At 43.5% G+C, this 72089-nt stretch overlaps 1 protein-coding gene across 2 annotated transcripts; it reads right to left on the reverse strand.

Moving 5' to 3' along the window:
• Window positions 1-4499: 4499 nt before the first annotated feature.
• CLBA1 (clathrin binding box of aftiphilin containing 1) lies at window positions 4500-41341 on the reverse strand. 2 transcript variants are annotated; one of them, XM_033950981.1, is made up of 6 exons: window positions 41209-41341; window positions 37125-37817; window positions 20319-20467; window positions 16808-16937; window positions 8092-8205; window positions 4500-5306 (listed from the first exon to the last, which is right to left on the reverse strand). In XM_033950981.1, the coding sequence occupies exons 2-6, from the start codon at window positions 37587-37589 to the stop codon at window positions 5157-5159; spliced, it is 1008 nt and encodes a 335-aa protein (XP_033806872.1). In that variant the 5' UTR covers window positions 37590-37817; window positions 41209-41341; the 3' UTR covers window positions 4500-5156. The 2 variants fall into 2 exon arrangements, with proteins under 2 accessions (XP_033806872.1, XP_033806871.1); XM_033950980.1 differs by lacking the exon at window positions 41209-41341 and adding an exon at window positions 40947-41121.
• Between the last annotated feature and the right edge of the window lie 30748 nt (window positions 41342-72089).

The raw sequence follows: 72089 nt of genomic DNA on the forward strand, positions 1-72089 counted from the left end.
TAGTACAATAAGGTCATTAATATTTAAAACGAGTACTCCGGGCAATTCTCTATTATCGCTCGGTGATTCCCTAACCTACATTTGGGAGCAAAATTTTTGGGGCAGGTCTGAGCTGTTCAAGCCTTAGTTTCTGATCAGTGCCTGAGCACTGATTGGCTCAGGCACTGACAGGAAAGTAAGGCTTGACAGCTCAGGCCTGCCAGAAAATTATGCTGCCATTAAGCAATCCCCCCACCCTGGCAGTGGGAGGGATGCCCACTCCCCTTACCTTGTTTGCAAAGGCCAGCCAGAGGCGATACCTACTCCCTCCAGCCAGCATACCTGCCTCTTCAAAATGGGATGCACCAGGGAGGGGCCTAAGGCTCTGATTGGCCCAGGTTGCTTAAGGCCCTTCCTGTGTTAAAGACATTTTTGCTGTTTTAGGCATGTGTTGGCTTAGTTGAATGACAGTATAAATATCCATGGTGAATGTAGTTGGTTCCAATGTATAACAGAGAGGGGGGAGAAATTCACATATCCTTAGCAAGACCCCGATCTCCAGATTTAACAGCCTTAAACAATGTATATGGGAGACACTAGAATTACAGGAATGTCACCAACTTTGACTTCAAAGAGTGAAATGACATTCACATGCTAAAGGCAATTCTGCATATTCAGACTGTCCCTGTGTCAGCTCTGTTAAATGCTGTAACATTTGACACGCTGGAAAGGAGAAGAAAAATAGAGAGGCAGGTATTATCTCCTTAACTGAAGAAATATAATTACAAAAGCATGTCAAAGATTTAAAAAAAAATTGTAATTAGTTAAAACAGAAAAAAAATCTGATTTTTATTAGGACCAGATAAAAATGATAAACAAAAATGTTGTTTATCATAAATTATTTTATATCTATTACATTCACTCAGCATTTAGAGAACAGTGCATTTTACAAATTATACATCTCAATATTCAGGGCAAGAAAAGTCAACCAGAGTACTATAGCAATCGACAAATAAAACCAGAATATTAAGGCCATGTGTAATGAAGGTGTAAGGAAGGTGTCCCAGGTATCTAAAATTATTGCTGCAAATTGACACAGTTGATCACCACGAGATAACAATTTTGAAAAGATTACCATTTTAAAAAATTTGTTTTAAAGTAGGATATTAAGAGTTTTAGGGCCCTTTTATACAAAGCTGTGGTAGCATTTCTCCTGTGCCAAATGCACTGAAGCCCATTCAATTCTTATGGGCTTCGGTGCATTTGCCACGGAAGAATTGCTACTGTGGCTTTAAAAGGGGCCTTTAATGTGGTAATGAGCTAATGGGAAACCAATCTTCAATATTATTGCAGTTCAACATAAAGGGCTCCTTTTATCAAGGCGCGCTACGGGGGTTAGCGCTTCGGACATTTCATCAAGCGCTAACCCCCACAGCAGCCTAAAATCCTAACGCCTCGTCAATGGAGGCATTAGGTACTAGCGAGGCAGGTGGTTTAACGCGCGGTATTCCGCACGTTAAACAGCTACCGCGCCTTTGTAAAAGGACCCCAAAGAGTGGTGTTACAGCCCATACTCAATACTTCTGGAACCACTTATAAGCCCCACTTAAAACAAACAAACCAAAAAACCAACTTAAAAGCAGAGGTTGACATAAATCATAGCTTTCTATCTGCTAAGACAGTGGTCTCCAACTCAAACCCTTTGCAGGGCCACATTTTGGATTTGTAGGTACTTGGAGGGCCTCAGAAAAAAATAATTAATGTCTTATTAAAGAAATGATAATTTTGCATGAGGTAAAACTCTTTATAGTTTATAAATCTTTCCTTTTGGCTAAATCTTAATAATATTGTCATTTATAGCTAAAGATACCGTTGTACAGGTACTGGAGTCGAATCGGGAATCTCAAGCGCTCACTATCAAAAGCCCCAAACTTATATTTGAGTCAGATGACTTACACAGTGAGCTATCATCGATCCGGTTATTTACTCCATAACTGTACCTATATTTTATTCAAATATTATTATTTTTTCATTCTTTCTTTCTTTTTAATTTTTTTGTTATTTTCTAATAAATTATTTATTCTCCATTCCCTTTAAAATATACGGAATTACTTAGCTTTGTTCAGTTTCCGTTTTGTTATTTCTGTCAGTGTTTAGTTTATTTTCTTCTTATATTTGACGGAAGATCTCCGTTTCGCTCCCACTGTTTACAAAGGAGCTTCCTCAGAGTGAACACTGATACCAGCACAACACTTGCTTCAAGCCATACGCTGGAAATGGACTGACAGCTGCTTTACACAGCGACTCAGCCTGTCCATAAGTTAACTGACAGGCTGAGTCGCTGTGTAAAGCAGCTGTCAGTCCATTTCCAGCGTATGGCTTGAAGCAAGTGTTGTGCTGGTATCAGTGTTCACTCTGAGGAAGCTCCTTTGTAAACAGTGGGAGCGAAACGGAGATCTTCCGTCAAATATAAGAAGAAAATAAACTAAACACTGACAGAAATAACAAAACGGAAACTGAACAAAGCTAAGTAATTCCGTATATTTTAAAGGGAATGGAGAATAAATAATTTATTAGAAAATAACAAAAAAATTAAAAAGAAAGAAAGAATGAAAAAATAATAATATTTGAATAAAATATAGGTACAGTTATGGAGTAAATAACCGGATCGATGATAGCTCACTGTGTAAGTCATCTGACTCAAATATAAGTTTGGGGCTTTTGATAGTGAGCGCTTGAGATTCCCGATTCGACTCCAGTACCTGTACAACGGTATTTATAAGCTTGTATGATTGCCTATTTCGAGGATATTAGTGAGTTCCACAATTTTGAAAGAGTGAATTTATAGCTAAAGAGACATATGATCAAGAAACTGTTTTATTTTACTTTAGTGATTATGATAAAACATACCGAGGGCCTCAAAATAGTACCTGGCGGGCCGCATATGGCCCCCGGGTCGCGAGTTTGAGACCACTTTGCTAAGTGGTTGTTGTGGTATTCCCCAGGGTTCCTCACTATCTCCTATCCTCTTTTAATATCTACATGACTAAGTTAAAATTTTATAAACTAAACCCCATCGAATCACTATTTACTTATGCGGATGATATTTTTATTTTGCTTGAAGTCGACCCTAATTTGTTTAATCTTACAGCCAACATAAATTCTTGCTTATCCAAATTACAGTCGTGGTCATCTCTGGTTCAAATGAAATTAAACACAATAAAACAAAATCACAAACCTACCTAGTTCAATTACCCTTCATTCCAGTGATGTATTGCCAACTGAGGGCTCCTTTTATGAAGGTGCGCTAGGGCGGAATAGCACCCGCTAAACTGCTGCGCCCGCTAGCCGCTACCGCCTCCTTTTGAGCAGGCGGAAGATTTCCAGCTAGTGCGTGCTATAGCGCGCGCTAAAACCACTAGCGCACCTTCGTAAAAGGAGCCCTGAGTCTTCAGCTAGAGCAGGAGTCTCAAAGTCCGTCCTTGAGGGCCGCAATCCAGTCGGGTTTTCAGGATTTCCCCAATGAATATGCATTGAAAGCAGTGCGTGCACATAGATCTCATGCATATTCATTGGGGAAATCCTGAAAACCCGACTGGATTGCGGCCCTCAAGGAGGGACTTTGAGACCCCTGAGCTAGCGTGTTGGGAATCTTTTTAGACTCCTCCCTCTCTTTCCATTGTCAGGTAAACCATCTGATTAAGAAATGTTTCTTCAATTTGCGTACACTGAAAAAAGTGTCCTTCATCTGTTTTATCAACATTTTGCAATTTTGGTCCAATCCATCATTTTGGCACAACTGGACTATTGTAACTCAATTTACATGGGTTTGAACAAAAGAGATGGAAAAAAAAAAAAGACTCCAGTTAATTCAAAATACCGCTGCAAGATTGATCTTTGGTAAAACAAAGTATGATCATGTGCCACCTCTGTTAAGGAGTTTACATTGGCTTCCTTTTCGATTAAGAGTTCAGTTTAAATGTGCCTGCATAGTTTTTAAAAATCTTACATGGTGTCTTTCATTCGTTGGTCCCTCTAGCTTTAAATTATTTGAGATCTTCAAGTTCCAGAACTATCCGTGTACCGTATTTAAACTTTCTTTCCCCACTGTAAAAGGTGCCAGATCCATCAGTAAAATTGTTCATTCCTTCCCCTATTTACTAACAGCAATTTGGAATGACCTTCCTTCTCAAATAAGATCCTGTCTATCCCTTCAAGGTTTCAGTGTTTTCTACAGATAATAGAAAGAATTGACCTCTTGGAAACTTAACTACAACTATTTTTAACCGAGTTGAGCCTTGTTTCTCAGGGATAACTCAGTATACAAATCCACTACCAATAACTCAAAATTCCAGATATAATCACTGAGCTCTGGAACAACCTTACCTCTCCTCTTTGGAACTTGAGCTCTCTCCAAGTTTTCCGCAAACATCTGAAAACCTTGCTTTTCTCAAAAATGTAAGTCTCCCTCCAACTTAGGAATCAAGGAAACTCTTATATCTTGGCATCCTAAGTCCTCTAAATTTTCTTCACACTTCTACCTCTAACCCTCTGTTGTAGTTCCTTCCTATTTCTCCTACTGTAAACCGCGTTGAGCTCTACGAACGTGGAGATGATGCGGTATACAAACCTAAGGATTAGATTAATGAATAGCATAAATATCTATGGAGAGACCTCAGCCCACCACTCCACCGCTGTAAATTATTTTAATTCGGGAAGAATCACGTGGTGTAACTCATCATCGGTCTCAGCACTTTGTTTAGTTTATTGATACTAGCTCTAAAGTGTAAACTCATGTTTTAAACGCAAAACAGGTTAGTACAGTTATTCATCGCCTTAGCTTGCAAGTTTAGCGTGGGGGGGAGGGGAGGGTAAGATGTAGAGAGATCATATTGATGACTGGGGAAGAAGGCTCAATTCTGTACCAACAGCTGGAGCATCTGGGGGACAGGGCCTTAGTCTTCCCCCTAGTCCTCCCAAACACCACCTGTGATTTCATTATAAATATAATGCAAAATTATCTACAATTGTATAAATCTATAATATTTTCCTGTACATTACAGTTTTGATTTTCAGGGAAGTGTAAATCTCCTTCGTGAGTAAACAATTTTAAAACATCAAACTTCATTTGTAAAAACAATGGTAAATCTACTTTTTTTCTTTTTTAAAGAAATATTTTACGTTTTCATTTCTAGATTATGTGCAGCAAAAATGTTCTTTTTTCCAGGGAACATTATGGATGGTGTGTTCCTGTCCGATGGCATTTTCTTTATGAACAGCTGATATGTAAAAAACCGACCACGCTTCATATCTGGGGACACAGAAAGCTGAAAGAAGGGAATACGTTTTAGAGTTTTGACCAAAAGAAAGCTGAAAGATAAAGACTTACCTCCTCTTTTACTAAGGTGCGCTGACCGATCAGCACGCGCTAAATGCTAATGCTTCCATAGACTAACACGCATGCGCTAGCTTTTAGTGTGCGCTAAATCGGTTAGCGCACCTTAGTAAAAGAGGGCCTTAGGAACCAAGAAGGTGCAGGGAGGACACTGAAATACATTGCGTCCTCCATTGAGAGGAGATATTCAATCTTCTTGAAACTTATGAATTCAAAATGAAAATTGAACTCATGGAGAGTAATTTTATACAACAGTGTGCTTAGATGTGGGGTAGAGAATGACACGGTGACAAAATTCATCACCGTCCCCGTCCCCGCGGATAACCGCGGGAAATAATCCCATGTTATTTTCTAGTGTCTATTTCAATCTCAATCCTTCTACACTAGCATTCTTCAAAGCAAAGCTTGTGGGCCAGTGGTTGTGGCCATTCATACTCTGATTCTTCCCTCTCTCCTTAAAGAATGACATGAAGATGGTTATCCGCGGGGACGGGAACGGTGATGAATTTTGTCACCATGTCATTCACTAATGTGGGGGGTCACAGAGGTGCCGATTTCAAAAAGACAATTTGGATGTTTTTCACTGTTTGTCCAAATAACAAGGGGACGTGTTACGAGTGTGTTCTGGACAGGGCGTGCCCAAAATGAGGACATTTTTCCAATGATAATGGAAGGCATGTCCAAGTCTAAAAAGAAGTATGTTTTTATCTTGACCTGTTTTAATTATGTCCAAGTTACAAAAAGATACTTAGTGCTCAGCTGACCACTGGATGGATTAAGGATTGACTCCTCCTTAATCCTCTAGTAGTTGCTGTCCTCCTTCCATCCACCCCCCCCCCCCCACTAAAAAGTGAAACAAAGGGAATACAGGTACTAGCACCAGGAAAACCCTAGTGGGTAGTGTAGTGGACTGAACAAGAGGATCCAGGTCTACATCCCATTCTATCTAGTACATTTGTGGTGGAAACTGAGATCCTTCCAAAACCACCAAATTACCTACTGTACCTAAATATAGGAGACACCTGCAGGGTGGAAGGCTTATTGTAATGATATGGATTTAGGAAAAGTAGGTTTTATTCTGGTCCTGGAGGGCTCACAATACCAAAGGCATTAGGGTGTAAGCTCTTCCGAGCAGGGACCACCTACTGAATGTTAAGCAAACAAAGCTGCGTATGCCTTTCAGCGCAATAGAAATGATAAACAGTAGTAGTAGTAAGGTGGGAATTGTACCTGGGTGTCATTGTTTAAAGTCATAGAAACATGATGGCCAAATGGCCCATCCAGTCTGCCCATTCGCAGTAACCATTATCTCTTCCTCTCTCTAAGAGATCCCACGTGCCTATCCCATGCTTTCTTGAAATCAGACACAGTCTCTGTCTCCACCACCTCTACCAGGAGACTTCCATGCATTTACCACCCTTTCTGTAAAAAAGTATTTCCTTAGATTACTCATTCTTGAAGGAGGAGTTTTTGAGTGGAGGGTAGGTCAACGAGGTATGTTATTTGCAATCTTAATTAGACCCCATTCCATATAAAGTAATTAATTCTCATTCAAATAAGGCTGTTCTCATATTCAGTGAAAAGCTTAAAAAGCAGTGCTTCTCAATCCAGTCCTCAGGGCAATACCTAGCCAGCCAGGTTTTCAGGTTGTCCACAATGAATATGCACGAGATAGATTTGCATAGTGAGGAGGGCAGTGCAAGCAGTGGTGTAGCAAGGGGTGGTGGCATCCCCACACCCTCCTCTCTGTCCCCCCCTCCTTCCACGCCGCACTCATGCCCTCCCCACCCCTGTACCGCTTAAAATCTTCGCTAGAGTAAGCAGCTTCTCCAGCCTGCTGCTAGCGTGCTAGCTTTCCATCCAACATCACTTCCTGGTCCCACATGATTTCAGAGGGAGCCAGGCCGGCGCAAGCAGCAGGCTAGAGTAGTTGCTCGCGTTGGCGAAGATTTTAAAGAGATACGGGGGGGGGGGGGGAAGAAGAGGTGCCGGGGTCCCCGCCAAGATGGCACCTAGGGTGGTCTACCCGTACCACTTACTACGCCACTAAGTGCAAGCAAATCCCTCTCATATTTATTGGAAATATCCTGAAAACCCAACTGGCTGGATATGGACTGGGACTGGGACTAAGGACTGGGTTGAGAAGTACCGACTATAGAACCGACAAAATATCCAATATTCCAGAGACTGTATAACAAATTTACCTTTTAGCTTCAGGAACTACAGGCAATTAAAATGCCTTACCATTTTCATGCCTGTTAAAAGTTTTTTTTTAAATGGGAAGAGGTTAGATACAATTGCAATGGACCCAATGAGTAGGGTTACCATATGGCTCCAGAAAAAGGAGAACGGATTGAGACATCCGGGTTTTATTTCCATTGCTTTCAATGGCAGTAAAACCCGGACGTCTCAATCCATCCTCCTTTTGCTGGAGCCATATGGTAAGGCTACCAACGAGGCAATGAAATGAGGCGAACATAGTGGAGGATGAATAAGTAAATGTGCGTGTGTGTTTTAAAGACAGGACCATAAATTACATGAGAAGTGTGTCTCAGTTAAGTGGAAATGTTCAGCTTTAGAGGAGCCTAGATTTTCCAGGGACAGCTAACACTTGACTACATTTTCCACAGTTGTCTGCTTTTACATCTAAAATATGTCAGGGGAAGGGGTGGAGTGGAGCTGGGCAGAGCCTCAGTGTTTGCAGAACATGAACATACCTTGGTTTGAATTAAAGTCTGAGAACCATTTATAGCAGAACCATCAGCTTCCGTCAGTTCTTCAGTATTTTTGAGGTCTGTTTCACCCAAGCTATCTACACCATCCAAAATGTTCTAAAAAAGGAAATAATTATTATTTTTTTATCAATTTAATTAAAAGCATGAAAGGATGTCTGTCTCATGGCAGAACAATGTTTACCTCAGGTATACCATTAAGTCGGCTAGACATGGGTCCAAGGCCACCATGGCAGTCCTGCTTCTTAGATCTCCCCCTCCTTTACTGGCCCAGCCCTACCTCTTCAGTTACTGAACCGAGCCTAATCAGCTCCACCTACCTCCCCCACCCAATGTCAGAATCTCAAGTAAAAGTTCTGCAGGACCGTTGTGCTGTTAACAAAATTGTAAGTTTTATGTTGAATTATACCTGCTGTACACTGCCTTGGATGAATTTCTTCATAAAGATGGTTAATAAATATTAATGAATAAATAAAATATTCACAAGCCCTGCAGCAGCCCAGCCTCTCATACGGATATTCTTAACAGGAAGATAACTTAAGGAGGAGAAAGGCTGTCGCCACAGGCCCAGCAAAATGTGCACCAACCCATACATTGTGCTGGATTTTCCTTCTTTTGTTCCCGCAGGAGCTGGGCATCTCTCCTACTACTGGAGGGTTGGGGGTTGTGTCGGTTGGTGGCAGGAGAGAGTGGGCATCTCTCCTGCTGCCACGGGGCTGTGTCAGTTGGCAGCAGGACAGAGTGGGCATTTCTCCTGCTGAGTGTGTGTGGGGGGGGGTGTTGCTTGGTGGCAGGAGAGGCTCGATTTTTTAAATTGGTTTTTATTTTAATTTTTTGCCTTTATTCTGCGCATATGCCCATCGCTATCACTAGCGATGAACACATGCAAATTTAGCAAATCGTCACTACTGTCCGCCGACCTCATTTGCATGAGTGATTTTTTTGAGAATGACACGTTTTTTAAATCGCTACAAGAACACCTGCAACTGCGCCCCATCGGTATTTAACGCCAATTTTTGAGAATCTGGCCATACCATAATACTAAAACTACATTGTTAGGCCCGACCACTAATATACGTGCAGCACTGTGCTCTGGATGTTCCACATTGTTCTAGTCATGGGACCTCTTGGCGGCCTTCGATCTAGTTGACCTTCACTTGCTTCTCAATCGATTATTAGCTATAGAGATCTTGGGCAGCCTTTTCACTTGACCGACTTCTTATCTACAGGACAGAACATATAGTTTTGTGAAATGGGGAATATTCAGATGTTTCTCTCCCCTGCCACAAGGCTCTTTGTTAGCACCTTTGCTGTTTAATTATTCCTGGCATCACTGTCAAGCTTGAATCAGTCTCTTGAGCCGGTTTCCTACACTTATGCAGATGATATCCAGATCCTTGTCACCTTTAACGGTTCTCTTGGGGACTCGTTGCTGCAACTAAACTCTAAGCTTTCTAAAACTAAACTCTAAGATTTCTAAAATCAGTCAGTGGTTGTTAGAAAATGGCATGCAGTTTAACCTATCTAAAACAGCAGGTTATGTTTTTTGATAAGGGTAGACAGATTTCCGCCCCTATCTCCTTAACTCTGTGCAACACCTAGCTTCACGTTTGTCCCCAACTTTGAGTTATGGGGTTTTTTCCATGACTCAGAATGATCCTTTCAGCCTCATATCACTATGGTAGTGAAGAAGTGTTTTGTTTCAAATGCAACAGATTCGTTCTATTAAATATTTGCTTACCAAAGAAGCTCTTCGGATCCTCTTGCATGCATTGGTACTGTCCTTATTAGATTACTATACAAATAATTCCCTGCTTAAGGGTGTTTGCGAGAAGGATCTCAAAACGTCTGAAACTGGTGCAGAATGTTGCCGTAAAGGTGTTATTGGATGGGGGAAAAATGTAACCACGTTACTCCCCTTTTATAGGCTGAGCACTGGTTACCAGTTCACTTCTGGATTTCCTAAAATAACTGCATTTTTACTGTACTATCGGTTCTTATTTGCTGTAAACCATTCAGAACCATTCTTTTAAATTGTACTTTTCTTTTAAATCATATTCTCCACTGTAGGATCAGTTCCTATTTATTGTACATTGCTTAGAATTGTATTTTCCTTTTAGATTGTATTCTTCACTGTATGACTAGTTATTATTTGTTGTAAACTGCCTAGAACCATTTTTGGTTAGATGGTATATAAAAAATAAAATTATTATTATTATTATTGTTCCAGATTTACAAGAGAATGGCCCCGGAATTCCTATTCCAATAAATAATTCCTTATGTTCCATATAGAACCCTTTGCTCTGCACACCAACATTTATTACAAGTGCTATCTGTTCAGTAAGTACCTCATAGAAACATAGAAATAGACGGCAGATAAGGGCCACGGCCCATCTAGTCTGCCCACCCCAATGACCCTCCCCTACCTTTCTCTGTGAATAGATCCCACGTGTCTATCCCATTTGGCCTTTAAATCAGGCACGCTGCTGGCCTCAATAACCTGAAGTGGAAGACTATTCCAGCGATCAACCACCCTTTCAGTGAAAAAGAATTTCCTGGTGTCCCCGTGCAGTTTCCCGCCCCTGATTTTCCACGGATGCCTCCTTGTTGCCGCGGGACCCTTGAAAAAGAAGATATCTTCTTCCACCTCGATGCGGCCCGTGAGATACTTGAATGTCTCGATCATGTCACCCCTCTCTCTGCGTTCCTCGAGTGAGTACAGCTGCAACTTATCCAGCCGTTCCTCGTACGGGAGATCCTCGAGTCCCGAGACCATCCGGGTGGCCATTCTCTGGACCGACTCCAGTCTCAGCACATCCTTACGGTAATGCGGCTTCCAGAATTGCACACAGTTGGGCCTCACCATGGATCTATACAATCTAGAAAATCCATGTTTAATGTTGTAGGCCCAGTTCTTTGGAATCAGCTTCCAGAGGTTATCCGCTTGATTCCATCATTGTCTCTTTTTAAGAAGGTGTTGAAGGCACACCATTTTAGGGAAGCATTTCTTTCCTGACTTTTGAATGTTGGTGGTATAAGGTTTTAAAACATCTGCTAGTCAACCTTTACAAAGTGTGGCATACTGGTTAGAACTACAGCCTCAGCACCCTGAGGTTATGGGTTCAAACCTTGCGCTGCTCCTTGTGACCCTGGCTAAGTCACTTAATCCTCCACTGCCCCGGGTACATTAGATAGATTGTGAGCCCACCAGGACAGACAGAGAAAATACTTGAAGTATCTGTATGTAAACCACTTTGAATGTGGTTGTAAAGCTACAAAAAAGACAGTATATAAGTTCCAATCCCTTTCCCTAATCATCTCTGTCCTGATATGAATTAGAGCTCTCTTCTTTTTTTTCTTATTTGTTCTACGCCGCCTAAATGGATCTAGTACTCTTGAGCAGTTAATCAAACCCAATAACCCATGAAATCTGAGATCTGCATACAAAAGATACAGTGACCATGCAATGCTTCCTAATGAGATATCCTGAAAACCTGACCTGTTTGCAGCCCTTGAAGACTGAATTTGGACAAGCCTATTCTAACCACTAGGCCTCCCGCTCTCACTTGCATTAAAACAATATGCATTAAATTACATTAACGTATATTAACGTGTCTTAGCTAGTTTCAAGTTTCAAGTTTATTAGGATTTTATATACCGCCTATCAAGGTTATGTAAGCGGTTTTTACAATCAGGTACTCAAGCAATTTTCCCTCTCTGTCCCGGTGGGCTCAATCTATATAACGTACCTGGGGCTAAGGAGAATTAAGTGACTTGCCCAGGGTCACAAGGAGCAGCGCGGGGTTTGAACCCACAACCCCAGGGTGCTGAGGCTGTAGAGCCAACCACTGCGCCACACACTCCTCCTTAGCTAATACTAGGAAATCTAGACCTTAAGATTCTAAGCCCTCTGGGGACAGAGAAATATTCATTGAACTTGCCTTGAGCTACCCATGAAAATGTATGAAATAAATCCAAATAAATTTCAGTGCGTTACCAATAAGACTCGTGCAACTGGTGGAGAAGGGGGGAAAGGGGGGCAGAAGGGTGTAACGTGTGCGTCTGCAAAGAGAAACCACTTCTGTCTGGCAATAGTGAGGCAGCGGGAGTCCTGTATTTCACTCGGGCTTATGGGTTGCAAATGACACTAAACTGTTCATAGTAACACAGTAAATGCGGCAGATAAAGACCTGAACAGTCCATTCAATCTGCCCATTAGTTATACCCATTACAAATACATGATTAAATTAACTCGTCTCTTCTTTGATATTTCTGGGCCATAGACTGTAAAGTCCACCTGGCATTGTCCTAGGTTCCAACTGCTGAAGTTGCCAGCTAATCAAGCCATTGTGACATCACTGCTGAGGCTGGCTCTTGGGCATTGGTGGAATGAGGCATTATGACATCACAATCTAAGCTCTGGAATGTTGCTACTCTTTGGGTTTCTGCCAGGTAACATAGTAAATGATAGCAGATAAAGACCTGAACGGTCCATCCAGTCTGCCCATTAGCTATACCCATTACAAATACATGATTAAATTAACTCGTCTCTTCTTTGATATTTCTGGGTCATAGACTGTAAAGTCCACCTGGTATTGTCCCAGGTTCCAAATGCTGAAGTTGCCTCCCAAGCTCACTCCAGCCTATCCAACCATTCTGTTTGCAGGATATCTACCATAAAGTCTGACCCCGTAACATCCTCATGTTCCAAGTTAATGGAGTTCCCATTGATGCCCTCCCCAGCCTATCCTACACCAAACCACCACATATGAGACACAGACCGTGCAAGTCTGTCCAGTACTGGCCTTAGTTCTTTAATGTACATCCTTCATTTTCTAATTAGAGATCCTCTATGTTTATCCCACGCTTTTTTGAATTTCATCACCATTTTCCTCTCCACCACTTCCTTCGGGAGGGCATTCCAGCTATCTACCACCCTCTCTGTGAAAAAGAATCTCCTAACATTGGTTCCTTCCTGCAACCTCAAATTATCCCCTCTAGTTTTACATTTTCTCTTCTCTGGAACAGATTTGCTTCTATACCTTTCAAGATTTGGTTAAATACCTTTCAAGTATTTAAAAGTCTGTATCACATCTCCCCTGCCCCTCCTCTCCTTCAAAATATACATATTTAGGTCTTCCAATCTCTTCTCATACTTCTTTTGGTTCAAACCCCTTACCATTTTCATTGCTTTCCTTTAGACCGCTTCAAGTCTTTATAGATCCTTCACCAGATAAGGCCTCCAAAACTGAACACAATACTCCAAGTGCGGCCTCACCAATGACCTATATAGTGGCATCAACACCTCCCTTCTTCTGTAGTTATTCCTCTTTCTATACAGCTGACATTCTTCTGGCTACAGCCACCACCTTATCACACTGTTTAGATGCCTTTAGAATCACACTGTTTAGATGCCTTTAGATCCTCAGACACAATCACCCCAAGGTTCCTCTCTCCATCTGTGCTTATCAGCCTCTCATCTCCCAGCACATACAGTTCCCTTGGATTTCTACCCCCAAAATGCATCACTCTGCACTTTTTCACATTGAATTTAGACCATTCTTCTAACTTTTGAAGGTCCTTTTTCATGTTCAAAATTATTAAAAGGTATGTTAAAATCTGCAGGCAAACCTAGGAAATTGAAGAACGAGTGTCCAAATGGCAGATAAAATTTAATGTAGACAAATGCAAAGTGATGCTCATTGGGAATAATCATCCACATCATAGTTACCAGATTCTAGGGTCCACCTTATGAGGTCAGCGCCCAAGAAAAACATCAATTTATTTATTTATAATATTTATATACACCAAGATGTGCGCAGAATTGAATTGGTTCAACGGACGGCCACCAGGATGATCTCGGGGCTCAAGGGTCTCTCGTACGAAGAGAGACTGAACAAATTGCAGCTCTACACTCTCGAGGAACGTAGGGAGAGGAGAGACATGATTGAGACATTTAAGTACATCACGGGACGTGTCAAAGTGGAAGATGATATTTTCTTTCTCAAGGGACCCTCAGCCACAAGAGGGCACCCGCTCAAGCTCAGGGGCGGAAAATTTCATGGCGACACCAGAAAGTATTTCTTCACAGAGAGAGTGGTTGATCATTGGAACAAGCTTCCAGTGCAGGTGATCGAGGCAGACATCGTGCCAGACTTTAAGAATAAATGGGATACCCATGTGGGATCCCTACGAGGGTCAAGATAAGAAAATTGGGTCATTAGGGCATAGACAGGGGGTGGGTAAGCAGAGTGGGCAGACTTGATGGGCTGTAGCCCTTTTCTGCCGTCATCTTCTATGTTTCTATGATGGGTCATTTGGACTTTATCTGCCATCATGTTTCTATGTTTCTATAATCAGAAAGTTCTATGACATCACAATGCAGGTGTAAAGAGCCTTAGCCTATAGGAAGAGGAGATGCAAATGTTAAGAGCCTTAGCCAATAGGGAGAGGAGGAGAGAGTGGCTGCTGCAGACACCAGAAAGTATTTCTTCACAGAGAGAGTGGTTGATCATTGGAACAAGCTTCCAGTGCAGGTGATCGAGGCAGACAGCGTGTCAGGCTTTAAGAATAAATGGGATACCCATGTGGGATCCCTACGAGGGTCAAGATAAGGAAATTGGGTCATTAGGGCATAGACAGAGGGTGGGTAAGCAGAGTGGGCAGACTTGATGGGCTGTAGCCCTTTTCTGCCGTCATCTTCTATGTTTCTATGTTTCACTTATAGTCTAAGTGGTTTCATCACAGGTGTCATCACAGATAATACGCTAAAACCTTATGACCAATGTGTGGCAGCGGCCAAAAAAGCAAACAAGATGCTAGGAATTATTAGAAAAGGTATGGTAAATAAGACTAAGAATATTATAATGTCTCTGTATTGCTCCGTGGCGCAACCTCATTTTAAGTACCATGTTCAATTCTGGTCGACATATCTCAAAAGAGATATAATGGTTCAAAGAAGAACAACCAAGATGAAAAAGGGGATGGAAGTCCTCTTGTATAAGGAAAGACTAAAGAGTTTAGGGCTCTTCAGCTTGGAAAAGAGACGGCCGAGGGGAGATATGACTGGAGCCTATAAAATCCTGAGTGCTATAGAACGGGTACAATGAATTGATTTTTTACTACATCAAAAATGAAAACGATTAGGGCCCACTTGATGAAGTTACAGGGGAATACTTTTAAAACCCATAACAGGAAATATTTTTTTTTCACTCAGAAAATAGTTAACTACTGATATCACATTCTCTGGCAACGCTTAACACAGACGGGTTTAAAAAAAGGTCTGGACAAGTTCCTGGAGGAAATGTTCATAGTCTGAGACAGACAGGGGAAGCCACTGCTCGTGCTGGATTGGTAGTATGGAATGTTGATACTATATAGGGTTTTTGCCAGCGACTCAGATTGTCCATTGTGGAAGTAGGATACTGGGCTAGATGGACCATTGGTCTGACCCTTTATGACTATTCTTATGTTCTTAAGCTGATGCTTATCTCTGCCACCTAAAAACATACAAGAGCCATGCTGAGTCAGACCAAGGTTCATGGAATCCAAAATTGTCTCTCCATCTTGCCAGTCTGGGTCACATATACGCAGCAGAGTCCCTGCAACTGATTGTCATTCTGTACAGGGAAACCAAGCAATAAGATGGGGTAGGTGGAAGATTCCAGCTTTGTGCTCAAATTACTGTTGCTGGTGTACAGGTGAAGGAAGACAAATCAAACAGGGAACAGCAGAATGTGAATAAAGGTGAAAACAAAGAGAGAATATAGGAGGGAACAAGAAGTAGCAGAAAGACAGGGGTGATGGAATCTACAAAAGGGTAGGTGAGAGTGGGAGATAGAGGTGGTGTTTAAGGAACAGTAGGAGGAAAAGTAGAATAAGGTTACCTGACTTCAGGTTACTGTATTCAGTATTGGTCACCGTACCTTAAGAAGGATATGGCACTACTTGAGAGGGTCCAGAGGAGAGCGACACGAATGATTAAGGGCATGGAAATCCTTTCATACGCTGAAAGATTGGAGAGGCTGGGGCTCTTCTCCCTGGAAAAGCGGAGACTCAGAGGAGACATGATAGAGACCTACAAGATCATGAAGGGCATAGAGAGGGTAGAGATGGACAGATTCTTCAAACTTTCAAAACATGAAAGAACAAGAGGGCATTCGGAAAAGTTGGAAGGAGACAGATTCAAAATGAATGCTAGGAAGTTTTTCTTTACCCAGCGTGTGGTGGACACCTGGAATGCGCTTCCAGAAGACGTAATAGGACAGAGTACGGTACTGGAGTTCAAGAAAGGATTGGACAATTTCCTATTGGAAAAAGGGATAGAGGGTATAGATAGAGGGCTACTGCACAGGTCCTGGACCTGTTGGGCCGCCGCGTGAGCGGACTGCTGGGCACGATGGACCTCGGGTCCGACCCAGTGGAGGCATTGCTTATGTTCTGGAATGAAGACTGAATGGAGTATCAGTATTAAAGGTTGGGGGATGGGAAAGGAAAACATTAGACTGAAGGAGGCAGGCGAAGAGAGTGACAGTAGAGAACAACTTTCCGTAATATGTCATCTAATCATCATCATTTAAAAAGATATCCTCCTGTGGAAAATAAAAGTTGGGGGTATCACTGTTCTGCAGGCTTTGGATTTTGCTTATTTTGAGGGCCTCCTGCATGCCAACATTCATATTTTGGTGAATACGTAGCTTACTTTTCGATCAAAATCAATCCCAAGAGTAAGCATGAGGCTCTTGAGACAATGAGATTCATTCCAGAGACTTTGCAATCCAGATTCAGTGGTCGCACCATGGGTTGTTCTCCAAATGTTCACAGAACCAATCCTAAAATTAAAAACAAAAAATGATGAGAACTAAATCAGCAGTGGTTCATAGAAATGGTCAAAACAATATGTAAGATATAGACATTTCCATATTTGCATTCCACAACAATGATGCCCAAAAACAAGAGAGCGATAGCAGAACGAACATCTTCATAGCTCTGGCAGTTACAAAGATGTACCACACAGGATGCACCCAAACTTTTATAGGCAAAGAAGTGGGTGCTTTGTACCAAATAAATTTTAATCCAAAATGTTTGCAGGTCGTTGCTCCAAATGCTGCTTTTTACTATAGCAACTGTGCCCTAAATATTAATGACCCAGAACAAAATATTACCATCTATGAGGTACATGACAGCAGATAAAGACCTGGAGAGGCTGTTTCTGTAAGCAGCGCCTGACGAGGCATCTGCCGCGTGTCAATTACGGGGATCCTAGGCGCCGGAAATGTAGGCCAGGGTTTTACAGCCCTATATTTCCAACGCCTACGGTCCTTATAGAATCACAGCCAGAAGAGCCAGGTGATGCTGAAGTTTGGCATCACCCAAAAACATGCCCACTTCTGAGCTTTGGCATCATTAGGAGCTGGTCCTGGAGGGCGCCTCAGTTTTTAAAATCCATTTTGAATTTGGTTTTTAACGGCATGATCAATTATTGCACCAGTTAAAACCAACAAAAACATTTAAGTTAGGGGCCAGCAGGTGCGATTTAGGCACCTAACGTCCGGCGGCTTTTTTGAGAATCCGGCCCGAATGGTCCGTCCAGTCTGTCCAACAGTCACACTCATCAGACCACACTTGGAATACTGCGTCCAACATTGGTCTCCCTACCTAAAGAAGGATATAAAACTGCTGGAGAGGGTGCAGAGACGAGCAACAAAACTGGTGAAGGGTATGGAGAAACTGGAATACGAGGACAGACTTATAACACTAGGATTGTTCTCCCTTGAGAAAAGGAGACTGCGTGGGGATATGATCGAGACCTTCAAAATATTGAAAGGAATCGACAAAATAGAGCAGAGAAGATTATTTACATTGTCCAATTTGACACGGACTAGAGGACATGTAATGAAGCTAAGGGGGGACAGGTTCAGGACTAATGTCAGGAAGTTCTGCTTCACTCAGAGAGTGGTTGACACCTGGAATGCCCTCCCAGAGGAGATTATTGCGGAATCAACCGTCCTAGGCTTCAAGAGCAAACTAGATGCATATCTCCTTAAGAGAGGCATATAAGGATATGGTGGACTATAAATTACGCCAGGTGTACACCTGGCAGGGCCTCCGCGTGTGCGGATCGCCGGACTTGATGGACCGAAGGTCTGATCCGGAGATGGCAGTTCTTATGTTCTTATTATCCATTTATGATTAAACCAACAATGAATGTGATATCAAATATGAATTGAGCAAACAGTGGTATCACAAATAGGTAAAAATTAAAAAAAAAAAAAGCAGAAACAATGGTACAGATCGCTGAACTCCACGAATGCCAATTTCGGGTTCTCCACAGAAACAGGCCTTTCATTTTGGGTGTGTCACTACCCCTACTTGTCTGAAATGCCGCCAGGTTGATAACTCTTTAGCGCATTGCTGCCTATTGCTGCCTGTTGGCTGGAGGTCCGGTGCTATTTGCAGACCCTGGTGGGATATACCCTCCCCTCGCAGGTTGAGGGGGGATCATCTTTTCTGGCTAAGGGCCATCTGGGGGGGGGCCTTTGAGCGGGGATATATTGTGGGGAAGAAGTGCATTATGAATCATTGGCTTCAGGACTCCCCACCCACTATTTGGAATTGGCACAATAAATTCCATCTTTTAATGGTGTGGAAATCTGATGTCTAGAAAACCAAGCCGACATAGAGTAAGATTTTCTTGTCAGTTTGGGCATCTTATTTAGATACTTTACCCCTTCTGATCAAAAGTCAAGTTGTTAATAGGTTACGGAAGCCGGTGGTACCATTACTGCCAGTTGGTTGAAGGTGGATTGGGGGGTGGGGGGGGTTTCAGTAGGGTGGGGATTGACCGAGTCTGGGTTATAAGAACCCAAACCTGGACTCTGTTTGTCTTATCCTGTTCCATTTGTTAGCCTTCAGAGTACAGTATAAACCAGTAATGATTTGTCATCAATTCTTGTATGGAAACATTCCAGAATTGTTTAAAAATAATATACACCAAAAAGATAATTGTGCTCTGAGAATCTAGCTTTACTGAAGACAACTGCGAATCCAAGGCTTGTCGAGACTGGTAAAATAACTTTTTGTTGTGCAGGAGTTAAGATATAGAACTCCTTGGTGGGTCAGATACGAAACTGCCGTGGAAAGGACATGTTTAGAAAACTTCTTAAGACGTGATTTGTAGATGCCTTTCTCTGGCTAATAATTTTCCTCTCTGGCAGAGTTGATGAATTATTCATGATCTTTACTATGCAAGCTATGGTATTATTTTGTAGACATGATTTCTGAGGATTGTTTGTATATTTATTTTATCATGTTTTTGTTTTAAAATTATGTATGTAAATTATGTAAAACTGTTTAGTTTTAAACAGTACAGAAATTTTTTAAATAAAAATAATACATAAAAGAATATTGTTTGATGTCTATTGAAAAATAGTGTATCTGCTGGTTTGTTTGTATCTTGCCTTTTCTAATAAACAGTTTTGGAAAAAAAAAAAAAACCCCACCAAAAAACCAATCCCAGAAACAAACTTTATTAATCTTTTTTTATATTTCCCCAGCAATTCCAAATGTCAGAGATATTCAAAACAAGGTCACAGACTCTTCCACCATAACAGGCACTCCATTCCAACCATCAAACTTGGTGGTAAACTACAGAGACTCTCCAAAACCACCGAGAACTGCTTATACAAATCAATTCACCATAACTGCTGTTGCTCCAATCGGTTTCACCCTCCAGGGGCTTCATCTGAATTTCTCCAATTTGTTTTAAAATGCTGTTACCTAGTAACTTCGTGGTGTGTCTGAAAGAGAAATTCATTCCACTCTACCAGGATTCTGTAGACTTATCATATACCCTCCAAGCTGAAGAGCCCTAATCTTATTAGCTTTGCCTCTTAGGAGAGTTGTTTCATCCCCTTTATCATGTTGGAAGCCCTTCTCTAATTCCAAAGTTTGTTTGTTGTTGTTGGGTTTTTTTGGGGGAGGGTATACAGTGAACACAACACATAACTCTAAATTGTCAAAACTCAAAAAGGGGAGAAAGCATGGCATTTTCAGGAGCCCTATACCATGAAGATGTGATACTTTTTAACAAGTGTGACCCCCTCCAGGCCAGAAAATAGAAAATAATATTCAAGTGCAACATGGTCTTCCATTACTCAAGAGGCTGACAAAATCTATTAAAAAATGCATTTTTACCAAATGTTTTACATTACCTAAATTGTTCCTTCATAAGTTCGATGACTCCTTTTTCCTCATTGCTGGTCTCAAGAAGTCTACTTAAACTTACTATGTTCTCAGAAGACTTTTGTACAGGTACATCTGGAAAGCTAGATATAAAGATGTCTTCATAACTCAAGCAGACCTATAGAAAAAAAAACAAAAACGTTATACTTAAAGGGGCCCTTTTCCTAAAGTGCATTAAACAGTTAGGACCCAATTCTAAATATAGCACAAAAAAAAAACCTGCGCATAAACTAGAATGGCACTAAGAATGATTCTTTAAAAGGCACTCACCATATATCGAATCACGCTTAGCGTCAGTGCATGTTTTAACTTTTAGGCGCACCCATTTAGGCCAAGGAAAATCAGGCCTAATTACATAGTAACATAGTAGATGACGGCAGATAAAGACCCGAATGGTCCCTCTAGTCTGATTCAATCTAAAAATTTGTTGGGTTTTTTCTTCTTATCTATTTCTGGGCAAGAATCCAAAGCTCTGCTCAGTACTGTTGTTAGGTTCCAACTACTGAAATCTCCGTCAAAACTCACTCCAGTCCATCTACACCCTCCCAGCCATTGAAGCCCTCCCCAGCCCGTCCTCCCCCAAATGGCCATATACAGACACAGACCATGTAAGTCTGCCCAGTACTGGCCTTAGTTCTTCAATATTTACTATTATTTTCTGATTCTAGATCCTCTGTGTTCATCCCATGCTTTTTTGAACTCCGTCACCGTTTTCAACTCCACCACCTCTCTCGGGAGAGGTGCCTGAATTGTGCCTGTGCCTAAATTGAAACATAGAAACATGACGGCAGATAAAAGCCAAATGGCCCATCTAGTCTGCCCATCCGCAGTAGCCATTATCTCTTTCTCTCTCTGAGAGATCCCACATGCCTATCCCAAGCACTTTTGAATTCAGACACAGTCTCTGTCTCAACCACCTCTTCTGTGAGACTGTTCCACGCATCTACCACCCTTTCTGTAAAAAAGGATTTCCTTAGATTACTCCTGAGCCTATCACCTCTTAACTTCATCCTATGCCCTCTCATTCCAGAGCTTCCTTTCAAATGAAAGATTTGCTTCATGTGCATTTATGCCACATAAGTATTTAAACGGCTTTATCATATCTCCCCTCTCCTGCCTTTCCTCCAAAGTACCAATAAACAAAAAATGGAAACGACACTACTTGTTTTAAAGCAAAAGGTGATTCAAAACTGCAACTCGTATGTATATCTCTTTAAGTGCTCAGAGAATTAGTTGTCAGACTGCGGAACAAGTCCGCATGATGGAACATCTGAAGTAATCACCTCTAATCATTGCACGCGAGACATGGTGTACAAATTCATATTCAAAGAAATCAATGTGTAAATTCAAAACGTGAAAACTTATCTGAAAAAAGCTGGGTAGGGCTCAGAAACACGTTCTGGGTTCTAACGCATTTCGCTTGGGCACTTAAAGAGATATGCATACGAGTTGCAGTTTTGAAATCACCTTTGCTTTAAAACAAGTAGTGTCACTTCCATTTTTTGTTTTTTTTTTGGTATTCGCTACTTTTGGAAGTGAGTTGTGAGTTTTGTTTCTCCGATTCTTTTGGGTTTCCTCTAAAGCAGTGTTCTTCAACCTTTTTCACCTATGGACCGGTGGAAATAAAATAATTATTTCGTGGACCGGCAAACTAATAAGACTGAAATTTTTTAAAACCCCATTGCCGCCCTGTCCCCGCGAGCTCGGTCCCATTAACTATCTGATCCCATCCACACAAGCCTCAAATAGTTATGATTTTATATTGAACATATTTTATTAAAGTATAAAAAGAAACAATATTCTGTACAATTGTCATTTTATAAATATAAATAATACAGGGCAAGGATCAACAAAACCCCCGTCTCCCCTCCCCTTCACATATATCCCCTCTACTATCAAGAAAACTGAATAAGCCAAATTATTACAGAATGCTACACAAATATCATGTAACAGAATACCGCAGTCACACATGGCAGGAATGGTGTTAGGAGAGTGGAAGTAGGGCAACTGCCCCCTGGTCAGAGAGAGCCCTAAGTCAGCTGGAAGCTAAAGACGTACTGCCTGGGCTTTGCACTCCCCAGTTATGTTTAACATCAGCTCTAGCAGGATACATATTTTAAATCTGATATATTCTAATCACAAGATAGAAATAAAATTATTTTTTTCTACCTTTTGTCGTCTCTGGTTTCTGCTTTCATCGTCTTTTCACTCTCTTCCATCCAGCATCTGCCCTCTGTCTCTTCAATCCAGCATCTGCCTCTTCCATCCACTGTCTGCCCTCACCCCTCCCCCTCCCATATGGTATCTGCGTTCTTTCTATGCCCCTCTCTCCTACACCAGATCTAGCATCTTTGTCCCTCTTTCCTTATTTTTCATCTGACCCCCCCTTCCCAGCATCAATCTCTCTCTACCTTGTCATTCCTCTGTCTCTCCCCTTTCCCTCATCTGATCTCTCCATTCCATCCTGACTCCTTCCCCTCCTCTAATCTCCCTGCCAGCTGTTTCCTTCCAATGTTCCTCCTCCCCTGTCCAGCAGTACCTTCTCCCTTTCTTCCTCCCCTTATCCAACAGTAATTCTCGTCCCTTCCCTTTCCCTTCTCCCCTGTCAGAAGTAGCCCCTTCCCCTCCCTTGTCCAGGAGTACCCCTTCTCCCTTTCCTCCTCCTATTATCCAACAGTAACTCTCGTCCCTTCCCTTTCTCCCCTGTCAGCAGTAGCCCCTTCTCCTCCCTTGTCCAGGAGTACCCCTTCTCCCTTTCCTCTTCCCCTTATCCAACAGTAATTCTCATCCCTTCCCTTTCCCTTCTCCTTCTCCCCTGTCAGCAGTAGCCTCTTCCCCTACCTTGTCCAGGAGTACCCCTTCTCCCTTCCCTCTCCAGAAAATGTTCCCTCTATGTAGGCTAGCAGCAGCTCTGTGTGCTTTAACTTCGGCACAGAGCTGCCCCTAAGCAGTATTTTAGAGCGGTTTCATGAGGCAGCCTCGGGGCCTTTGGTAGGTCGGCCCACTTTGATGATGCGATGTGGGCCGGCCTACCAAAGGCCCCGAGGCTGCCTCATGAAACCGCGCTAAAATACTGCCTAGGGGCAGCTGTGTGCCGAAGTGAAAAGCACACAGACCTGCCGCTGCTTTTCTGGGGGTGCGGAGACAAACGCGGCAGGAGTCCGTGGTGGCAGGCAGGAGTGCCGGCATAGCGACGGCAAAGGAAGTTGCACGTCAGCTGACGCTGGCACCTTTTGCTGCGGCGGGGTCCTGAATCCTTCGCGGACCGGCAAGATTTTTTTGCGGACCGGCACCGGTCTGCGGACCGGCGGTTGAAGAACTGTGCTCTAAAGTATACATATTGAGATCTTTAAGCTATCTCCATACACCTTATAACGAAGACCACACACCATTTCAGTAGCTTTCCTCTGGACCGACTCTCAATAAACAAGCTTGCTGTTCTTTTATTTGCTCCTTTATCCTCTCACAGTCCCTGATGCAGCCCAGTGGTGGGTGAAATGTGGTCATCATGATGGGTACTTTTATGAATAAAGGAATTTTACTTGTGGATACATACCACTCTGATCTGTTCTTTTACACACTCGATACCACTCAGATCTGTTCTTTTATACACTCAATATAAACCCGGTTTATTATTCAGGCCAGCGCACACTCGCCCCCCTCTCAGACATACTGCAGGCCTCCGCCCGGCCGCCAGGCTCTGCACCCTGTCCCCCCTCTCTGCTCTGTCCATCTTACCTCCTCTGCCACTGAAATCCCTGGGGGTCCAGAGGTATAGCGGGCAAGTGTGAGCTTTCCGCGCTCCTGCCCCGCTGGAGTTCTGGTTTCAGTCACCAAGTGGGAGTGCTCTTTGGCACTGCTGGTCAGCACCAAGCGGCTTCCTGAATGCCTCCCATGAAGTATGATGGACAGGGCAGGGAAGGGGGGGACAAGGTGGAGAGCCTAGGAGGGAGGGACGGAAGGGGGCTGTGTGCAGTGCCTAGCAGTAAAATCTTAAAGACCTGACCGGCTGGTTGTGGCCCATACATGGTCGTGGTATGGTATCGAACAAAAGAGCTATATTTTCACAAGTATTTCACTGGTAGATCTTAAATTTTACCAGCGTTCGTTTGGGTCATGTAGGATTCAGCATACAAAATGTCATCAAAATCCATGATGGAGAGGTGGTGCACTTTTCTAAAATTAGACCACTTTGACACAGAATGGACAAGCGCTTCCATCTAGTTTCGAAAATGGCCATTTCTCCACCTCTGACTTTGGACGTATTGTGGGAAACATCCAAAGTGGAACTTAGATGTCCTATCAAATAATGCCCTCCATGTGTCCTCACTCCTACCAGCCAGAGATACTAGCAACTGCCTCCTTGAAATATTGGGGGGGAGGGGGGCAGGTGGTTCTACCTAGCGAATGACACGGGGACCATTTACTGCAGTAAACTGTGGTCACCACAGTTAATCCACAGGAATGGAGACATTTGCAACTGGTTTACTGCAGGAATGGGGACACGACATTTCACCTCCCCGTGGGAATGGGGACAAGACATTTTACCGCCCCATGGGAGCGGTGAAAAGTCTTGCTCTTGTGGTAAAAAAAAAAATTGCGCCTGTGTCAGACTCAGCATCTCCTCCCCAGCTCCTCTTGTGCCTATTTTACCTTCAGGAGCCAGCCATATCACTTTGAAGACAGAAGGAACCCAAAACCAAAGCTCGAGACCAATGTGATTTGAAGAATAAAATTACCAGACAAGAAAAGATAGAAAAAAATAAATGTATTTATATTTTGTGATTAGAATATTTCAGATTTGAAATATGTATCCTGCTAGAGCTGGTATTAGACATAACTGGGGACCGCAAAGCCCAGGCTATGCTTCTTTAACTTCAGTTGGCTTAGGGCTTTCTCTGACCAGGGGGCAGTTGCCCTAGTTGCTCTCCCCTAACACTAGCTCCATTGGCCCACACCATCATTGACCAAAGCTCTGTCCTGATACTGATTGTTTGCACTGTCAGTATACCACAGCACTTGCGACTCGCCTACTGCAGTGTTCTTCAACCTTTTTACACCTATGGACCGGTGGAAATAAAATAATTATTTCATGGACCAGCAAACTATTAAGACTGAAATTTTTTTTAAAAACCATCGCCGCCCCGTCCCCGCGAGTTCGGTCCCACAAACCATCTGATCCCATCTGCACAAGCCTCAAATAGTTATGATTTTATATTGAACATATTTTATTAAAGTATAAAAAGAAACAATATTCTATACAATTGTCATTTTATAAATACAAATAATACAGGGCAAAGATCAACAAAACCCCTGTCTCCCCTCCCCTTCACATATATCCCCTCTACTATCAAGAAAACTGAATAAGCCAAATTATTACAAAATGCTACACAAATATCATGTAACAGAATGCCACAGTCATACATGGCAGAAATGGTGTTAGGGGAATGGAACTAGGGCAACTGCCCCCTGGTCAGAGAGAACCCTAAGCCAGCTGGAAGCTAAAGAAGCACTGCCTGGGCTTTGCACTCCCCAGTTATGTCTAACATCAGCTCTAGCAAGATATATATTTCAAATCTGATATATTCTAATCACAAGATAGAAATAAATTTATTTTTTTCTACCTTTTGTCGTCTCTGGTTTCTGCTTTCATTGTCTTTTCACTCTCTTCCATCCAGCGTCCGCCCTCTGTCTCTTCAGTCCAGCATCTGCCCCTTCCATTCACTGTCTGTCTTTCCCTGCCATCTCTCCTCCTGCCCTCCCCCCCCCCCAATTTGGTCTGGCATCCATCATCTTCCTTCTGTTCCCCTTATGGTCTGGCATCTCTCTCCTTCCCTCCCCCCTGTGGTTTTTAGCATCTCTCTCTTTTCATTTCCTCCACTCAGATCTGATATTGTTCTCTCCTCTCTCTTCCCTTTCCTTTTCTTCTCTGGTCTTCCTTCTCTATTTTCTGCCTCCATCTAAATTAAATTATTTCTTACTATTTAGTCCTGTTTCCCTCTTTTCACTGTGTCTACCCACAGCTTGTCACCCTTTTCCTCACCCCTCCATTATCTTACTAACTATTTTCTTCCCCAAGTTTCCAAGTTTATTGGTTTTTAATATACCGACCATCAAACAAATGTCTGGCCGGTTAACAATAAAATTTAAAAGATAGGAAAAATAAATATATATATAGTGATGGACATTTAAAAATAAATGAAGTGAACATAGATAACAATGACTAGACGAACTTGAAGGTGAGGGTAAGAGGGAAGGGAAGGTAAAAGTTACATAATTGAGAGGAGAAGGAGACAGTGGGTTTGGGAAAGAACATAAAGGGTGGGGTCGCTTTGTTTGAAGAAAAAAAAAAATTGAAATATGATTGATCTAATTACTGTTGAATGCGTCACGAAATAGAAAAGTCTTTAAGCTAGTCTTGAATTTTATTAATTGTTGTTCATCGCGAAGTTGTTGTGGTAGGGAATTCCATAACGTAGGGGCAGTTACTGCGAAATTTATTTTCCGAGTGTAATAAGAGTCTTTTAGGGAAGGGATGAAAAAGTTTTTGATCTGTTGACCTTAGAGCGCGTGGGGAACATTGTGGAATGAGAAGTTTATCAAGAAATGAGGGTTGGTGAGAGAGTTTTATTTTGAAGGAGAGTAAAATGATTTTGTAGGTGATACGGTGAGTGATAGGGAGCCAATGAGCCTCTTTTAGAAGAGGGGTGACATGTTCGAATTTGCCTAATTTGTAAATAAGTTTTATTGCAGTATTTTGAATCAGTTGTAGACGTCGGATTTCTTTTTGGGGGAGGCCGTTGAAGAGAGAATTGCAGTAATCTAAGTGGGAAATAACTAAGGAATGAATCAGAATGTTGATTGAGTCGGTATCTAGGATGGAGATTAATGACCGAATGATACGGAGTTTGAAGAAGCAAATTTTTACGACCGAACTAATGTGGTCATGGAAAGTGAGATCCCTGTCAATGATAATACCTAAGAGTTTTATTTTAGTTTCCATTTGTATTGGGATTGATTTAATGGAAATTTTTCCCAATAAGGATTCGGATGTTTTGATTGGAAGTAGGAGCCCACGGGATTTATCAATATTGAGGGAGAGTTTATTTGAGTATAGCCAATCATTTATGATGTCCAATTTATTGTTTATATCATTTATGTCTGAAATGTTTGAAGTATTGACTGGGTGGAGAAGTTGTATATCGTCTGCATACGCAAAGATAGTGAATCCAATAGATTGTGCTAATGTAAGAAAAGGTGACAGAAAAATATTAAATAATAAGGGGGATAGAATTGAACCTTGTGGGACTCCGTAAGTTTGAGATATGGTTGAAGAAGTTTCATTTTTTACATGGACTTTAGAGTTACGTTCGTGAAAGTAAGATATAAACCATGAAAGAGCTGAACCTGTAATACCGCAGTCTTTGAGTCTGTTAATAAGAAGAAAGTGGTCAATAGTGTCAAAGGCTGCAGACAGGTCAAGGGAAATAAGAAAAACATTTTTGGTGATCATGGTAGTAGTGGATAGTTGAGATAAGGCCTAGTAGAGATAATTCTGTTGAATGTGAGGAACGAAAGCCGGTTTGACATGGATGTAAAGCGTGGTTTTTTTCAATGAATTCTGAAAGTTGGGAATGGATGATTTTTTCCGTAAGTTTAGAGATTAAGGGTAGGTTAGCAATAGGACGGTAGTTTTTAGGTAAAGAAGAATCCCCCTTTATTTATCTCCTCCTTCCATCCAGTATGTGTTCTTTCCCCACTTCCATTCAGCATCTGCTCTCCCCTCTCAACTGACATCCATCTGCCTTCTGCTCTCTCTGCCTTCTTCCATCATCTGTCCCTTTCTCTCTCCCCCCTCCCACTTCCATCATCTGCTCCCCCGTTCCCCTCACCTTTGCGGGTCACTTTCTTTCCCCCGAGGGTGGCTCATGTCAGAGGGGAAGCTTTTGCCGAGCAGAACCGCTTGCAAGGAACAGTGGAACTTACTTGACGTCGATGCCGGGGCCCGTCGCCGTTTGAAGAAAAAAAAAAAGTGGAAAAAAGGGACTTGCAAAGGTGAGAGGAAGGGAGACTCCAGGACAGCTGATCTTTGCCCTCCTTCAGTGGCCCAAGAGTCTTTAGGCTAGCGGCAGCTCTGTGTGCCTTTAACTTCGGCACAGAGCTGCCCCTAAGCAGTAGTTTAGCCGTGGTTTCAAGAGGCAGCCTCGAGGCCTTTGCTCGGCCTGCCCACTTCTATGATGCGATGTGGGCTGGCCGAGCAAAGGCCCCGAGGCTGCCTCATGAAACCACGGCTAAATTACTGCTTAGGGGCAGCTCTGTGCCGAAGCTAAAAGCACAAAGAGCTGCCACTGCTAGTTTGGCGGTGCGGAGACAAAGGCAGGAATCATACGTGGCAGGAGTCCCGGCAAAGGCAGGAGTCCCGGCACAGCGACGGCAACAGGAAGTTGCAAGTTTTGTTGCGGCGGGGACTCAAATCCTTCGCGGACTGGCAAGATTTTTTTGCGGACCGGCAATTGAAGAACAGTGGCCTACTGCACAGCCATTTCTAGCCCACCTTTCATCACCTTCGCTGGAAATAGCTATCTAGAACCAAGTAGCTACCTAGTCATGCTTCATCCCCTCCCCCCCCCCGCATTCTCCCAGTTGGTAAAGAAGTCTGGGTTGATGAACCTGATCGCCACTTATTTTCTTAGAATCCAAAAATAAATGCTACTGAAAGAGCTCAAATGGAAAAACCAGGCATTATCGGTATTTAGCATGTGTTTACATAGAAAGTAACTGGGAAATTCTTCAACCAGAGAGATTTGCCTCCCGAGACATTTCCAGAAATTTTTTTTTTCTGTGATTTCTGTCTTGCTTTACAAAAGATCTGGTGAAAACAAAATAAGACCTGATGATTATGGTGAAACAGACATAGGATAGTAAGAATGAATTTTTCATTTTACATTTGTTTCATGCATTTGATTAGCTGGTTCAACACAGCAGCATAGAGGGATCATTCTGGGGCTGTCCACTGGTGCCGTGTCACTTGAGAAAAAGCACACCTGGTTCTGGGGGAACTGTGTTTTTTTTCATCTCTCCTAACTGCTGCTCTTCCTGGGGATTCTGTCAGCTGGTTCAATACAGCTTTTCCTGTCCAGGCTTTTGTCGAACAGAAGAAGGGGGAAGCCATCGGCATGATGCAGCACGGCCCCAACATGGTCACCAGCGGTAGATTGATGCCAGCTTTGGAGGATCTCCTGTAACCTGCCCTCTCTCCCCATCTCCTTGGCAGACCTGAACTCCTGCAGCTGCGTTGTTGGACACATCGAAGGGAAACTGGACTTCACTTCAGGGGTCTGCTGTCGGCAGCGCCTAGCCTTGTCTGTCCGGTGACTGGTGACATGGCGGTCTTCATTGGCGTGGTTCCTGGTTCTGTTTCTTTGGTGGTTGCCAGTTGACCTGGTTCTGCAGACTGCACTTACTATCAAGCCGCCTCAAGAGACTTTTCTCTCAAAGTTGTTTTATTTTATTTTTAATTTTTTATCTTCTTTCATTATTTCTATTTTCTGTTTCATTGATTTTTAATCTTAGAAATGTATTACATATTTTTATTTTAATCAGGTACTTTAGCCAGATTGTGAGCCTTCGGAACAGAGAGGGTAGTTTTTCTCAAGTACTTAATTTCATTTTCGTTTGATACATTGTAAACCGCTTGGATTAGTAAAATGCAGGAGCGGTCTATTAAATCTTAAATAAACATAAACATTTGTAAAATAATGTGCAGAACTCAACTGTATCTGTGCTATTAAAATGCATTAAGTTGTCTTTTGCATGCTTTCTGCCTTTTTTTTTTTTTTTTTTTTGAGTGAACCAAATTAGTGGTAAGAAATGAACGTCCTTTCAGGATAGTATCCCAGTTTTGGGCAAACATGTGGGCCCAAGCATTATGGCCCCGTTCACCTTGTCATCGGATCTCTTTGACAGTCCCGATTGGATTAGATTTATTGAATTTAATATAATCGCTGTATTCTTGTACAATTATTTAAATATAAATTTCACAACGATAACAAAATGGATCTGACAATCTCAAATTCACTTAAGTCTCTAAGAACATAAGAATTTGCCTCCGCTGGGTCAGACCAAGGGTCCATTGAGCCCAGTGGTTCGCTCCCGTGGCGGCCCATCAGGTCCATGACCTGTAGAGTGATCTTTTGTCTAGCCCGTTGATTCCTACTACCTTATATCCTGAAAAATCCTTCTTTCCCTTTTATCTATGCCCCTTTTTGCTCCTGTGTCCTCCTTTATCTGTAGCCTTCAATCCCCTTATCCTTCAGGAATTTATCTAGTCCCTCTTTGAAACCCCTTAATGTAGTCTGTCCTATTACATCTTCCAGAAGCGCATTCCAGGTATCCACCACCCTCTGAGTAAAGAAGAATTTTCTAGCATTGGTTCTAAACCTGACCCCTTTCAATTTCTACGAGTGCCCTCTTGTTTTTGTAGTTCCTAGTACGCTGAAGAACCTGTCCCTCTCCACCCTCTCTATGCCTTTCATAATCTTGTAAGTCTCTATCATGTCACCTCTGAGTCTCCGCTTTTCCAGGGTGAAGAGCCCCAGTTTCTCTAACCTTTCAGCGTATGAAAGGCTCTCCATACCCTTAATCATTCGTGTCGCTCTCCTCTGGACCCTCTCAAGAATCGCCATATCCTTCTTAAGGTACGGTGACCAATATTGGACCCAGTACTCCAGGTGCGGGCACACCATCGCCCGATACAGCGGATGACTTCCCTCGTTCTTGTTGTAATACCCTTCTTGATAATACCAAACACTCTGTTTGCTTTCTTTGAGGCCGCCACGCATTGCGCCGTTGGTTTCATTGTTGTATCCACCAACACTCCCGAGTCTTTTTCAAGATTACTTTCCCCCAGTACCATCCCCCCCCCCTCCATTTTGTAGCTGAACATCAGGTTCTTTTTCCCTATATGCATGACCTTGCATTTCTCTATATTGAAGTTCATCTGCCATTTATTCGCCCACTCCTCCAATGTTGTCAGGTCTCTTTGAAGTTCTTCACATTCCCCTATAGTTTTAACTCTGCTACAGAGTTTAGTGTCATCTGCAAACTTTATAACTTCGCACTTTGTCCCTGCTTCCAGGTCATTAATAAATACATTGAACAGCAGCGGCCCGAGTACAGACCCCTGTGGGACACCGCTTGTTACCCTTCTCCAGCCTGAGTAGTGGCCCTTCACTGCAACCTTCTGCTTTCTGTCTGCCAACCAGTGTTTAACCCTTCTATGTACGTCCCCTTCCACCCTGTGGTTCCACAGTTTCCTAAGTAGCCACTCATAAGGTACCTTGTCAAAGGCTTTTTGGAAGTCGAGATATATGATGTCTATGGGGTCCCCTTTGTCCATCTGACTGTTTATCCCTTCAAAGAAATGTAGTAAGTTCGTTTGGCATGATCTTCCTTTGCAGAAGCCATGTTGGCTCGTTTTCATTAGCCTATTCCTTTCTATATGCTCACAGATACTGTCTTTTATCAGTGCTTCTACCATCTTGCCCGGCACTGAAGTCAAACTCACCCGTCTGTAGTTTCCTGGATCACCTCTCGATCCCTTTTTGAAGATAGGTGTGACATTTGCTATTTTCCAATCCTCCGGGATCACCCCTGTTCTCAAGGACAGGTTGCAAACTTTTTGGAGTATCTCCGCTATTTTGGTTTTCAGATCCTTTAATACCCTTGGGTGGATCCCGTCCGGGCGCGGGGATTTGTCAGTTTTCAATCTGTCTATCTGTCGGAGGACATTTTGGAGGCTTATCTCTAATGTCAATAGTTTTTCTTCTGGGTCTCCGTTAAAGATTTCTTCGGATTCCGGTATATTGGATGTGTCCTCGCTTGTGAAGATGACGAGAAGAACATGTTTAATCTGTCAGCCACCTCCTCTTCCCCTCTTATCGCTCCTTTTATGTCTCCATCATCCAACGGTCCGACTTCCTCCCTCGCCAGCTGCTTCCCTTTAATATATCTGAAGAAGAATTTGAAATTTCTTGCTTCCTTGGCCAGTCTCTTTTCGTATTCTCTTTTTGCTTTCCTGACCACTTGGTGGCATTCTTTCTGATGTTCCCTGTGCTCTTTCCAGTTTTCCTCGGTTTTGTCCTTTTTCCACTTCTGGAATGATTGTTTCTTGTCCCGTATCGCTTCCTTCACTGCATTGCTTATCCACACCGGGTCTTTTGCTCGATTCTTTTTGCTATATTGCTACAATAGATTCCTGGACTATCCAAAGAGAAGTTACCTTCTTTGTGTTATTACTGCTCCCCTCCACCCCACCCTTGAATTTTTTATTTTTATCTTTTTTAAGGTAAGGAAGAAATATTTTTTTCTTTTACAGTTCAAAAGTGTTTTATTGGGTTTAGTACAACAAAAAACCATAAGCACAAGATGCATAATGAGTACAAATTATCAAAAATAAAATTGATACATATATAACAATTCTTGAGTTTTCCTTTCTGGTTTCTTTGGTTTTCGTATTGATTTGAAGGAAAAACATTTTATTAATATGCAAAAGACAGCCACAGGAATCTTCAAAATTTCCCTTTAGATAAGTTTTAAACAGGCTCATTGGGGGAGTTTTATAGGAATTTTAAGAAAAGTCAGCGAATGCACACATTAACCCCCTTCTACAAAACTGCGCTAGCAGTTTCTAGTGCAGAGAACCGCGCTGAACGGCCCGCGTTGCTCCCGATGCTCACAGGAACTCTATGAGCATCGGGAGCAGCGTGGGCCATTCAGCGCGGCTCCCTGCGCTAGAAACTGCTAGCAAAAGGATCTGGGACCCTAGCAGCTAGGCAATCCTCTAAGGATATTTTCTTGCAGAGCATCTAAAAGGGCTAATATTCGCCCAGAGATCTTTTAAAAGCTGGCCCGAGTTGAGAGCATGATATTAGGTGGCAGCAGTCAGCACTAAAACTGGCACTTAATGCTGCTGAATCCTATATAATAAAACCCTAAGCACGCATGCGCACTTAGGGTTTCGTGTTCCCTGCCGCCGTGTTTTCTGATCCGTGGCCGGATTCTATTTTAGAACGCAGCAGCAGGGAACACTCTGGCCACTCCCCTCCTCCTGCCCTCACTCACCAACCGCTGGAGAAGCGCAGGCAAGCTCTCTCCCTGCATGCATCCTGGCCGCCCCGATTGCCCTCCGTGGCTGTATTCAGCAGCGGCGGAGGCAGCTCTCAGTCCTGCCTGCCAGGTGTTGCTGGAGGAGCGTCTCTAATCTTCCCGCAACGGACCCGGGGGGGGGGGAGCTGACTTTGTGCCTTAGAGCCCGGGTACGAGCTGGCCATGGCTCTCGGCGTGGGCCTGAAGGCGGGTCGCTGAACGCAAGAAAGCGCCCCATGGCTGGAAGCCTTCGTCAGCCCGCTGAACGCAGGTACGGTGCGCGGCCCCCTTTGCTTCTCGCCTCGCTGTGAGAAGGGGGAAGCCGCGGGCCTTTAAATGCTCTGGGTTTGGAGCTGGGGCTGAAAATTTGGGGACATGTGAGGGAAGGAGGCTTTACTAGCACCCATTAATGTAACGGGCTTAAACACTAGTACATACATGATTTGTTTTCCTAGTATCGCTGAATATACGTAGGACCAGCAACCATGCTGGCACCTGTACATTTGAGAGGCAAACATTACCACGTAAGGACTGCCAGTGCCCTCAGTCCAATGCCAGGTTGGTTGGTTGTTTTTTTTTTACAGGCATCAAATCTCACACTTCTCTGTTACTATCACCTTCCAAATCTATAAAGATCTTGTTTTTGAAAATATATCTTGAGCAGAGAGCTACATTTTTCTTAACTATAATGTGCACACTTTCCCACATGCAGTCTGGCTTACTCTGGCCAAGATGGTGACATTATAAAGCAAAATCATCAAAATAGACATCCTTTGAAAGAAGGGTATCCTATCAATGCAAGAACTTCAGGTGCCCTAGGCAAACCTGTAATCTTGCGGGTCCCCCCACCCCTGAAACCCAGCATCACACTACTCCCCTTTCATCCACCGGTAGTCCACCATCTTCTTGCACCAACATTCCTCCTCACTTGTGGATCAGCAATCCCTCTACACCCCCCCCCTCGCCACGTTTCACCGCTAGTTGGTAAGCAACAGCGGAAACAAGCAGATAAGCTGGCAGCTAAACAGCAAGGAAAAACAGAGCCTCAGCAAAGGCATGTGCTGAAGGCCTGCTCCGCCCTTTCCCGCTCCGACGCACATCCTATTAAATAATAATAATAATAACTTTATTTGTATATCGCAATACCACAAGCAGTTCAGAGCGGTTTACAGAGGAAGAGACTGTACATATACAGTGATGTTACAGTAAATATTGTCAGGTACATTAGTAAAACATTTCAATTACATTGGAAGTCGAGAGTGGTTAGGTAAAGTTGAGAATATGTCAGAGATACCACAAGTAATTCAGTGATACAACAAGGCAGGAAGGAGGTCAGAGAAATTTATCAAAGAGATAGGTTTTAATTGATTTCCTGAAGGATTGGTAGGAGGGAGTATTTGAAATGAGGGTGGATAGACATATAGAGTGGGCATCAATGTGGTAGGACTACAGCATGTGCCTGTGCTTCCTTGCTGCTTAAGCTTTGGGCTTGTCTGTTTGGGAAAGGAATTTCATACTTACCTAGGCTGCCTGCTATCAGTGGTTCCCAACCCTGTCCTGGAGGACCACCAGGCCAATCGGGTTTTCAAGCTAGCCCTAATAAATATGCATGAGAAAGATTTGCATATAATGGAAGTGACAGGCACGCAAATCTGCTCCATGCATTTTCATTAGGGCTATCCTGAAAACCCGATTGGCCTGGTGGTCCTCCAGGACAGGGTTGGGAACCACTGCTCTAGATAACTGCCTTATTTCTTTTTTTGAATCCGAGTAGCCTGAGCAATTCCTGGTGATCAGCACATACCACCTGCCCTTAGCCAGTCTAGAGGAATCCAGTTCTTCTTTGTACTGTGGGATAACCACCTTCTAATTAACACCCCCCCCCCTTTATGAAGCCAAGTTAGGCTTTTTTTCTGTCTTTCTTTCAATCGATGGCCGCGGCGGTATTAGCTCCAAATGTTCCTAGAATTCCTATGAGCATCAGAGCTAATACCGCCGCAGCCAGTGATGATAAAAGCCTAACGTGGCTTCATAAAAGGGGGGGGTTAAATAAGAAACTTCTTTTTATTTGCTTCCTATTTTTACTTGGCGTGTCACTTTTTTAATTGTGGAAATACCTGGAAGTATTATAGATTTGCTTCTTTGTTTTGCCTATTTTCATACTGAAAACCTAACCCCCGACGGTTAGATCAGTCTTTTGGTCTTTTGTACGGGGTATGTAAATATTCACAGGTTCTGAAATTAAACTGAGAATTACCATCATATTTGTAACTGAATAAACATTTTTAAAGAAATTTCTCTTTTGAATCTTGAGCTTAAATGCAATTCTGTTATTTTGAATTTATTTCTTATACTGGCGGTTCTTTTCTGCTCTCATTTCTTCCAGCTTAGCCAAAACCAGGGGCTTTCATTCACCCTCCCTGGACATTTTTATCCTTTATAAAGTGTCATGGGTCTGATATGCCGCCTTTCCATGGTACAACCAAAGTGGTTTACGTTTATTATATGCAGGTACTTTCTCTGTACTCGAATATAAGCCAAGATTTTGGGACCAAAAAATAGCAGGCTCGGCTTGTATTTGGGCCATCGCCCTCCTGGACCTATTGCAGGCCTCCACAGAGCCTGCCACAAGACCCAGCTGACTCGCAAGAACTCGCAGCAGCCAATCAGCCAGCGGCCTCGAAAGGAGCGAGAGAGCAGGAAGATCACTCCTGCTCTGTGCACCAGCTGGCTACCAGGGACCCGAAAGGTAAATGGGGGAGGTGTGGATGTCAATTTCAGCAGGCACAGGAGGCAGAAGGGATTCTTCCTGTCCCGCCCACCATGAGGCTGTTGAGGAGTTGGGGAGGGGGGTGCACAGGGGGGGTGTTGGATTCAGCTGGGACGAAAGACGGGGGAACCCTCATATCCTGTACCACCAGGTCCCGCAGCAGGCCCGGTGGAGGCCTACAAGGCATCGGGAGGGAGATGGTATAGGGTGCAGAGCCTGGCAGGGAGGGAAGGGGTCTGGGTGCAGAGCCTGGCAGGGTAGGGCACTTGAATATGAAGCCCCTGTCTTATATTTGAGTCAACCATTTTCCCTCCTTTTTAGGGGGAAAAAATAGGGGTCTCGACTTATATTCGGGTATAAACTGTGGCTTTCCTTCCTGTGGAAGCCAACCGTGGCCCTGTAATTTAATGGGATTCAGTACCTTTTTGAAGAAATTTGCCAAAGATGGTGTATAACAAGATCAATTTGGACATAGGCAATAGAAAATATAAACAGAAAAAGTAGTCCAACAACAGTTCATGTTATGATATAGTACAGTATGCTACTTACAATGTCAATACAAAACACAATAAAAAGTATTTTAACAGAGGGCACAGAGTTAGCTGTTTAGACATTACTTCACGCAAGGGCCATAATTCTCCCACCCTCTGAGACTATAAATGCTGCCTTTACAAACAGACCCAGCCTTTGCTGACCTTGGAAGCTAAAGCCCCAACCCAGGAATCAAAACCAGGAACCTTCTACATGGAAGCACATAAAAACACTTGCCATCTGAGTCACCAGGTCAGTCCAACTGCATCAACAGTAAATGTAATTAAGAGAATTGCAATAAGATGTTATTTTAAAAACACACACATACCTCAGCTCTTGAAACAGTAGCAGCGATATTTTTTTCGTGTTCAGCAGGCTCAGGAACATTAGGTCCATTGGAGGTAGTGCAATGTGTTTCACTAAAACGTGCAACGTTTTGGAGATTTTTTATTGCCTGCACGCCAAGCGCACTGTTCAAGCTCTCAGAGTTTGCCAGAGATTCAGTGAAACCTTCAAAATCTCCCCAAGAATTATGTTCAGTTTCACTGGTATAGGGATTCTCAGGCAATCTTCCAGCACCAACAGCACAATTCCTCACATCGTCGGCAACGTCGTGGATGCCACTTGGAAGTTTGTCACATGTCACAGGCGCTTCAGAATGTTGCTCTTCAAAGTTGTTCCCATCTCTGGCGTGGTCATAGCTATCGACAGCCTTATCACTGACTGCTTCAGTGTAAGCACAGGGATAGGCACAGGTTAAAGCAGGGCCTTTCAACAAATAGTGATCCTGCATTTCTGTACTGTTGCACTAGAGACCTAGTGACACACAACGCCTCATCCCTATAATCAAGCAAGGACAGCAAGCCTCAATGCAGCAGAAACCCAACCAGCTTCTTCATTATGTTTCGAGCAGCAAACTTGGTAACACTGCTGACTGAGCCCATGTGCATCAGGAGTCCAGATACTTGTTAACACTACATAAAAGCACTGGCTTTCATTGCTGATTTTCTGATCTTCCTGACTGGAAAAGAAAAAAAAAAAAAGTCTTAAAAAGCACTCCGAAACAATGACTATTGCACACCGAGTCAACCAAATACCAGAAATAGAAATTTAACGTACAAGACATACTATAGCTAACTGCGGCTCTTTTGTTAAGAAGTCAGGTGATTTTTACTGATTAGGAAAGTTACAGTGCAAGTCTATTCATGACCTTGAAACAGAGGCATTCATTTGAGCTTGCCTTTTGCGTACCCTTCTGTTTGTAGTGTGCGCTCCCGAGACGTTTTTGTTGGAAACCTGGGGAAAGTTCATTCCTACTGAAGGAAAGAACAGGCATGTTTTTCTGTAGCTATACTCCCCCCTCCCCAAATCTCTTCAAGAGAGGCAGCACGACGCCTGCTCAGTCTCTTCAAGGTACAGATGGGCAAAAGGATAACCTTTTCTATGGAAGTTTATACAGTATGTTCTATTCTCTATGATTTTGATTTGTTGAACTAAAAATGCAATTAAAAAAAAAATCTCATCCTCCAAGTAATAAAAATAAAGAAATCTCATCCTCCATGTGATTATAACAGGAAAGGGCAGACTGAGTCATTCAATATGTACTGCAACTTTAACATTCAACTGAATTCTCTCAGAAATAGGGATCCTACCCACACCAGATTAAGTAAGTTCACCAACTCCAGGATTGTTCTATCTAGCCTGTAAACAGTGCTAGTCAGGGGCAGGTTCAGCCATTAAGCAAACTAGGGGATTTCTTGGGGCAGCAGCTGCAGTGGAAGTGAAAAACAACAGATCCTGACCGCCAGACAATTCAAAGAATCATGGGGTGTACATTTACCCATTGGGAGGGTGAGTAATTTTCAGCCAGCTGTTTACCTAGATACCTGGTTTTCGGACATTGCTCCGATTATGTATGTACATGCAGAAAAAAAGCTTAATATTTTGATGTCTGTTTATACATTTACAGGATTGCTCTAGAATGGGCAATATTTGCATAATGAAAATCAGGGGGAGGCTTAAGGCCACAAGATTGAAAGTTCATCTAAGGCATCATCTTAATACCCCTGGTGCCTGTTCGATTTTAAGGAGGGACACAGGCTTAATTTTTATTTTTTCAAGACTGGGTTAAGATGTTAAAAGGAAATTAATTACCCATAAAGGATTGAAAAAATGTCAGAGGGCAAAAACTTCAAAAATTAACAGAATAGAACTAGATTTGCCATTGGAGGGAGGTGGGGGGAGAAGAAAACCTACAAACACAAAATGAATAAGGACATTTCTATGCGAGGCAGTTCCAGCAGCTGCAACACAGAAACACAACAGTTCAGGAAATGCCCGCGTAAAAATTGACCCTCCCCTCTTTTCATCAGACACAGAGAGAAAACAGATAAAGTCCCGGCTGTGTTTGTTAGGTCACAACAGAACTGGGTTCTGGCCTTGGGGGCCATAGACTAATAATGCAAAGCCATGATTTTTAACATCCTGATTAGAGAATGACACGGTGACAAAATTCATTACCGTTCCCGTCCCCGCGGATAACCGCAGGAAATAATCCCATGTCATTTTCTAGTGTCTATTTCAACCTAGGTCCTTCTACACCAGCATTCTTCAAAGCAAAGCTTGCGGGTCAGTGGTTGTGGCCATTCATATTCTGATTCTTATGGGAGCCAAGTATAAGACAAACAAGCCATTGTGACATTACTGATGAGTTTGGCTTTTAGGCATTGGTGGAATGAGGCATTATGACATCACAATATCTGGATGCCAGAGACTGTCATTTTCTAGTGTCTGTTTCAACCTCGGTTCTTCTACACCAGCATTCTTCAAAGCAAAGCTTGCGGGTCAGTGGTTGTGCCCAATTATACTCTGATTCTTTCCTCTCTCCTTAAAGAATGACATGAAGATGGTTTCCCGCGGTTGAACGGTGATTAATTTTGTCACCGTGTCATTCTCTAATCCTGATTTCACAGTGTCAAAAACTGAACAGCACATTCACCATCCTTGGGAGTTGTAGGTATAAGGAATAAGCAGCTCCTTCTGGGTACCGAAGAACTGCAAGCTACATTAAAAAAAAACCACCGCATCAGACACAGACATGTCACAACTTATTTGCCCGTTTAAAATTGCATATACTACATGTGCAAAATGCTTGTTGACATATTGTTTGTCTCAGTATACTGTTACCCCTTGTGGGCAAACGGTCTTATAAACGTTTTAAGGGAGTTTCTCCAATCGTCGGCGTTACCTCATACAGTATATCTTCAGAAACAAGTGTCCGGGGTCAAGTTCAAGTTTATTAATTTTAATATACCAACCATCACCGAGCACCTGGCCGGTTTACAATGTTAAAAATGAAAGGTTAAAATAAATTATTAGAGGGGGAGGGGAAATGTGAACATTAAATGGACAAATTACAAATACGAACATGGGCTTGAGGGGGAAGGGAAAGTTAATAATTACATCATTAAAAAAAACAAATTAAAAAGAGAGGAAGGGGAGAGGATATAACATCAGGAAAGGGGATCGGGGTCTGGGTACAACGCGGGCTCCGCGGATCTAAAGCGACTTGCCTTGATGAAGAAATAAGACCAAAAGAAAAGGCAAGGTTTGTCAACTAAAATTGGTACTATTGGTTTGGACATCACACTTGCCTTTTCTTTTGGCTTAAAAACTCACCGCAATGGTGTTTGGGGGTGACCCATTTACCCACAAACTGGCCAAAAAGATCCCCGGAAATTTTCAGCAAAACACTAAGGTTTTCTCACTAACCCTTGTGAAATCACCAAAGGTTTGCTGTCGATTTTATTAAGTTACAGAACAAGAACTAGTAGACATAGAGCTTTACGAACGATTTCGTGCTTTTTAGCATATCTTACTAATAACAAAAAAAGCCCATTCTACAGTATATATACTGTATATAGGTAGATCAGATTACCCATATACGCAGCATCTCCAAACATCTAAATCTTGCACTATTATTATTACAAATCTTTCCAAAGACTAGAGTGTACTAAACCGGCTTATTTCTTTCACGAATGCCAAACTAAGCCACAGAGCTTCTTAGCTAACAAACCCGTTCCCTAAAACTTGCGGATAAGAAAAGAAATCCGAAGCCCAGATCAGCCGATCGCTGAGCCTCTGTACCCACCGAGCGCATACAGAAGACGGGGAGAGCCCTCCTGCCGGGGCGATGCGAGCGGCTTCCTGGCTCTGACCCCGTTAAGGCTCTTCCCCTTTCTCAGGAAGTGCAGGCTTTGGTAGACGCCTTTCGCCGGGCAGGTGCTGTGATCGCGTCAGGGGGGGCTGAGCGACCGCAGAGGGAAGCTGCAAGTTGGAGGGGGAGGGGGGTGTGATCCTGGTTTGCCTTTCAGCTGCTCTGATCACACGCTCTTGCTTCCTTGTTTACTTACCTACTTTTTTTTCTTAGAGTGTACTGGAGATGACTTAGCTTAGCAAAACAATGCAAAAGGCCATAGACATATAATAATATGGAAAGCCGGTGGCCTATCCCCGCACAACTGCTCACGTGGTGCCTGCCCCGCCTCCAATAGGAGACTCGCCCCACAGAGCTATTGAGGCTGGAGTGACTTTCTGGTGACTCAACACTTTCGTGGGGATTGCTTCTTGTATATGCTTCCCCCTTTAGAGTTTCTCTTTTTTTCTTTGTTTGTTACTTATCACACTTCTCTTTTTGATAGAAGACGTGGATGTATGATATATGTTTTAATTGGTTGATTCCTAATGGAAGGGATGGTGAGGGAGGGTTTCTTTTTTTATGCTTTTGATAATAATATATAAGAATATCAAGTTATTAGTAAGAATTCTCTGACTAAATATTGTACACTTGTAAGATTTGAAAATGAATAAAGATTAAAAAAAAGAAGACGTGGAAGTGAACATTTCCTGTTATAGATATAAGGAATCTGTGTTACCAACCGGGAGAAAAATCAGCCCTAATAACCTACTTTAATAATACTGAATCAGCATTACAAAGCCCAAGAGCTGGTCTTGATGGGTGCCATTGACAATGGGCTGGATGGCCCAAGTTGGTTGGCCCTTCGAGACCTTTTTTAGGAGGGAGAGGCTAGGTGAGGGGACAGTGGGTCAGCCCAAGGTAAGAATGGGGTGAGCTACTTGGATGGGAAGCCATATGGAGCTCGGCTTCCTGCCTGTAAGTCTAAAACTAATTGAGCAGCAAAAAAGGAACAGGGAATTATGAATGGGGGTATAAAGATGCCTGCCTCTGAGGTACAGGATCTTTCCCTGTTCCTCGAAGGTGACTGGACCGTAGCTGACCTGATCAGCTTCCTGGGTAGCACATGGTCTGCGAGGAATCCTCCATCGGAGCCTCAGCACAGGTTGGTGAGGAGGTTTCTTTGGAAGGCACTTCAGTTCTGCTGAGGGCTCACTTCTGAGGTAGGGTTGGCTCCTCCTTCCCATCTACTCTGGGGGACTCAAGCTGACTGGTTATAGAGTAGGGTTAACAGATTTTACTATTATAAAATCCAGCCCCTTGGCCCCGACCCCCAGGACCGCTCAGTTCCGCCCAGCCCTGCTCAAGTTCTACTCTGTTCCACCCCAGCCTCAGCCCTCCACCTGTTCTCGTACTCTGAGCCGCATCAGGAAGGCATCTGCACATGCGTAGGTGTGACGCAATGATGTCACGTGAATGCATGTGATGTCATTGCGTTGCATCTGCGCATACACAGATGACCTCCCAACGCGGTCCCGAGCTGGAAGCTTTACAAAACCAAGACAAAGTGCCAGGTTTTGAAAATACGTCCAGATGCCCGGACATGTCCGGGTAAATCCAGATGTCTGGTAACCCTACTAGAGTGGCCCCGCCCCTCATTTTGCATGGTGGAGCCATAGGGACATTTCTTTGGGATGGGAGAGGGAGGCCTCAGCCATATTAAATGGTTCCTGGACCGTCTGATTTTCATGATTGAGGGGATTGAGTGGAAGCACTTCTGTGAAGGAGTGGCCTAATGCTTTCTGGTTCGATTTCCACTGAGGGCTGGGGTTTGCTGGTTAATTTATTTCCAAGCTTAGGTCAGCTCCCACAATGCCCCGGGTCTTAGCTATTGCTATCAGGGAGGGTGGGTTTTTTTAGGGCTGGGAGGGCCTCAGCGAGCCTGCTGCTCAACGGGGTTGCTTGCTCCCGCGGCTTTATTCTGGAGTGGATCGGGGCACAGGTCAGAGTGGATTGGGGAAGTGGTTCTTCCAGGGGAGGAGCAGGAAAATCAGAGTGATTTGGAGCCCTGCTTGCCCTAATTGGCTCTTTCGCTGTGGCCCAATGTTGTTGGTCTTGTTGCTGCTCTTCCTTCTTTTCCTTGCAGGTCACAGATGCAGAGTTTTCTAGGGGACGGAGGAGGACGACCTGGTGGTGTTTGTATCGCTGGTGCCTCTGCATGATTTTCTGTCCGCCTTCAGAAGCCTGTAGAAGCGGCTCATTGAGGGGGGGGGGATGCTGCTTCTGAGAGGGGTCTGATCCTGGCTGGATCTGTGGAGCTGGGGGTCCAATCCCTGTGGAGTCTATGGCGTTGACAGCCTGTGTGAATGGAAATTTTTCAATTGGGCTGGCGTTCGCTAGTGTCACTTGGGCAGACCATGTTTGGTTTTCGCAACTGATCCTTTGTGACTAGGAGTAATTCACTCAACTCCGTTTTTTTGAGGGGTTTGCTTCAATCACGGAACTGGTGTTGCTATGTGAGGTATGGCAGGACAACTGGGCCAGTGCTGGATCTTCAGGTCGGCTGATTCTGTCCTTCAGACCAAGCAGCCGGGGTCCTTTGCAGAGTGGTCGCGGGGCAGGTGGTGGGTTTTCTTTCTTTCTGTAGGCCGTTCAGTTTGGGTAGTCTCGTTTCAGGATTTCTGGTGTATAGGCAGCCTTCCGCATAAGGTGGGCCGATCCACTCACATTGACAGGGGAATGCCACTGCTCCAAAATGGCCTGTTTGGTTGTGTTTACTCTCTCTTGTGGTGGGCTATTCAAGCCTAAAGAAGGAGGTCGGGAGACTGCAGATCAAAGTCCAGGAGCTGGAGGGACTCTGTGCCGCAGGGGAACCATGGGAAATCAAGGCAATTGACGATACCACCAGAGAGAACCACATCAATGAGCAGGTCAGAGAGCTCGAGAGATTCATCGAGGAGGCCTGCAAGATGGTAGAGACACGGGATCACCAGCAGTTCGAAAGGGAACCATCAGATGGAGGACAGGACCCACCACCAGAAGCCGGGGGAGAAGGACCTTGCGGAGGAACCAATCAGGAAGAGGAAGGACTGGAGGGTCAAATCACCGATACAGACCTGAGACTCAAGAGGAAGCAGAGAAAAGGGAAATCTGCAATCGTGGTGGGAGACTCAATCCTGAGAGAGGTGGACAGTCACATAGCAGGAGGCAGACCAGACCGCCTAGTGACATGTCTCCCAGGGGCGAGGACAAAGGACATATCTGACAGAATCGAGAGGATCCTGGAGGGAGCTGAGACGGAGGAGACAGCAGTGATAATCCACGTCGGAACAAATGATGTCAGCAGACGGAACTTCAACAGAACTACACTGACCGAGCAGTTTAAGATCCTGGGGAGGAAACTGAAGCTGAGGACAAGGAAGATAGCCTTTTCAGAGATCCTGCCAGTACCGAGGGCAGCTGCAAGGAGACAGATCGAGCTGCAAGCAATAAACGGCTGAGGAGATGGTGCGATGAGGAGGGTTTCCACTTTGTACGGAACTGGACAACCTTCCTGGGGAAAAACAAGCTCTACAGGAGAGACGGACTGCACCTGACCGCGGCTGGGACGAGGATGCTGGCACGCAACATCCAGACCAGCATAGACATGGCTTTAAACTGATAACAAGGGGAAAGCCGATAGTCGATCTGACCTCGACACATCGGACCACAGTATCAAGCAAGGATACTGAATCAGGAAATGGCAATAGAGAGCTCGAGACTGTGTGGACATTTTCTGGACTAAAACCCAAAGACGCCTTGCAGGGATCAAAGAAACTTAAGGAACTAAAGAGCGGCAAAATGAAGAAACAGCCGGAAACAGAGGGCTATCCAAAGTCGAAGAAGCGGACGGAGGACGGGATAGACACACCACAGGAGGAAGGTGAACAGAACGAGGCTCGGGGACTGGCAGACCGTGAGGGGATCGACAGGAGCACCAAACCACGAGGAGAACCAAATGAGAAGGTAACCAACCGGGACTTAATTTGCCTATATACAAATGCCAGGAGCCTAAGGACAAAAATGGGAGAGCTAGAAGTTATAGCCAGTAAAGAGGACTTGGACATAATAGGAGTCACAGAGACATGGTGGTCCGAGGACAACAAATGGGATGTGGCCCTGCCAGGGTACAAACTCTATAGGAGGGACAGGACACACAAGAAGGATGGAGGAGTAGCACTGTATATAAAGGACTCCATTCCTTCAACCAGGATGGAAACGACAGTAAGGGCGGACAGTTTGAAATCAATATGGGTTAAACTGACAAGAAGAAATGGAGCAGACATCAAATTGGGACTGTACTATCGCCCACCAGGACAGCCAGAAACAAATGACCAGGACCTGGAGGACGAATTGAGGCAGGTATGCAAAATTGGAAGTGTGGTGGTTATGGGGGATTTCAACTACCCTGGAATAGACTGGAACACTGGACACTCCAATTGCACGAGAGAAACTAAATTCCTAGAGGCAACGAGGGACTGTTACATGGAACAGCTGGTCACGGAACCAACGCGAGGGGATGCCACTCTGGACCTAATCCTCAATGGGCTAAGGGGACCTGCAAAGGAGGTGGTAGTACTAGCACCATTAGGAAACAGCGATCACAACATGATACAGTACAAACTAAACATAGGAACACAAAAGGTGAAAAGAACCACAACGACAGCACTCAACTACAGAAAAGGAAATTACGAGGCCATGAGGAAAATGGTGGGAAAAAAAGCTCAGCAACAGCTCAATGAAGATGGAGACCGTAGAGGAAGCCTGGGCCCTACTCAAGGGCACGGTGCACGAGGCACAAGACCTGTACATCCCGAGATTTAGGAAAGGGTGCAAAAAGAATCGAGCTCAAAACCCGGCATGGATAAACAATGCAGTAAAAAAGGTGATAAGTGACAAGAAATCATCTTTCAGAAAATGGATAAAGGACCCAACAAGGGACAACCAGAAGGAGCACAAAAAAGGCACCAGAAAGAATGTCACCGAGAGGTTAGGAAAGCAAAAAGAGAGTATGAGGAAAGACTGGCGGGGGAAGCAAGAAACTTCAAACCATTCTTCAGGTATGTGAAGGGGAAGCAACCAGCCAGGGAGGAAGTGGGACCATTGGACGACGGAGACAGGAAAGGAGTGGTAACAGAGGAAAAAGAGATAGCTGACAGATTAAACAAGTTCTTCTCGTCAGTCTTCACGAGAGAGGACATATCCAATATCCCAGAACCTGAGGAGATCATAAATGGAGACCACGATGAAAAGCTGGTCCAATTAGAGGCGAGCTGAGAGGATGTCCTCCGACAGATAGACAGACTGAAGAGCGACAAATCACCGGGCCCGGACGGCATCCACCCAAGGATAATAAAGGAACTGAGAAACGAAATAGCGGAAACACTTTGCCAAATATGTAATCTATCCTTGAAAACTGGGGAGATCCCAGAGGACTGGAAAATAGCAAATGTCACGCCCATCTTTAAGAAGGGATCAAGAGGAGATCCGGGAAACTACAGGCCGGTGAGCTTGACCTCGGTCCCGGGAAAGATGATGGAAGCACTGGTCAAGGACACAATCTGCAAGCACATAGAAAAAAATGGACAACTGAAGGCGAGCCAGCACGGCTTCTGCAAGGGTAGGTCGTGCCTCACAAACTTACTGTACTTCTTTGAGGGAATAAACAGCCAGATGGACAAGGGGGAAGCCATAGACATCATCTACCTCGACTTCCAAAAAGCCTTCGACAAGGTACCTCACGAAATGCTGCTTAAGAAGCTGTGGAATCACGGGGTGCAAGGGGATGTACACCGATGGATCAGACACTGGCTGGCGGGCAGAAAACAGAGGGTTGGAGTAAAAGGGCATTACTCAGACTGGCAATGGGTCACGAGCGGAGTCCCTCAGGGATCGGTGTTGGGACCACTCCTGTTCAATATATTTATCAACGACCTGGAGACGGGGACGAAATGTGAGGTCATTAAATTTGCTGATGACACCAAACTCTGTAGCAGGGTCAAAACCAAGGAGGATTGTGAAGACCTGCAGAGGGACCTGACGAGACTAGAGGAGTGGGCAAAAAAATGGCAAATGAGTTTCAATGTGGACAAATGCAAGGTCATGCATGTAGGGAAAAAGAACCCGATGTTCAGCTATAAAATGGGGGGAATATTGCTAGGGGTGAGCGACCTTGAAAAAGACCTGGGGGTGATGGACGCAACATTGAAGCCATCGTCGCAGTGTGCGACAGCCTCAAAGAAAGCAAACAGAATGCTGGGCATCATCAAAAAGGGTATCACAACCAGGACAAAAGAAGTCATCATGCCACTGTATCGTGCAATGGTGTGCCCGCACCTGGAATACTGTGTCCAGTACTGGTCGCCGTACCTCAAGAAAGACATGGCAGTACTCGAGGGAGTCCAGAGAAGAGCGACAAAACTGATAAGAGGTATGGAAAATTTTTCATACGCTGACAGGTTAAAAATGCTGGGGCTGTTCTCCCTGGAGAAGAGGAGACTTAGAGGGGACATGATAGAAACCTTCAAAATCCTGAAGGGCATAGAGAAAGTGGACAAGGACAGATTCTTCAAACTGTGGGGAACCACAAGCACTAGGGGTCACTCGGAGAAATTGAAAGGGGACAGGTTCAGAACAAATGCTAGGAAGTTCTTTTTTACCCAGAGGGTGGTAGACGCATGGAATGCTCTTCCAGAGGTTGTGATAGGCCAGACCACAGTACAGGGGTTCAAGGAAGGTTTGGATAGGTCCTAAAGGATAAAGGGATTGAAGGGTACAGATAGAAGCAGAGGTAGGATATAAAAATGGTCAAATCACTTCACAGGTCAAAGGACCTGGTGGGCCACCGCGGGAGCGGACCACTGGGTGGGATGGACCTCTGGTCTGACCCAGTGGAGGCAACTTCTTATGTTCTTATGTTCAGTGTCCATGCTCGCAATCAGGGTGTAAGGGAAGAATAGTCCTAGTGCATCCTACTAATTTTAGGTTATCAAATGGTCATTACAGGTTATGTTACCTTTGCAGGTAATAATTGGTAGATATAGGTGTTAAATATGAAAACTGATTGATGGTGCTGGGTACGGTCAGGGGTTTATGACAGGTGCCAGGGAGTAACACTTGCCTGGTATCTTTTAGTGGACTACCTTGCAGTATGGCCTGACTTTGGGCAGTTTCTCTTTGGGAGTGTTGGTTTGTCTTGTATAATACCAGAGTCTGACTGTCATCCACAGGGTGTAGGGGTGGATTTGTTGGCACCATCCCAGCCTGGGGACTCGCTCCTTGTGGAGCTGTGTGGCATCGGGTGCCAACACTATAGGACAGTAAAATGCGAGCATCTGGAATATGGGCCGAAGCTTATATTGTAGCATGATATGATTAATTATACAGGATATCTGAATCTAAGAAAATTATAGCTAAGAATTATATAAATTATTTCTCAAGCTGACCTCTGAAAGCCTGAAACAAAGAAGTTAAGTACGCCTTTCAGTGAATACAAAAGATAGCTGGGCTTGGTATCAGTGTCAAACAGAACTTTACTCTGCAAAAAAAATGCACCATAATAGAAGGTGCAGCAATGTCAAACAGAAGTCTATTCTTCAAGCTGTGAACAGCAAACAGAGGCTGGAGTGGAACAAAAAGACAGAGGGTTTGGAGCAACAGTATTAATTGCCTATGCATTCAGAGCTGGGATATAACAGAAGGGGGACCATCTACCTGAAACTCCCCAGACAATGGGCTAAATTCACTAAACCTTCCGATCCTGTACCGACGATTGGTTTTGCGATTGTTCTCCGACCCCATTCACTAAACTGCTGCCCGATCAATCTCCGATCCGATCCAACCCATGCAAATTAGTAAAACCCCATGCAAAATAGCCAAGCGATTGATTCACTAACAATTGCTTGGCCATTTTGAATCGGGTTTTACTCTCCTAAAACCTGACTGCTGCAGACCCGACAGTTACCGACAGGTCTGCCTGTTTTTTGTTCATTTTTTTAAAATGGCACTGATATTTTGCGTGCATTACACACGCAAAATATCTGGCCAATTAAAAAAAATAAAAAGCCTCCCACACACACACAAACATGATCCTGCTGCCCCTCCTCCCCCCCCCAAGAAAAAGACAGGAGGGATGCCAACTCCCTCCTGCCATCGGTGCGTCACTCACTGGTCCTGGTCCCAGAAAAAAAAAACATTCCCAGATGCTGCCCCCCCCCCCCCCGCATGAATATGGCAGGGGGGATGCCAACTCCCTACTGCCATCGCAACCCCTCCACTGCCATCAGTTGGGTTGAGCCCAGGCCCACCCCCCCCCCTCCCCTCCTCCCCGTACCTTTCAAAAAGTTGGGAGCAGGAGGGGTGCAGAGTCGCTCCTGCTCTGGACTCCATCATCGATCTACGGGCCTTAGGCCCCGCCCCAGTGCTTTGACCATGCAAAAAAGGTAGTGAATCAATCGCTGTTTCAAAATCAGCCAGTAATCGGCTAACAGTGATTGAATTGCTACCTTTAGTGAATCTGGGCCAATGACCCTATTAAAATCCAATCAAGGCTCTGCCCAGCTAGGAAAAATGTGACCAACCAAATTAGATGACATCACCCACCCAGAACAGAAACCAATTTTGAACTATTCCTGACTTGTGATTGGATTCTATTCCTGATCTGATTGGATCAATGTCCCCTGCAAGCGCGTGTCCATCTTCCTTCTTGCTTGGCTGCTCCTTATCTTCAGAACCAGCTGCACTTGTTTGCCGGGACAGCGCACAGTGGCTCTTGCACGCTGCATGCGGCTGAACTGGGTCAGCAGCATGCAGCGTGCAAGAGCCGTTGCGCGCTGTCCCGGCAAACAATTACAGCTGGTGCTGAAGATAAGGAGCAGCCAAGCCGGAAGGAAGACGGACATGCACTTACAGAGGACACTGATTCGGCTTTGGCAGAGGGGGTCATGCCCAGCTGGACGGCCCTGAATAAGTAAGGGAGAGAAGGGATAAAGTTGGACAAAGGGAGAATAGGGGGGGGGGAGGAGCACATTGGAACATGGGAGGGGCATGAATTTGGGACAGAGGTTGGCAGGCTGGGAGGGGGGGACACAAACTCGGGACACAGAAGGAAGGGAGGAGGCTTGAACGTGGGACACATGGAGGGGATAGAAAGGGAGAATTGTTGGGATGAGTGTGTAAGTGAGAAGGAAAGATGGTGCACACGGGGAAAGGAAGAAAGAGGAAAATTGTTGGGCGTAGAGAGAAGTGAGGTAGAGATACATGGGGAAAAGAAGGATGAGAGGGAACAGAGGGACAGATTGAAGGGGATGCAAGGGGGAAGAATGTTGGATATAGTGATGGAGGGATGTTGGGCACCCCACCAATGCCTAGGTGTCGCATAGGCTGACGATATTCAGCTACTCCACCCTCTAGACACAAACAACCCAACTGAAATCATAAGCATCAACTGTAAAATAGAGAAAAAAAAAAGTCAATGGCTTCAGAAAAACATGTTAGCCCTAAACATCACAAAAGCCTCAACAATATTATTCCCATGCAAGGATGGAATTCAATTACAATCCCCCATCGGCCTTAATTCTACATCATTTCATATAACATCATCCATGAAGCTCTTGGGTGTCATCCTGGATAGCAAGCTTACATTTCACCAATAGATAACTGGTCCAAAAATGCTTCCTCAGATTACGTCTGATACGCTCACTTTCCAAGTACTCAACTCTTCTGCTTTGAATACTCTGATACGCTCCCTTGTTATTTCTTATCTAGATTTTTGTAACGCACTATACAAAGGTACCACCTAAAAAGAGATCAGACGCTTGCAAATTATACCAAACAGTGCAATAAAATTAATTGAAAATGCTAATAAATTCAACCATGTTACACCTCTCCTGATAAAAGCATACTGACTCCTAATACCCCACAGAATAACTTACAAAATTTTGCTCTTAACATTCAAAACATGCAACACCAACCAACCAGAATTCCTGAACAGTGTCTTCATTCCATACGTTCCTTCTAGATCACTCAGATCATACTCCCAAAACCTCCTAAACATATCATCAATCCGCGTCCTTAGCACAACATGATCAACAATCTTCTCCGTCACAGCCACTTCACTTTGGAACGCAATGCCCCCAGAACTCTGGGAAGAAACCGTATTAGAATGTTTCAAATTCAAATTAAAAACGTTTTTATTCAAAGACGCTTTCAGTCTTTAGCATATGTTCCTTTTCCAAGCTTCAGCTTTTTACTTAGCTTCTGCTTACAGATAGGATCTCCTCCCCGCCCCTAAATGGTTCTCTTTCTTATTTGACATGTATTTCTTTCCCCGTGTCCCTGTCGTTCCAGTACATCTGTTCGTAACAGTGTCTGTCATCCTAATTCATTGTTTTAAACTTGTAGACCGCTTAGAAGCCCGATAAGCGGTATATTGAATTTTAACTAAACTTGTACACCCTCTGATCCCTGCTGCACATTACTGGTAACATCCCTTTCCTCAGAGGAAACTCTTTTAACGACTACCCTCTGTCACCTTCCACCCAGTTTCTAACCCAGTCAGGCGCTTTAGGGCCCAAACCAAGGGCACTCAGACAGGAAAGCAGTAGAACTAAAGGACATGAATTAAGGTTGCAGGGTGATAGACTTAGGAATAACATCAGGAAATAACATTATCATGGAGAGAGTTGTAGATGCCTGGAATGACTTCCTGGAAGAGATATGAATAGTAATGAGAAAAACCAGTGACAGAATTCGAAAATGTGTGGGATAAATAGAAAGAGGATGGAATCCAAACATGGCTGTCGGGGTGTTGTTACTCGGCAACGGTGGTGCTTAGTCAGCGATTTCAGTAATTAGGAACTAAAACCATTGCTGGACAGACTTCTACAATCTGCGTCCTGCAAATGGCAAAAAGACAGATGAATATCAAGTAGGTGTGTTGTATATCACTTTAATATCGTAAGCGATGAGTGAGGGTACTTTGCATCTGGGGGTTTTGGGAGGAAGACATCTTAATGTTGAAATTAACAAGTTAAGTGCTATCAGCAATATTGTTGGTTTTTAAACATACATTGTTCCAAGACTGCATCATATTTAACTGCTTTTAAATTGCCAGCCAGAGGAGTAGCTCTCTATGTAAAGATCAATATCCAAGCGACCGAAATGCAAGGGACCTGGGGAGAGGAAGAAGCGATATGGATTGCTCTGAAAAGAGAAGATGGAACTTCTATCTACGTGGGTGTAGTCTACAGACCTTCAACTCAATCGCAGCAAATTGATAAGGATCTGATTGTGGATATCCAAAAGATTGGAAGGAAAGAGGAGGTTCTGCTGTTGGGAGATTTCAACCTGCCGGATGCGGACTGGAATGTTCCGTCTGCGGAATCGGAAAGAAGTAGGGAGATTGTGGATGCCTTTCAAGAGGCTCTGCTCAGACAAATGGTGACGGAACCCACGAGGGAAAAAGCGATATTGGATCTGGTCCTCACAAATGGAGAGAGTATCTCTAATGTTCGAGTGGGTGCTCACCTGGGTAGTAGCGATCATCAAACGGTTTGGTTTGACTATAAACTTAGGGCTCCTTTTACGAAGCCGCGTTTGTGGTTTAATGCGTGTAACAGCGCGTGCTAATTTGCCGGCCGCGCTAGCCGTGACCGCCTTTTGAGCAGGCGGTAGTTTTTTTGGCTATCGCGGGGGTTAGCGCTAAAAATGTGCGTGCGATAAAGCCACTAAAGCAGCTTTGTAAAAGGAGCCCTTAGGGTTGTCCAGAAAAACAAAAGTTGGAAAAACTGTGCAAATTGAAGTTTTCCCCGTGGATCTGATTGTGCTTGATCAGAAAATCATTTTTAGATATTTCCTGATGTCTCGAGAGAGACTCAGAAGAGAAGAAGGGAATTTTTAATGTTAAAAACCAGGAGTGACTCAGATAGGGGGTCTTTTCTTTCTTAGGTATCCTTTTAAATGTGTCATTAGATACCGTTCCTTGAAATATGTATTTGTAGAACCAGCTCACTTGACTGCTTTCCTTTCTTCGAAACGTCTTGAGTCTGTAGAACCATCTGTACCCTTGCAATAATTAAATAGCTCTCTTTTCAGTAGCAGTTTAAGTGATTTTCCTTGTTAAAATATTCTTTAATTTCTACTCTCATCGTTAATCCTGGATCCTAATTTGAGGACTAGTGTGTGATTAAGTTATGATGTTTATTTTTCTTCTAATATTTTGATTTATTTTCAGGTTTGAGAGTAAATAATAATATTATGTTTTCTTGATCTCATTTTCTGTACAAGATGATATGCTTGATAATAAATGTGTAAATTTTATAAATACATTTAAAAAAAAGAAAAGAAAAGAAAATAATTTTTAAATCCCATCCTGGGGTCCCTCAAAGCCACTGATTACATAAAGGATACTGGGCTAGATGGACCATTGGTCTTATGTAGTTATCAATGTGGGCTACCACTAAGATGGGTTATTTTTATCACAAATTGTGCCATTTTAGGCAGTGAGACCTCGTGCTAGAATAGCATAGCTTGTAGTAAAGTAACCCATCTTAAGGGTAATTCACGTCGATAACTTCCCCCCTTAATTTTCTTGGAGTGTTTTATTCATAGATGCTGCTGTTGCACACATGAAAAGTGTGAATCCGTTCCTGCCCCTGAAGAAGGATCGAAATGGAGCTCTGTCAGGCATGGACTTTGATTCCTTCGATTTTTTTATTTATTTTTTTTTTAAATCTTTATTAATTTTCCAAACTGAAGAAAAAGTGCATACAGATAAACATACAGATATAGATAATTAATAACACTTACAATTGCATAAATATATAAAAAACAAAATACCTTATACCCAATCCCCTCCGTTCCCTCCCCCCCTCCTTTCTGGATGTGTGTGGAAAAGAAAAAAAATCCAAAAATTAAGGATTGTTCCAATTAACCAATCTACAATGTAATAAATGTTTCCAACGGACCCCAGACTTCTTTGAATTTTTTTATTATTTCTCACTTGTTCCGCATACATTCTCTCATACCTATAACATAAGCACAACGTTTCCCACCAGAAGGTAAGGTTTAACCTGTCACAATTTTTCCAATTCCTGGTTATCATTTGCATAGCGAACCCTGTCATAATTAATAGAAGTCTGCTTTTATGTTTGTCAACTGGATTCTTCAGTTTCAATAATGTTCCAAATAAAACCATCTCGTATGTCAATGACATAGGAACAGCATGAGGGGCATAATAAAAAAAAGTCTAAGTCCCCTTTTGGCCTAAGGCCTTAAACGTTGAAAGTGGAAGCAGGGAAAATGTCCATTATCAAAAAAAAGTCCAAAAGGAGGTGTTTTTTTGATAATGGCCTGCCTCTACATTCAGCTGTTTAAACGCCCAGACCACCATTACGTATAAACTTACACCATATAATCAACCTAAAAAAGGCCTAAGTCCCAAACGCCCAAAACAAGAGCTTTTAGGCGAAGGAGGAGCCAGTCCTTCGCCTAAAAGCTGGATTCTGTAACTGGTGTCTGTCAAAAACAACACTGGTTACAGAATTCAACCCCCCCTACAACGATTGGGGCAGGAGGGAACCCAAGGCCTCTTGCCCCAGAGACCCACAACCCCAGCTGACAACATCAGGCCAGGAGAGAGCCCAAGTCCTCCTGGCCCTGCTGATTATGATCGGGGCAAGAGGGAGGCCAAGCCCTCTTGCACCGGCAATCCTGAACCCCTGACTACGATCGGGGCAAGAGGAAGCCCAAGCCTTCTTGCCGCCCCCCCCCCCGTTGCCGATTACAATCGGCCAGGAGGGAGCCCAAGCCCTCCTGCCTGGTGGCACCCCCCCCCTCGCCAATTATGATTGGGCAAGAAGGAGCCCAAGCCTTCCTGTCCAGGTGAACCCCCTACCCCCACACTCCCACTAAGATACGGGCAGGAGAGACCCAGGTCCTCCTGCCCTCGACACCCCCTCCCATGATTGCCTCCACGAACCCCTGATTGGACCCCCTGATGGCCCACGAGACCCCCCTGGCCAACCCCTTGACCCCCACAATCTCCCTCCCTGTACCTTTAAACAATGGCCAGACGGACGGGTGCCAAGTCCGTCTGTCCATCCGGCCAGCCATCCATCCCAGGAATGTCTGGCCTTAGGGTCTGATTGGCCTGGGTGCCTCAAACCCTGCCCACAGGTGGGGCCTGAGGCGCCTGGACCAACCGGAATCGTCCCAGTAGCCTTAGGCCCCTCCTGTTTTGGTCTGAAGAAACATGAGCGTGTCAGTCCTTACCATCGACAATTACATTGGTTACCGATAGAGGCAAGAGTCTTGTTTAAATTCTCCTGCATTTGATTCAAATCTCTATTCAGCTCGGCTCCAGTTTACCTTTCCTCTCACTTTGGCTTGCCCCACACCATCAAATCCACTCGAAGGTCATATTTATTGGCCTATCCGACATTAAAATCTTGTCGTTATAAGAGATTTTTAGACAGAACACTTTCATTTCAAGCAGGCAAATTGAATGCTTGGCTAAGCGAAACTATTTTACATGCTTCGTCTTATTATTCTTATAGTAAATTGGTGAAGACTTATCTTTTTGATAAATTTGTCACTTGATTCTTTTTAGTTTCCCATTGTTTGCATTTCTTCAGTATCTACTATTCACTGATTGTTCAGTTCTCTTTTTTGTGAACCGCTTAGAACTGTGTAGTGTGGCGGTATACAAGAATAAAGTTATTATTATTATTTTTATTTACAAAGTGCATATTATGATATAAGCGTGGATGCTGTTACTTATAGGTACTGCAGCCAATGTCATGCAGTCAGCTGGGAAGCCACACAAATTGGCATCTAAAGTCCCACCAACAGCTGGTGTATCTGATGCCACATGGGGAGCTTTGCAACTGTGCCATACACACAGCTTCCATCTCTCACCCCTTCAATCTATTCAAAATGCTGCTGCATGACTCACATTCCATGACAGCCGCCATGCTCACATTACCCTTCTCCTCAGGTCACTTCATTGGCTCCCCATCCATTACCGAATACTGACTTACAAGTGCATTCACTCTGTAGCCCCTCAATATCCCTCCTCACTTATCTCCCACTATGCTCCCCTCCCCCCCTCCGTGAACTACGTTCATTGGGTAAGTCCCTCTAATCTATACCCTTCTCCTTCACCGCCAACTCCAGACTCCGTTCCTTTTTTCTTGCCGCCTGGAACAGGCTGCCAAAGTCAATATGTCATGCTCCATCTCTAGCAGTATTCAAATACAAGCTAAAAGCCTACTTTTTTGAAGCTGCTTTTAACTCTTCCTCCTTTCCAGAAACTCCTCAACTCTGAGATGGCCTGTCTGTCTGTCCAAATTAGTTTGTAAGCTCTTCTCACCAGGGGCAGTCTATTGAATGTTAAATATACAGCGCTGTGTATGCCTTTCAGCACTATAGAAACATGATGGCAGATAAAGGCCAAATGGCCCATCTAGTCTGCCCATCCACAGTAACCATTATCTCTTTCTCTATCTGAGTAGTAGTAGTAGCTGGACTTTACAGACATAAGAACAGTCTTACTGGGTCAGATCAATGGTCCATCAAACCCAGTAGCCTGTTCTCACAGTGGCCAATCCATGTCACAAGTACCTGGCCAAAACCCAAAGAGTAGCAACATTCCATGCTACCGATCCAGGGCAAGCAGTGGCTTCCCCCATGTCTGTCTCAATAACAGACTATGGATGTTTCCTCCAGGAAATTGTTCAAACCTTTCTTAAAAACAGCTACGCTATCCGCTCTTACCACAACCTCTGGCAACGCGTTCCAGAGCATAACTAGTCTCTGAGCAAAAAAATATTTCCTTCTATTGGTTTTAAAAGTATTTCCCTGTAACTTCATCGAGTGTCCCCTAGTCTTTGCAATTTTTGACAGAGTGAAAAATCGATCCACTTGTACCCGTTCTACTTCACTCAGGATTTTGTAAACTGCAATCACATCTCCCCCTCAGCCATCTATTTTCCAAGCAGAAGAGCCATAACCTTTTTAGTCTTTCCTCATACGAGAGGAGTTCCATCCCCTTTATCATCTAGGTCGCTCTTCTTTGAACCTTTTCTAGTGCCGCTGTATCTTTCTTGAGATAAGAGAGACCAGAATTGAATCCAATACTCCAGATGAAGACGCACCATGGAGCGATACAGGGTCATTATAACATTCTTAATCTTGATAAACATCCTTTTTTAAAAATAATTCCTTGCGTCTTGTTTGCTTTTTTTGGCCACTGCCACCGCTCATTGGGCAGAAGGTTTCATCGTATTGTCTACAATGACACCCAGATCCTTTTCTTGGGTGCTAACCCCCAAGGTGGACCCTAGCATCCGGTAACTGTGATTTGGGGTTTTCTTCCCAATGTGCATCACTTTGCATTTGTCCACATCAAATTTCATCACTTGGACGCCCAGTCTTCCAGTTTCCTAAGGTCTGCCACTGAACTTTGAGGAGTTGAGTGTCCAGAGAAGGGAGTGCTTTTAGTAGGCTGTTTTCAGGTTATAGCAGAATTAACGTCGTCATTTCCTCAGACGCCAGTGGGCTGTTTTCACATTGGCACTCAGTCCTCAAGGGTATGAGAAGAATGTCTGAGCGCTACAGGACTTAATCTGCTGGAAGTGAGCCGAGCAGACAACACAAGGCTTTAAGAAAAATTTCATACACAGTGGGATTCTGTGACAGACTGTACAACCATAGCTAGTTTGACACAGCTGAACACTACTTGTTGCTTCCACCCACGCTTGGCTGTTGTTTCTCAACACCTTACTTATCTGTCCTTCGTGAAACATTGTGGTGAAGAGTCATGTGTTTGCAAAATCTGAATTCATAGCGTCAGCACGTCAGGTCTAGACCTAATATAGTGAACCTCACAGATCAGAGGGGCTGAGGGAGACCCCAGAGACTGATACACAAAAGAACTCTGTGAACCCTGAGGTTGCGGGTTCAAATTCGTGCTGCTTCTTGTGACCCTGGGCAAGTCACTTAACCCCTCCATTGCCTCAGGTACATTAGACAGAGTGTGAGCCCACCGGGACAGAGAGGGAAAAAATGCTTTGAGTACCTGAATGTAAACCATTTAGGCTATAAGGGGAAGGGGTAAAACGCGGACCTCGCGGATCTAAACCCGCACGGCCTTAAAAATCTGAGGTCCGTGCCGTTTGTAGTTAGTTTCTGGCTCTGACAGACCTCGGTGACAATTTAGTGCTGACGGATCCGTCTCAGCATAGGGAGGGAAAAGTATTAGGATCCGTCAGCGCTACAATGTCACCGAGGTCTGTCGGAGCCAGAGACTAGTGCTAGTGCTGGAGCGGCTCTAAAACGAATCCTTTAAACTGGTTTCCTGCAGCCCCAGTAAATCGGCTCTGACAGACCTCGGTGACATTGTAGCGCTGACGGATCCTAATACTTTCCCCTCCCTATGCTGAGACGGATCCGTCAGCGCTAAATTGTCACCGAGGTCTGTCAGAGCCAGAAACTTAACTACAAGCGGCACGGACCTCAGATTTTTAAGGCCGTGCGGGTTTAGATCCGCGAGGTCCGTCAGGTCCGCGTTTTACCCCTTCCCGGCTATAAGTGGTATATAAATTCTTAAATAAATAAATACAAAAACCTCTCCAAATTTCCTCTTCTCAACTCACAGACTAGTCAGAGTCCCCTCAACACTGAGTATTCACTTCGAACAAAGTTTTTGGCTGACGCGTTTATAATAATGGGGCTTTGTAATAATATAATAAAATGCCTATTTTATTTAGACCTTCCCAAGTGCTAAGATATGTATGGTGTCAAGGGCACGAAAGCAATGAGACAAACAGTCCATAAGAGCAAAGTAACATAGTTGCAAAAAGTATCAAAGATGCTCAAAATCTTAGCAACTCAGTATGCTCTGAGAGTTTGTGCCTTTTTTTTCTCCCATCTTCTGTGCTGGGCAGATGTTAACCTTTTCCTATCGTAATAAATTTTACGTTACACTGGTTCCAATCGTAATTATTGTAGCAAAGTTTTGTATTATTCACCGTTATCATTTACGGCTATTGTAAACATAATGTAAATAAGTCATAAGTCTGTAAATTCAAATATTTTGTGTTCCTGGTTCTTTATTAGTATGGGACATACGATGGCAATGACATTTTTGGAATGTCCCGTCATCCGGGACACACAATAGGAAAAGGTTAAACTCCTCTGTTCTTCTATAAGTGTCTCTTGCCTCTCTATCAGAGTGGTCTTCACTAGTTTTTAAGTCTGGGCCACCTTGAATCCAAATGAGCTAACAGAAAACCACCAAATATCTTCCCATGAAAGAGAGGAGCATGTGGTAATGACATCCACCCCCATCAGCCCACCCTCAAACTTCGAAGGTGTGAATCCTTAAGGATATGGGCAATTCCAGTAAATTCTGTCTTTTTGAGAAATGCCACGTCCTTCAACTATGCGGTTCTGCCTCCCATCCTCTTCCCCCTTTCAATCATGAGCTTAGGTAAAGAGGCAGAGAGTAGCAGAAAAAAATTGATGAGGGCCGCAACACAAGACTCCAGGGACACCACTGGCCCCCAGGCCTTGCACTGAAAAACACTGCTCTATCAGGGTAGTTAGCAACTGCTCCAGTTGTCACCAGATTTTCTTTAGTAATATTATAGGGAGGGGCATGTTCAGGGGAGGGGGAGGCCAGTTGCACCCCCCCCCCCTCCGTTGAAACTATGTATGACTCCCTGACTCTCTTTCCTTAATCTACTCACTATTCACCTGCTCTTTTTATGAAGTTTTCTACTGGCACTGCCTCCAGGACACTTACATAGAAACACGATGGCAGATAAAGGCCAAATGGCCCATCCAGTCTGCCCATCCGCAGCATCCATTGTCTCCTATTCTCCCTAAGAAATCTCACATGCCTGTCCCACGCTTTCAAGAAATTCAGACTCTTTCTACCACCTCTACCAGGAGACATAAGAATATCCTTACTGGGTCAGACCAATAGTCCATCAATGACCAGTAGCCCATTCTCACGGTGGCCAATCCAGGTCACTCGTACCTGGCAAAAACCCAAAGAGTAGCGACATTCCATGCTACCGATCCAGGGCAAGCAGTGGCTTCCCCCGTGTCTTTCTCAATAACAGACTATGGTCGTTTCCTCCAGGAAATTGTCCAAACCTTTCTTAAAACCAGCTACGCCGTCCGCTCTTACCACAACCTCTGGCAATGCGTTCCAGAGCTTAACTATTCTCTGAGTGAAAAGAATATTTCCTCCTATTGGTTTAAAAAGTATTTTCCTGTAACTTCATTGAGTGTCCCTTAGTTTTTGTCATTTTTGATGGAGTGAAAAATCGATCCACTTGTACCCGCTCTACTCCACTCAGGATTTTCTACACTTCAATCATACCTCACCTCAGCCGTCTCTTTTCCAAGCTGAAGAGTCCTAACCTTTTTAGTCTTTCCTCATACGAGAGGAGATCCATCCCCTTGATCATCTTGGTCGCTCTTCTTTGAATCTTTTCAGTGCCGCTATATCCTTCTTGAGATAAGGAGACCAGAACTGAACGCAATACTCCAGGAGAGGTCGCACCATGGAGCAATAAAGAGGCATTATAATATTCTTAGTCTTGTTAAACATCCCTTTTTTTAAAATAATTCCTAGCATCTTGTTTGCTTTTTTTGGCCGTCGTCACACACTGGGTGGAAAGTTTCATCGTATTGTCTACAATGACACCCGGATCTTTTTCTTGGGCACTAACCCCTAAGGTGGACCCTAGCATCCGGTAACTGTGATCTGGGTTATTCTTTCCAATGTGCATCACTTTGCATTTGTCCACATTAAATTTCATCTACCATTTGGACGCCCTGTCTTCCAATTTCCTAAGGTCTGCCTGCAGTTTTTCACAATCCGCATGCATTTTAACAACTCTGAACAGTTTAGTGTCTTCTGCAAATTTAATCACCTCCACTGTTTATTCTCCTTCATTGAGAGAGATGACCATTTAAGAATTCTACTGTTCAACGGTTTCACCTTCTGCATCTATTCCTTTCTCTCCTCTCTTCTACCTCCAAAGTATTTAGATCAAAGCTGTCTTATTAAAAATGTTTATTATATTTCTTAATTTTTCCTCTATCTCTACTTTTTACTTCTTTATTACCTTCCAGGTACTTTAGTTAGATTGTGAGCCTTCGGGACAGTAAGGGAATTTTTCAAGTACCTTTCTTATTTCTAATCTTAATGTATATTTTCTGTAAACCGCTTAGAACCTAACGGATGTAGCGGTATATAAGAAATAAATTACATTACATTACATTACATTTAAATCTACTCTCTCTACTCAAAGATAAAACCAGCACATGTTTTAAAATGATCTATTAAACAGTTATTGCTCAAATTCTACAAAAAAGAATGAGTTTATTTATGAATCCAAAGTCTGACAAAAAAATCTACCCCCTATAAATTTTCAGCAAGAGTTACTAATGTGCACTATCAAACACTAATACCATTAAAGCTCGCTGTTTGAGAGAATCAAGATGGTGTCGGGAATGGACGCCTGAGAGGGAGGCTCTGTCCATGAGATTGTTCTGTCGGCGTTGCTCAACAACTCGCCCCATACGCGAGCCCGGCGGCTGAGGTGACTCCCCCCCCCCCCCCCAGTGCCTAATTCAGACAACGATCACGGAAGCCTTTGCCCCCTTGGGTGAATTTGTACAACCTACCTTGGGGGAAAGCCCGATATCCTCTGGTGAACCTGGCCTGCGACCTGAACAGGCATCTCTGAGCCCGGAGCAAGGGCTGGTCCCACCCCACCCGGAAGCACATTGGTATTAGGAGGAACTGGGGGTTTGATCTCCCGTGGGGAAATTTCGGATCTCAGCAGAGGAGGGATCTCTACTCCAGCTTTGATGGAAGAAGGAGCAGTTGTAAGCTCACAGCAGCTGCCCTACACCAGGGAACAACTGAGAGGTGCTTTAGAAGGAGGTAATATCATTAGATTTGGGGTGTTGGAGAAACCAGTGAAGTTTGATATGGAGACATTATGGCAAGCCATATCAGTTATGGACTCTAACCTCAAGTTATCTTTTTCTACATTAAGTACCGATCCCGGGACTATCTATTCTAAAGTAGAGCAACAAGGACTGGCACTAAATGAAGTGAAAGAAAAGTTGGAGAAGCGAGAAGAAAAGTTACCAGTAAGTGAAATGAAGGTTTTGGAATCTGAATTGGTGAAGCTATGCAATGTGTCACAAAACTGAAAGGTAATTTACTTTTCAGTGAGGATCACGGTGAAACGGAAAGCTGCAGTGACGTAAATCCTAAGCTCCTTATTTTTCCACACATGGCTCTGTAACCATTACAAAGCAGCAGGCAACACAGACAGACTACCCAATAGAGAATGACACGGTGACAAAATTCATCACCGTTCCCGTCCCCGCAGGAAACTATCTTCATGTCATTCTTTAAGGAGAGAGGGAAGAATCAGAGTATGAATGGCCACAACCACTGACCCACAAGCTTTGCTTTGAAGAATGCTGGTGTAGAAGAACTGAGGTTGAAACAGACACTACAGAATGACAGTCTCTGGTATCCAGAGCAGATATTGTGATGTCATAAAGCCTTATTCCACCAGTGCCTAAGAACGAATCACATTAGTGATGTCACAATGGCTTCTTTGTTCTATACTTGGCTCAGATAAGAATCAGAGTATAATTGGGCACAACCACTGACCCGCAAGCTTTGCTTTGAAGAATACTGGTGTAGAAGGACCGAGGTTGAAATAGACTCTAGAAATTGACATGGATTATTTCCCGCGGTTATCCGCGGGGACGGGAACGGTGATGAATTTTGTCACCGTATCATTCTCTACTACCCAACTGCCTGGTTAGCATTACCAGACGTCCGGATTTCTCCAGACATGTCCTTCTTTTGAGGACATGTCCGGGGGGGGGGGTCCGGATGGCTTTTCAAAACCCAGCACTTTGTCTAGGTTTTGAAGCTTCCTGACAAAATTGCGTTGGGAAGGGGCACCCGCGCATGCGTGGACGCAATGCAGTCACATCACTGCGTCATGTCCACGCATGCGTGGATGCTCTCTGGGGGGTGGGGCGGGACAGAGGCGGGACTGGGCAGACCTGAGGGTGTGGCCATGGGGTCCAGATTTTCCCAAAGGAAAATCTGGTAACCCTTTGCCTGGTATTTTTTTCATAAACTTGTACTGAGCTGCAAAAGTAGTACACTTCCCCCTCCCCATTTGCGGTTTTTGCACTCGCGATTTCACATAATCGTGATTTTTTCTGGGGAGGGGGAAAAAACACCCCCCCCCCATATTTTTTACCTCCTTGCCGCCTTCCCAGCCTTACCTGGTGGTCTAGCGGGCTTTCGGGGCAGGAGCGATCTTCCTATGCTCCTTCCCTGTGCAGATCGCCATGAGGAAATGGCTGTAGGGAGTTCCCATCGTAGTCTCGAGAGACTATGGGAACTCACAGCAGCCATTTCCTCATGGCGATCTGCACGGGGCAGGAGCGTAGGAAGATCGCTCCTGCCCCGAAAGCCCTCTAGACCACCAGGTAAGGCCGGGAAGGCGGCAGGGAGGTGGGGGTGGGTCAGAGCCGGATAATCATGGTTTTTCACCATTCACGGTCCGGCTCTGCCCGTATCCCCCATGAATAACGAGGGAGAAGTGTATCCCTAAAGTACCTTAGTAGCTGGTACAATCTTTGATTCTAAGGGCTCCTTTTACTAAGGTGCGCTAGCGTTTTTAGCGCACGCAGGATTTTAGCGCACGCTAAACTCATGCTATGCTTCTAGAACTAACGCCAGCTCAATGCTGCCGTTAAGGTCTAGCGCGCGTGGCAATTCAGCGCGTGCTATTCCGCATGTTAAAGCCCTAACGCACCTTTGTAAAAGGAGCCCTAAGTCTATTGGATTATTGCAACATCGTTTATTTTGGGTTCATATAAGCAAACTATCAAAAGGATGGAAGTCATCCAAAACACAGCAGTGCATCTGATTTTTGGTTTGAAAACAAAATCGGATCATGTAACTCCTTCCTGTTCAAAAGTTACACTGGTTTCCAGTAGAAGTGAGGATTATTTTTAAATTTGCCTGCTTACGTTACTACAGGTTCTGTGATTGATTTCAGATCACACAAAATGTTTCAAAAAATAACTAGAAGCATAACCAAATATTTGGTTATGCTTCTAGTTATTTTTTGAAACATTTTGTGTGATCTGAAATCAATCACAGAACCTGTAGTATCACATTGTTTACTTTTCCATCCTTAAAAGGTTGTTTATGTAACAGATTTCTTGAAAGGACTTTCGCCTTTCAAGCAGGTAAATGCAATATGATTTTAAGTAATCTGATTATGGCCTCTCTCTCTTACCAAGATTTCAGAAAATCATTGAAAACTTATTGATTTGGTAAATCTCTACAATGATATGCTAATTTTATCATATTGATGATATTATTAATGTTAATTTGTTGTATTATTACTGTGCTTGTACAGTTTCCCTCTTGTTGTTAACCGCATTGAACTGCAAGGTATTTGCGGTCTACAAATAAAGTTATTATTATTATTACTATGCAAGGGAATGAACCACTCGCATACTCAGAAATACTGGGATGAAAACAAGTCAACTGATATTCTTCCTGCAGCATTCAGGTATTGTGGTACTTGAAGTACTGGAAGGCTGCCACTAGAGGTCGAGGTAGCCATTTTCAAGATGAGGCAGTGCCAGGTAGAAGCAAATAACATAAGATTTGCTGGTGCTGGGTCATACCAGTGGTCCATCATGCCCAGAAGTCCGCTCACGCAGCGGCCTCCAGGTCAAAGACCAGTGCTCTAAATGAGTCCAGCCTCACCTGCGTGTGTTCCAGTTTATTATTATTAAACTTTAGCAGGAACTTGTCCAACTTTGTCTTGAATCCCTGGAGGGTGTTTTCCCCTATTACAGACTCCGGAAGAGCGTTCCAGTTTTCTACCACTCTCTGGGTGAAGAAGAACTTCCTTACATTTGTACAGAATCTGTCCCCTTTCAACTTTAGAGAGTGCCCTCTCATTCTCCCTACCTTGGAACAGGTGAACAATCTGTCTTTATCTGCTAAGTCTATTCCCTTCAGTATTTTGAATGTTTTGATCATGTCCCCTCTCAATCTCCTCTTTTCAAGGAAAAAGAGACCCAGTTTCTCCAATCTATCACTTACGACAACTCCTCCAGCCCCTTAACCATTTTATTTATTTATTTATAAGTTTCAACATAATATCAAGCATTAAACTTGTACAGAAAAGAAATCAAGCCCGATACATTTTAAAACAATCCAAAAAGAAATAGATTGTTATACAAATATGTTCATAATAATACATAAAAATTCCAATGGCTTAACTTTACTCAAGTCCTCAAAATGGATCCAACACTTACACATTTAGCGAGAAAAAACAAAGTAGATTACAACTTAATGAATCACTGCTATAAGCTGAGAGCAAAATGCATAACTTCTAACGAGCTTACGATTTTTCTTTATCCAACCAGGATACAGACAGGAAAGTAGTTAATTGAAAGGGTTCAAAGAAAATATATTTATTCATTTGGTGATGAACAATACACTTGCACGGATGTCGCAAGTAAAAAGAAGCCCCTAAAGCTTCCCCCCTCCCTCTTGTTTTTTCCTTTTTCTACCAAGATGAAAATTGTAACTTTTCCACTCTCCCTCCCGACTCATGTTTGTATTTTATGAAAGAATATTGTTAATATGTTAGTCTCTCTGTATTATACTCTATTTTTAATTTTGTTCATCGTTAGTAATTCTAATAAGCGATTCATCAAATATACTAATAAACTTGAAACTTGAACACTCCTGGCTTTAGTAAAAGAAATTCACGCCTACGCTTTTCATCTCATGTGACAGGTCAGGAAACATCTGTATTCTATGTCCAAGAAATTCCCTTAACCATTTTAGTCGTTCTTCTCTGGACCCTTTCGAGTAGTACCGTGTCCTTCTTCATGTATGACGAACAGTGCTGGACGCTGTATTCCAGGTGAGGGTGCACCATGGCCCAGTACAGCAGCATGATAACCTTCTCCGATCTGTTCATGATCCCCTTCTTAATCATTCCTATCATTCTGTTCACCCTTTTCACCACTGCCACGCATTGTGCGGACGGTTTCATCGACTTGTCGATCAGAACTCCCAAGTCTCTTTCCTGGGAGGTCTCTCCAAGTACCGCCCCAGACATCATGTATTCGTGCATGAGATTTTGGTTGCTGACATGCATCACTTTATACTTATCCACGTTGAACCTCATTTGTCATGTCGATGTCCATTTCTCGAGCTTGATTATGTCACGTTGCAGATCTTCGCAATCCCCCTGTGTCTTCACTACTCTGAATAACTTCGTATCATCCACAAATTTAATCACCTCATTCGTCGTACTACCAATGTCCAGATCATTTACAAATATGTTGAAGAGCACAGGCCCAAGCACCAAACCCAGTAGCCCTCCACTGGTGATGCTTTTCCAGTCTGAGTATTGTCCATTTACCCCTACTCTCTGTTTTCTATCTGCCAACCAGTTTTTGATCCACGTGAGTATTTCACCCTCAATCCCATGGCTCACAATTTTTCAAAGTAGTTGTTCATGCGGGACCTTGTCAGACACCTTCTGAAAATCCAGATATACAATGTTGACCAGGTCACCTTTGTCTATCTGCATGTTAACTCCCTCAAAGAAGTGCAGCAAGTTTGTCAAGCAAGATCTTCTTTTGCTGAAGCCGTGCTGGCTGGTCCTCATCAGATTGTGTCCGTCAAGGTGGTCAACGATGCAGTCCTTAATCAGCGCCTCTACCATCTTTCCTGGTACCAAGGTCAGACTCATCGGTCTGTAGTTTCTCGGATCTCCCCTCAAACCTTTCTTGAAGATCGGCGTAACATTCTCCACTTTCCAGTGTTCCAGAATCCTTCCCAATTTGATTGACAGATTGGTTATTAATTGAAGCAGTTCAACTATAACCCCTTTCAGTTCCTTGATTACCCTTGGATGGATGCCATCCGGTCCAGGGGATTTGTCGTTTTTAAGCCTGTCAATCTGCCTGCATCAACCCAGTCAGTTTCCCGTTTTCATTTCCTAGGTATAGCCTGTCAGCTTCCGGTATGTTGCGTATATCCTCTTCTGTAAAAACAGAAGCAAAAAACGTGTTCAGTTTGTCGGCGATGGCTTTGTCCTCTTTTAGCACTCCCTTTATTCCATGGTCGTCCAACAGCCCCACCGCTTCTTTCACGGTTCGTTTCCCCTTAATGTATCGAAAGAATGGCTTGAAGTTTTTCACCTCCTTGGCAAATTTTTTCCTCGTAGTCCCTTTTGGCCCCTCTTACCACCTTATGACACCTGCATTGATGTTGCTTGTGCTTTTTCCCATTTTCATCTGTTTTTGATCTGTTCCAAACTTTAAAAGAAATCTTATTGTCTCTGATCGCTTCTTTCACTGCTACAGTGAGCCACGCTGGTTCCTTGTTCTTTTTCCTCTTGGATCCCTTGTTGATACGCAGTATATATAGATTTTGTGCTTCGTCGACTGTTTCCTTAAAAAGGGACCATGCTTGCTCTAGCATTTTTACAGCACCTATCCTCTTCTTAATCTTCTTCCCCACCATGAGTCTCATCCCTTCGTAATTCCCTTTTTGGAAGTTCAGCACTGTGGCCGCTGTTCTGGATCGTTGTTTCGCCCCCGTGTCCAGGTTGAAGCAGATCATATTGTGATCACTGCATCCCAGCGTCTCTCATAGTCCATTTAGAATTAAGTCCAGAATTGCATTTCCTCTCATGTTTTCCTTGACAAGTTGTTCCAGGAAGCAATCGCCCACTGCATCCAGGAACTTGGTTTCCCTACTGCAACCAGAGGTGCCTAAGATCCAGTCTATCCCTGGGTAATTAAAGTCACCCATAATAACTACATTTCCTCCCTTGCAGTTGTGTTTAATCTCAGCCGTCATTTCTTCATCAATTTCTTCAGACTGCCCTGTGGGTCAGTAGTAGATGCTGATCTTCATTTCTGTTCCATTTGTTCCTGGAATTTTGACCCATAGAGATTCTAACTTATTCTTTGTTCCAGTGTGTTCTCTCCGGCAGACTCTATTCCCTCTTTGACGAACAGGGCAATGCCCTCAACTTTTTGACCAACTCTGTCTCTGCGGTATAGCTTGTATCCCAGTAGCACAGTGTCCCAGATGTTTTCCTCGTTCCACCATGTTTCCGTGATGCTGATGATGTCAAGGTTCTCTTTTTGTGCCATAGTTTCTAATTCATCCAACTTGTTCCTTAGACTCCTTGCATTCGAGTATATACACTTGAGTTTGCGGCATGTTACTTTCTTGCATTTTCTTCCCTCTTGTGTCCCTTTCGATCCATCCAGAATTTCTGTCCTGTCCATGATCTGCTGAGTCTTCTCCGCTAACTTCTTGCACAGTATCCTCTGGGTATACCGGTTCCCGAACCATCGACTTTCGGTCGACTGTCGGCTTTCCCCTTCTTCCTAGTTTAAAAACTTCTCAAGCATTAAAGAGTTAAATTTATTACTATAGTTTTTTGAATGAAGCAACATTTTTGAAGAATCACCATATAGTAACTATTTAATGCTTGTCACTATTCCATACACAGTGATTGGGTGGTGGGTTTGGCTATAGGAACTTCGGCTGTTGGTCAAATTACACAATTCTGAGTGTATGTGAATCTTCTTATATGCACTACATTTGAAACATGCAAATATATATGTAAAGATCTTTTTTCTTATCATATTGTCTTATTTTGATCTCTATCTGTTGAGCAGTATTCTATTGGACAGCTTCCCTACCCCTGTTTAGTTCTTAAGGATAAATCAAGATCAAATATGCCTATGTAGAATCACATCATACCTTATGCTATGAGTTTGTCTTGTTGGGCAGACTGAGTGGACTGTACAGGTCTTTTTATCTGCCATCATCTACTATGTTATGAGGTTTATGTTAAGAAGAACACATGACATGAACCCAAAAAATACCCTAAAATCTGGGGAAAAAAGTCAAATGAACCAAAACTTTTTGTCCTGTGCTCATCGCTACTCTTTATATCACTTGGCATGTAGCCACCTTTAGAAATATAGATCTGAGTGTATTAACATAATGCCCACATTAATAAATCAATGTGAAGATTTAAGACCAGAAGGTGGCAGCAAATGTTCAATAATAGATATTCAATCTTTCAGTCAGGCAGTCAGGTAACTGCATGGGAGGCAATGTTCAAGCAGCCCATGTTAAACAGCAGTTAATAATATTCCCCCAGCAACTGAGCATTTATTACATCTTTTATATTGGTTTAAGGGCAGTTTTTAAGAATCTATGAGCCTCAGCCCCACCACTCCACCGCATCAAAAGACTTTCATCGTGGCAAGCTTTACGTGGTACTTCATCATCGGCTCTTTCTCTATAATTTTTAGATCTTAAAAGTGCAATGTGTTATTGTTACAACTCCCTTATCAAAGTGCTTAGTGCTTAGTACTATATTTCATTCCATATATATAGTATTCACTTTCATAAATATATAAATATAATAATATAAATATCTTCCAAAGACTTAGCTCTTATTTCACTTCATGCTTAGCATAATCAGTTTTTTCGGTTTGGGAAGGTTGGACCTTCCCAACCTTCCCAAACCGAAAAAACTGATTATGCTAAGCATGAAGTGAAATAAGAGCTAAGTCTTTGGAAGATATTTATATTATTATATTTATGAAAGAGAATACCCCCGTCAGAGCCCTTTAAAAAAAGCTTATAGAGCGGTGCGTTGAAGTCTTGTGCTCAATTGTCCACTCTCAAATGTCGGCGCGCGTTTGTCTCGCGCGCTTATGACTGTGAACCGTTTTCTGTGGTGGGTATGGTGTCAAAAAGAAATCTTTTGGGAAGAATAAAATATCAACAGTTTTTTTTTTGTGTTCAATATGTTTATTGAATTTTTGTCATATAATAAAATGACAATAACAATGGTAAAAAACAGCAGGATACAGAACCGTGTTTTGCAAAATACATATAAATCATCACAGGAAAGACTCTACAAGTAAAACATAAAAGAGAAGCAGGCAGAACAAAATATCATAACAGACCTTCATATATCTATTATAGAAGCCCATGTCTTATCAAAGGCAGACATTGAATTGGATTTCTCAGCAGCAACCTTTTCAAATTTGCCATACAGGCACACAAGATTCCACCAATATGTTACAGTTAGAGATGCAGAATCCTTCCAGTTCGATAGAATTGATTTATGCGCTATTTGTAATAAACTGTACAGTAATCTAGTTTGATATTTATCCAGAGTATCAGGCAATGCATGAACACCAAATATCACCACTGCATATGAGATGGGAGATTTGATTGGTAAGTAATCACAAATAATTGCCCATATTTGAGACCAAAATATGTGCACATTAGGACAGTAGTAAAACATGTGGGCAAAAGTGCCGACCTCTAATGTGCAAGACCAACATTTATTAGAATGTTTAACATCAATCAGAGAAAGCTTATGAGGGGTCCAATAGGCCCGGTGTAAGAGAAAGAACATCTGCTGAGCCATGGCCGAAGCCTTAAGAGAATTACGCATGGAGCACCATATCAATTTCCAGGTGGCAGGTGTAAAAGATAAGTGTATGGAATCTTCCCAAGATTTGCACAGTGATAAGCATGGCACAAATTTATGATCCCGAAGAGTGTGATACCATGCCGATGCTTCCTTTCTTGCACCACTATATTTCAAGCACCACTGAAGTATAGATGGAGTCTGTAATGACAATGGGTGGGCTTTAAGATAAAGTGATAAACAATGGTGAAGTTGTAGCCAGCGGTAGTTATACGTGACAGGCAAGTGGTATATTTTGGCAATACAAGAAAAGGACATAAGCGTAGTATTCTCCATCACATGAGCGAAAGACCAAATATCCTTTTTTAACCATGACTTCCATTCTATATGTTGTCCTTGAATCTTAACTTGTGGGTTGTTCCATATGGATGCCAACACTGTCGAGTTCCAAGTCAAGTCCGCACAAGCATCAATAGATCTTATAGCAGCACCAGTAGAAGCCAAAATGATGTTATCTTTTGTAGTTCGGGAAGGAGTCATAAAGGAAACATGTTTTAGATATTGTGATGAAAGAAGGTGCAACTCAAAAGAGAGCCAAGGAGGTGTACACTCATGCATAGTTGGAAGCAACCATTTCGATCCCTGACGAGCTAGAAAAGCTAGGTGGTATTCACGATAACTTGGAAAGTTCACACCTCCATATTCCTTAGCAGCCTTTAACTTTTTCAAAGCAATACGAGGTGGTTTGTGCTGCCATAAGAAAGCGACTAATATAGATTCCAATTTAGTATATATCTTGTGGTCCAATAAGAAAGGAATCATGGATAGAATGTAGTTGAGCTTAGGAGTCAAAATCATCTTGATGGTATCAAGACGTCCCCACCATGACAGTTTGAGGGGAGACCATCGGTCCGACATGGAAGTAGCAATCTGCAACAACAATTCCGCGTTGTATATCCCAGAGTCTTCCAATGAGCATCCAAAGAAAACACCTAAATATTTCAATTTCCGTGTAGGTGGTTGTAAATGTAGCCCCTGTAAGGACTCTAAATCCACTAAGTTGTTTAGAGGCAAGATTTCAGTCTTGGAGATGTTTAATTTATAGCCAGAGATACAGGAATATTTTTCCAGAAGAAGAAAAGCAGTTTGCAGCGAAGCCGGGTCAATGTATAATAGCACGTCGTCAGCGTATGCAGACAATTTCACTTGAAAGTCACCTATGCTGAATCCCTGGATGGACGTAGTCAATCTAATGGCAATGAGTAGTGGTTCGAGAGCAAGATTAAACAGCAAAGGTGATAATGGACACCCTTGTCTTGTCCCACGAGTAGGGTGAAAAGGAGCTGAACATGAGTCATTTATACGGATAGAGGTGGTAGGACAGGTGTATAAGACTTTCACCAAGGTAATAAATATTTCAGGGCATCCAAACCACTTAAGTACCGCAAAGACAAAGGGCCATTCCACGCGA

Source organism: Geotrypetes seraphini, chromosome 7 (assembly GCF_902459505.1).
Source record: "Geotrypetes seraphini chromosome 7, aGeoSer1.1, whole genome shotgun sequence".
Lineage (NCBI taxonomy): Eukaryota > Metazoa > Chordata > Amphibia > Gymnophiona > Dermophiidae > Geotrypetes > Geotrypetes seraphini.

Coding starts and splice junctions, on each gene's coding strand:
- CLBA1 (XM_033950981.1), bottom strand. CDS start 37,589: ATGCAGGATCACTATTTGTTGAAAGGCCCTGCTTTAACCTGTGCCTAT. Junction 20,468..37,124: donor CTACTGTTTCAAGAGCTGAG/GTATGTGTGTGT, acceptor TTTTTTCTATAG/GTCTGCTTGAGTTATGAAGA. Junction 16,938..20,318: donor CTTATGAAGGAACAATTTAG/GTAATGTAAAAC, acceptor TTTTAATTTTAG/GATTGGTTCTGTGAACATTT.